Source organism: Elgaria multicarinata, chromosome 11 (assembly GCF_023053635.1).
Source record: "Elgaria multicarinata webbii isolate HBS135686 ecotype San Diego chromosome 11, rElgMul1.1.pri, whole genome shotgun sequence".
Lineage (NCBI taxonomy): Eukaryota > Metazoa > Chordata > Lepidosauria > Squamata > Anguidae > Elgaria > Elgaria multicarinata.
The window spans coordinates 8,238,513-8,309,584 of NC_086181.1; the positions used below are offsets into that span (position 1 = coordinate 8,238,513).

The following is a 71,072-nucleotide window of genomic DNA, read 5'->3' on the forward strand; positions in this document are numbered from 1 at the left end:
ACGGAAGGTCCCTATCTCTTGCAGAAGGCAGATCCTGCATCCAAGATATATTTAAAGTTCAACTGGAGTCTTCCCCTTACCGTCTTTTGGAGACCATCCTGACAGCCTGTAACAAAGTAAAAATGAAGGAACAGTTAACAACGCTGCGATGGAACCATGGACTGACTTATCCAAGGGAGCTTCTGTCTTTAGTGATTCTTCCTTAGTCGTTTTGCCTCAGGCACAACAACAGGGTGGATGCTTTGAGCTACGGCTGGCTGTTGGGATAGCTGACCTTCCAATTCTGTCATTCTAAATAATGTAGCACTCATTTCACTAAAGTTCTACAATGAGGTAGAGTAAGGGTTACACTTAAAGGTGTACAACAAAATAGATCTTAGATGCACACCTAAAAGACCCAATGGGTTATGAGGCCTTCAGAATGTCTTTTCTTTGGCTGATCCAGTTTTATTGCCCAGTTTGCTTACTTTGAGTCCTGACCCTCCAACAGGTTGCGGTAGGTGGCGATTTCCTGTTCCAAGCGTGTCTTGATGTCCATGAGCATCTTGTATTCATGGTTCTGGCGCTCCATGTCGGCCCTCAGCTCGGCCAACTGCTCTTCCACGCCAGAGATCAAGTTCTGGATTTGAGCCAGCTGAGCACAATAACGTCCTTCTGTCTCTGCCAAGTTGGATTCCAAGCCAGCTTTCTAGTTGGGGAGGGGGGAAAAAAATCAAAGGATCTAGGAATCTGAATGGCTACATGTGATGACAATTATGGAATATAACCTCGATCAGAATGTGGAGAATTAGTTTTCTGATTTTTAAAGCAACTTGTTCTAACAGCCCTCATGAAAGTGTGGTTACTCATACTAACAACTAAAAATGGTGTGGTTGGATTGGTATTTCCATCTTGCCCAACATTTCCAAGACATTTGGGTGGCCATGTTTGATAGATGTATTTTAAACTTGTGGTGTAATTGCACTCACCCTAGCATGGCAATCCTTATGTCTTCATGTGTCCATCTGTTTCATTCAAGGACGCAGCAACTTACCATGCTAAGCTGTGACTGCAACTCAATCTCCAAATCCTGTACTGTGCGCCTCAGTTCTGAAATCTCGCTCTTGCTGGTCTGTATCTGTTCGGTGTGGGTGGCAACTTCGCGGTTCAATTCTTCAGTCTGGAGGAAGGAGGATCAAAAAGCAAGGGACATGTTGGCTGGGAAATGTCTCAGAAGTTTAGTATGAAAAGGAAAGAAATCACATCAGGAATACTTAACGGGTCCCACTGGGGCATTGATACATTACAGACTGACAGTGCAATCCTGTGGATGTCTACTTAATTCCAGGTATTGCAGTTTGGGATGGCAGCTTTAATAGTGCCCCACCCCCACTTTTACAGGACCATCTGGACTCCTGTGAGGAGGAGGGAGGAGGAATCTAATTTCTCATTCGATTACTTTGGAGGCACTTGTGACAGTCAACGTGATATAAAGCCAGTATAAATCAGTAGCTATGCTATCAGGGAAACAAACCTGATCATTGGGAAAGCAGAGCCTACCTGGGTAAGGAACCGGGCTTCAGCATCTCTGCGATTCTTGTCAGCCAGTTGTTCGTATTGTTCTCTCATGTCAGTCAAAACTTTGGTGAGGTCAACTCCAGGCGCGGCGTCCATCTCGACATTGACCTGTCCGGTCAGCTGCGTACTGAACTCTTTCATTAACTTGATGGGACAAGAATTGAGACAACAGCTTAAGGATTTCCTCAAATGGCAATGTATTGCATCTTTTCAGCTATCTGTAAGCAGTTCTTGAAAGCCTTGATGTTGAGTGTAGGCAACATCTTTCACAGTAACAAAAGCAAATGACATTGTGCATTTGAGGCAGGCTGGGCTTGGTAGCCAACTATAATTTCTGATAGCCAGCAAGGCCTGGCTTTCTCACATCTAGCTCCACAGAGGGAAAGTAATTGTACCCAAAGCCCAGTGAAGGTTTTTTCCCCCAGGGAAAGAATGGTTGCTGTGTGTGTGTGTGTGTGTGTTTGTGTGTGTGAAAGGGAGAGTGAGTTTATAGCAACCCTGAGCCACAGCAGTTATGCTGCGTATTGTCACAAAGTATAGCCTACCATCGTTTAGAAAGACCACTCACCTGCTGTCCTGCTTGCAGCTCAACCTAAAAAACCTTATATCCCTGTAATGGAATATACAGAATATTTTCCTGTTAGTTGCTAATGCTAAATTTTGGGGTTGCCATTGGTGATCCATTGACTGTATTTGTGGACTTCTGAATATGTATTTTATTTACTTATTTCATTTCATTTCTATACCACCCAATAGCAGAAACTCTCTGGGAGGTTCACAGAAATTACTTACATAGGTGTGTTTTTTAGGAGCAGTTGTCTATTGTTCATGCACCTATTCTACTTGAGCCCATAATAAAAAGAGGGTGCATGTATTGGAGTCCTCATAATGGGGAACCCAAATTGAATTCTAAATGTGTCTGGGGTTTTCTGCCCACCTTCTTCCTTCACTCACCTCCTCGTGGTTCTTGTTGAGGTCGGTCAGCTCGTCTTCCAGAGATTCAATCTCCCTCTGCAGGTCAGATGAAGACAGGGTAAGTTCTTCCAGGGCTCTGCGCAGACCATTGATGTCGGCCTCAGCACTCTGGTAGAGGAGGAGCTCATTCTCATATCTGTCGGTGTTAAAGAAAGAAGTCTGGAACTTAGACTGGGTGGTGGTGAAAATACTTCATAGCTAAGTAGTCTTTCATAAATTCTGCCACCTATATTTCTGGAGATGTGCTTTTGCGGAGCTGGCTTTCAGTCTTGCTTCACTCCACCCTCCAGACAGCTTTTCTTCAGTTGACACTTTAAACATATCCTCCACCAAACTGTTCCAGTTTCTACTTTCTCTCCTCTCCCCTCCTGTCCTTTTTCCTTCATTATTTTCTCCCTTCCTCCAAAAGTAGGCTTTGCAGACTGGAAAACAAAAGAGACCATAAACTTACTTCAGCCTGAAGTCATCAGCAGCTAGTCTCGCATTGTCAATCTCCAATATGACCCTCGAATTGTCAATGGTCGTGCCACGAATCTACCAAAGAGGGACAGAAATGGCAAGAATGACTGATGAGTATTGGCAAAAAAAGCTTCATTAACCGAGGAGGTATTTGTTATTTTAATGGAAGCCAGAGATGGAAACAATGCTGAGTTTAAGGCACATCTCTAGTGGTCAAGACTAGCATTTCTGAGTACACAACAAGAGGGTAGGAGATTAATGGGTCCAAAATTAAATTGTACAGTTTTCCTCAATTATGCAGGATTTTTCTGAGGAGAAATTAGTCAACCTAATGTGTTTACTGGCCAGGTGCAAGTTTTAGGGTCTTGTGAAAAACTATGAGGGTCTTGTGAAAAACTATGAGATTGAAAACAGCAAATTCACTTCTGCACAGCAGAAAAGTGTTTGGTTGGATTAATCTAGCAGGATTTAATCTTTAAAGCAGGAGAATTGATTGGAAGACTTCTTAACATCACTTCTAGTCATTTATTCTGCTACGACTCCTGCTTCTAGAAATGGGATTATTGAAATCTCCAAGGACCCTTATATAGCACTACTGCTTAATTAGGGTGACCATATGCAAAGGAGGACAGGGCTCCTGTATCTTTAACAGTTGTATTGAAAAGGAAATTTCAGCAGGTGGCATTTGTATATATGGGGAACCTGGTGAAATTTCCTCTTCATCACACCAGTTAAAGCTGCAGGTGCCCTGCCCTCTTTTAAATCTGGTCACTCTAGTATAGCTCCTGCAGCTTTAACTGTTGTGATGAAGAGGGAATTTCACCAGGTTCTCCATATATACCAATGACACCTACTGAAATTCCCTTTTCTATGCAACTGTTAAAGATACAGGAGCCCTGTCCTCCTTTGCATATGGTCACCCTAGCTTAATTAATGCAAGTGCAGTGTTTAAATGTTGTATCTAAAATGCAAACTTTTTCAAAAAAAATTTTTTAAAAAAAATCTTGCTTTGAATGTACCTGGTCACAACTTGTATGCTAGCAAAGTTAATTATGGCTGTGATCCGGTCAGCTGACTGCTGGACTTAGACCTGAAAGACAGTGGTTTAATGTGCTCTGCTCCAGTCAGTATGGAATCAGTGGGAGAGCTAAACCATAATTTCACATTACAGGGATGAGCCTCAGCAAGCTCTAGTCTCATGCGCTTCCCCTCCCCTCTCCTACTCCGGCATACCTGCAAGGAGGAGGTGGTACGTTTCTGCTTCAGATTTAACCATGGTTTCACTTTATGTCTGACCCTAAGAAACTGCGGTTAATCATAACTATGGTTTGTGGAAACAAACCAGTTTCTTAGGTTATGGTTTGAAGTTGGCTTGTTTCAACAGGGGCCTCAGCTAGACCTAAGGTTTATCCTGGGATCATCCCGGGGTCATCCCTGTTCATGTAAATGACACACAGGGGATCCTGGGAACAGGCAAGGATGACCCCGGGACGATCCCGGGATAAACCTTAGGTGTAGCTAAGGCCAAAACATAGTTAAGATTAACCACAGCTTGCTGGCAAAATGAATTTAATTTAAACCGGAAGCACTAGCTTCCATGCGTTGCCTTGCAGCTGTACCAGTGGGAGGGGGAGCCTGGGAGCCTGAGGCTTTCCTGGGCCCTTTCCCCATGATGCTAAACTATGATTTGATGTTGTGGTCTCCAGTGTGGTACCTCTGGGCACGAATCTGCCTGCCGACACCTTTTAGACACCTGCCAGGTTCCCTGCCCCTCCTGATTTTAATTTTATTTCATAGAATCATAGAATAGCAGAGTTGGAAGGGGCCTACAAGGCCATCGAGTCCAACCCCCTGCTCACTGCAGGAATCCACCCTAAAGCATTTCTTAAGATGTTTTTTTAAAAAAACATTTTGTTTAACATTGAGTCTGGTATGCTCAAAGTGCAGGGATGCCCTCCAGCACCATCTCTGTTTGGGTCCGAAAGAGTGGCTTTGTGTTCTGGAGCTCAGACCCAACGGTTGCCTTGTTCTTAAATTCTTTTCTTTTAGTCTCACCAATTTGCTTTCTAGGAAATGGGTGATTTGTAATGGGCCACACCCACCATAGCAGCCATTTTGTGAAGGAATAAACCCCTCGTGGATGCCAATTTGTGAGAGTACCCATGACACTCTCAAAATTCCAAACGTGTCCACTGACTGAAACGTGTGGAACCCCCATTTCACATTACATTTTAACCAGCTCAGGGAGTGACCTTGTTCACACCATCCAGCAAAATTCTGGCATGCCCAATGAAATCAATTGGGACGAGGCATTTAAGATGCCCTCGTTTTATTTTGCATTGCTCTTAGTGGAGTTTATCATTAAGGAAAGCATGGAAGACAGCATGTGGGTGTACAGCACCATGTACATAGATGGTGCTATATAAATAAATAAATAATAATAATAATAATAATTCGCACATGCATGTATGTGCAAATCAGCCCTACATTTCTGGAACTAGTTCCTGATGCCTTGCATTTTGTGAAGTAGTAATTGAGTGCCCCTGAACATATACAGAACGGCTTTCCTTCATTTCTGAGTAACCACAGTCTGCCCCTCTCTCCCTCCCTCCCAATCTAGAATTAAAGATAAGCACTTCCAGGTCAATGGCTTAAACTAAGACTGAATACTCTCTCTCTCTCCCCCCCTCCCTCTCTCTCTCTCAAACCCACACACACACACACACAGTCTATGGCATAGGATGGTAGATGTATCTCAGATTGCAACTATAGGTTCACTGAATAGGGTTGCCAACTGCTTTACAGGCTCTGCTCTTGTTCTTTTTAACAGCCGTCTGGCAGGCAGAATTTATTTATTTATTTATTTATTTATTTAAAATATTTATATCCCGCCCTATATCACTAAGATCTCAGCTGAAGTTTTTCCTAGCATGGAGGTACCAATTTTCCGACATAGAGGTATTTAACTTAAAGGTGAATCACAAAGTTAGGCCTGAACTAGGTGAGACATCACTCAATCGTGTGAATTTAGCTATATATATTTAGTATAAAAAAAATAGCAAGCATGGGTCCCTGATCTTGATCAAGACCCTGGGTGGGTGGGGTGGAGGGGGCTTTAACCCTTTGCCCCCCCCCGCTGGCTCGCCCCCAGGCCCATCTGCTATTTACTTTTTTAAAAGATGTCCACACTATTGCTAATTGCGTGAATGGCATCTCATCTAATTCGGCTCTTAGCATCACACAGCTCTGCCACAATGAATGACAGTTGCTGTTTCTACTTGTTTGCTTCTCTATGGCACAAACAGCGTAATCATATTAGATTGGATTTCATTTTAATGACTTGTAATCACCTTGCTGTTTTGTTACATTATTTCTTAAATCCATTGTTTTTAAAAAGAGAGAGGGGGGAATTGGATTATATTTATTTTGCTTTCTATTTGAACTGCTTTTAAAAAAAATGACTTATTTCCAGAATGCTGTATTTGCAATGACACTATATCTAATCGTGCCTGTACAATGAGGGAGTATGAGGGAGTATGAGGGAGATGAGGGAGAAGCACCAGAAACAATAAATAAATATGACACATGAAGATTAAATTTGCCACGTAAAATAATAATATAAGCATGCACTGAGATGTAGGTTTCAGAAAGGGAACTCCCATCATCAGCACAAGCCCTTCTGAATAGTCTTTACCTTGTCACGGAGGTCCTCAATGGTTTTAAAATAATGGCTGTAGTCCCTTTCTGGGGAGGTAGGAGCCTGCTTCTGGTACCAGTCCCGGATCTTGATCTCCAGGTCAGAATTTGCCTCCTCCAAGGCTTGCACCTTATCCAGGTAGCTCGCTAGACGGTCATTGAGATTTTGCATGGTAGTCTTCTCATTTCCACCAAGAAGGCCTCCATCACCGCCCCCAGCCGCAAAGTCGAAATAACTCCCAAAGTTTCCTCCAGCACCACCACTGAAGCCTCCTCCAACGCCACCACCGAAGCAACTACCAAAGCCGCCACCTCCACCAGAAACCAATGCCGTGCCGTAGCCGCCTCCTAAGCCACTTCCCATCCCACATCCATAACCTCCGAGTCCTCCTCCAGAAGATACTAACCTAGCAGAAGAGGCAGAGATACGGCCGCCACCCCCAACACCCAAGCCACCACCATAAGAAGAAGAGGAATTCTGGTAATAGGCTGAAGTCATGGTGGGAGCAGTGAATGGAAGTCCAGGTGCAAGACTGTTACTCGGCTTGGTTGAGCGTGAAAAGGCTGCTCTTCGTAATATGGCCTGGTTCCATTTATACTTCTCACAGGGCGTGTTCTGTTCCACTGCTAAAGAGCACACCTTGCCAAAATACGCCCTCATAGGTGTGGCTATGAAAAACAATGTGCTTGCCTGGAAATGTCTGGAGGGTGCCAGATTAGGGGAGGCGGTTTTAGAGCATTCCCTCCTTTCACCTCTCTTCCATCATTGGCATGGTATTGCCTAGCTCCAGTTCCAGTCACATGCCCACCAAATCCAGTTTGGTAGTCTGGCGCTCTTACGCCTACCCTCCTCACCCCCATACACACTTGCGCAAGTGTGTTGCTGCATCCCCACTAGAAGGTTCACCTTGAATCAGAGAACCAAGGGCATACAGTATAGTGAAAAGCAAACCAATGCCAGCATCCTTCTGGGTCTATATGGACTGTTCCCTGCTAGTGGCATGATTCGGAGAGCCCCTAAGATCTCTGTTCATGCATCCAAGACCTGACGTTGGGTAGCGTGCCGGAGGGTTTTTTTTAGATGTGGGAGATGTTCCTGTGCTTGCATGGCATCCACTTCTTGTTCCAAGTCTGCAGGGAAATTCGTGTGTGGGGTGTGTGTGTGTGTGTGTTGCCTTTGAGCATGTAAAAAGAGTAAAAGCCTGCAATTTTAGGCAGATGTACCTACGAGTAAGTCCCATTGAAATTAATTACTTACCCATATGTGTGCTGAAAAATTGCTTTTGAGCATGCAATAAAAAGTGACTTTAGCTGAACAAGTTTAGGATTCAGAAGGTTGGGCATCCAAGTGTGCATAAGTCCCAGTATCTACTTTTAAAAATATGTTAATCCCTGAAATTTATTGTAAGATTTGTGCGTTTTTGAGAAGCTGAAATGCTTTCTCCTTATGACAGAAAGTAGGGATGTGCTCCGATTCTAATCGGACCGGCAAATTAGAAGCGGAGCGGGGGGCTTCGCCTGCCCTAAAGGCGGAGGCGAAGAGGATTGGGGGGCCGGCGGAGCGTGGCGAAGGCAGATCCTTCGCCTCGATCTGGAGCTCCGCCGGAAAGGTAAGTGGGGTTTACCGGGCCCTGCCGCTGTCGCTGTCGCCCATGCGTGCTGGTAAAAAAACCCCTCCTCTCCCTTACCTGCGTCCATCCATGGTCCGTTGGCTTCTTCAATTGAGCCCGTGGTTCAACCAGGAAGTCTAGGCCACACGGCCCAGACTTCCTGGTTGAACCACGGGCTCAATTGAAGAAGCCGACGGACTGCGGACGGACGCAGGTAAGGCTCCCCTCCCCCTTGGTCCCTTACCGGGATCTGCCGCCATCACCGCACAGGTGGCGACGGCGGCAGGGCCCGGTAACCCCCCCGCCCTCCTCTCCCGGCCTTACCTGGCGCCACTCCCCTCCACTGAGGAGCTCCGATTCGGAGCTGGAACTCCGCGGTGAAGAGGAGCGGAGTGTGGGCGGAGCGGCACAGAGCGGAGTGGGCTGATCCGAAATTTTTGGATCGGCCCGCGGGGCAGAGTGGGGGGTCCGTGCACACCCCTAACAGAAAGTGCCCTTCAGGTGTTGAAGAAAAAAAAGGACATTGTTTGCATTTGATAGAGCGGGTGACAAAAAAGAGAAAAGAAAAGGAACAGAAGAAAAAGAAGAAGGGAGTTTTTTATTAGTCAGCGGTGAATTAGTCAAGTTTGCTGACAGAGCAAAGGATCTTTGACTTTTCATCCTATGGACAGTTGCAGTTCCACCCAGCAGAAGGGGAAAGGTGGTACTGTTAGACAAGTTCTTGCCCTTAGGGATGAGATCCAATTCAGCCCCCAAGAACAACACCACACTTCCAGCGACAGAGGGTCCAAAAGCGCTTTATTGATTATAATCAAGATCTGAGAGTCTTGAAAACAACAGTCAGACAAAGAATTGGAAATTCAGCAGGGCTTTTCAAGCCTGAAAGGGGCAGTGCCCCACAGCAATATTAACCAATCAGAATGTAACACCAGAGCCCCCTTATCTTCTGCAAAACATTCCCTTTGTAACAGTAAGTTGCTTCAAGTTAACTTTCTGCCTGGAGCCATGAAGCTATTGTTTTGGATAGATAAGACAGTTACACAGGAGACACCCTTGAAGACGCCCTCGCAGAAAACACCCTTGAAGACGCCCTCGGTACATGACATTTCGCCTGGTGTATAATGGATACTATACAGCTTCCTTTAAAAAATGGAGGTGGTTATGCTACCTATTATTTGACTGTTGACCATTCTTAAGTCCTGAACAGCTCTCCATTGGGGTACCTGGCCAGGTGGGGTAGGCTTGGGTACCGCTATCAGAGGTGTGTTGTAGGGAGAGGTAGTCTTCTTTATCCACCATTCCTTAAGAAGCGATCTATAAGGAGCTGTAGTCCCCTTCTCGCTTCTAACTTCAAGGGATACTGACGCAAGGACACAGGGGTGCTTTCAGGTTTCAATTGTAGTAGCAGGGGTTTAGCATTGAGGGCTCTTGCTGGTCCAGAGTCATCCCATACATCAGTACTTTTCTGTTCTGGGAACTAAAACCTATATTCAGATTCTCCTTTCAGTCCACACCTTAAGGATCTGAACTGGCACTTGCAACTTCACAGCAACATAAGAGACCATATCTCCGGGTTTGGAAAATCTGTCTCAAGTGGAGCTTGGCTTTTTGCCATGCAACATCAGCAGACTTGCCAGGGAAATGATTGATAGTTGTTCACATCTTGCCAGATCTATGAATTTTGTCATACTATAGTCTGCTGTCGCGGCGAATTGCTTGTAAAGGACACACATGACGCAATGTTATAGTCTGTTGTCAGGGTGAAGGACTCCTATGACGCCAACCATGTCCTGCTGTGATTGCAGTTGTGTCCACCCCCCCCCCCTTAGCAACGTATTTTTGTGCGCTGAAAGTCCGGTTCTTTCGGTCATGCAAAAGTTCAAACTGCAACATGTATTTTCATCAATAGTTTTGAATCCAATGCTCTGTGGGTGTGTTTTCAAGGGGTGGTATTGATGATGAAAGAAAGGGTTGTGTTTTGTCTCCAGCAGGTGTTTTTAATTGCTAATTCAAATCTTTTCCTCCGGCTTCTTCCTCCATCTTAACTTGTCCATCTTAACTCGTCCATCTGAACTGTACTACCGCTGGATTGAGGGAAAGAAAAAACAGACAACTCGAATTCCGTTCTTCCTCCCGAGCGGGCCCTTGGGAGGAATCCGCGCAATGCCACTCACTTGTTTGCTGGCGGCAGCAGAGATGCCTATTGCGGGGGCTGGCGTGTTTCTTGCTGTCCCTACAGGGCGAAGGAGATGGCGAAGGAACAGTGGGTGATGCAAAGCACCCCAGTTATTCAATAATCTTTAAACAATTGCCTTTGGAATCAGTAACTGGGGAAATACATTTATTTTCTCGTGGTGGGAGAGAAATGGGACATTGTTCAGAAACTGGGGAGTGGGGGGATGGCAGGAAAGGTGTCACACAGACCCGGGGGGGGGGGGAGAACAGGGCAGGAAAGTCATACAACTGGGGCATAACCATACAGACACGGGGGGGGGGGGAGAGAGAAAACGTTTACTCCCCCCAAATGTCTGAGAGGTACAATTAAGACTTTGTGTACTGATAACTCAAGGACATACCATGCGAGCCACCTTGCAACATTGTTTCATACACCCTAAGAATAGCTAGACACCACTGTGCACTAGTCAGAAAGCAAGGCCAGGTGCAATTGCGGAGGGATGCCAGTCCCCAGAATGAACCAAGAGCACATAACTTTGATCCTATTCTAATTAGGCAAATTCTTAATGGTGAAAAGGTATTCTGTTGATAAGATTTTTGTAGACATCTTCCTACAACCGCTGAAGGAGGCCTTGAAAAGATACAGGCCGAAATGCGTTGGGCTCTTCAATCTACAAATAAAAAGTTCAGAATCCGGAGAATTTGTTTCTCCCTTCCTTTCACCGCTTTGGGTGCTTTTCTCCCCTTGTTTTTGATTTCCATCTTGGAACTGTCCATGGATTTGACTAATTCGGAGAAGGGTTGTGTGTGTCTCCTGGGTTGGTTTGATGAAGTCTGAACTGAGGGAAGTGGGTGACTGGCCTGCAAATGGCTAACAAAGGCCCCAGTTCTATAGAAAGGTACAGCTATGGTGAGGCTTCATCAGAATAACTGCTCAGGGTTACTAGACAATACTAATTTGTATTTAAGGTGCAGTTGTTGTTTTTTAAAAATGGAAACCCGCTGCGGGGGGGGGGAGGAACTGATAGATTGACGAGATCTCCGGAGACATTTAGGAAGGATTTTTCCATTTCTTCTGCTGCTGCAGACTTAAAGAAAATTCCTCCTCTAAAGTTATTTTAAGGTGACCTTACATCCGGTTTGGCTCAGACATGTCCAGATATGGGGGGGGGGGGGCAAACGAGGTCTAGGGGGAAATCCTTGGGTTTTTTAGTTTTTTTCTGGGGAAACGTACCCTGCAAGCTTCTCCCACAGAACCATTTGGGCCTTTTCTTAGCCACTGGCATAGCTACAGCCAAGAAGAATCCTGGATGGAAGCATGGGTGGGGCTTAGACAACACATTTCTGCATTTCCAAAACACGTGCCCTAAGCCCCGCCTACACTTCCATCCGGGGTTCTTCTTGGTCGATGCTATGATGTTCACCAAGAAAAACCTGGATGGAAGCATTGGAGGGGTGTTTAGAGCGTACGTTTCTGCATTTCCAAGATGTGTGCCCTAAGCCCCGCCAACACTTCTATCTGGGGTTCTTTTTTGGTCGATGTTATGATGTTCACCAAGAAATCCTCCTGATGGAAGCATCAGGGTGATTAGAGCATGTGTTTCTGCATTTCTGAAAGGCATGCCCTAAGCACCCCCACACTTCAACCCAGGCCTGTTGAAGAAATGTGCCCAGCAAGCCTTTCCAGCACAGCCATGAATTGAGGCAGCAGTCAAGAATCTGCTGATGATGACGACAACCGTATTGGCTTCCTGCCTTCCCAGAAGGTCTGTAATTTCCTCCCCCCCTCAAGGAAAAACTCCAATACCCCTGACTTGGCTCCCCCCGCACTTTCACTGTGGAGCTGTAAATAAATAAATCCTAGAAACCCTGGTTCTAACTTAGCTTTCCATTTCCCAACCCTCACCTTACATGAGTTCTGGTCTGTATTTTTTCTAAGGAAATAAAAATCCAAGAACCCTCTGACTTGGATTCCCCCACCACCATCTTCCCTGCATATGAGTTCTTGGCTGTATTTAAATTTATTTTCTCCAAGGAAATAAAAGCCCAGAACTCCTGTGCAGGGAAGGGGGGAATCCAAGTCAGGGGGCTCTTTTAGGGTGACCAGATGCACCGGGAAACCCCGGAGACCTCTGGAAAAATGGAGGTCTCTGGGACAACCGGGACTGGCCCCCAATTCACCGGGGGAAAGGGCTGTAAGATGCATTCCCTGACTTCCAGGAATGTGTATCCCAGCCCCTGCCTCCCCAAAGGGGAGATTTAGCACTTCTGCTGCACTGGCGCAATTGTGACAGCACAACAGAAGGCTGAATTTGGCCCTGTGGGAGGAGGAGGAGGATATGTCCCGGGACTTACAGGATGGTGTCTCCAAGCCCCCACCTCCCCCCAGGGCTGATCTAGCTGTTCTGTTGCACTGGCGCAATCGCGCCAGCGTGCAGAAGAAGGCCTGCATTGGTGCTGGGGGGAGGAGCTGGAAGATGCATTCTGGACTTCCGGGAACACTTCTCCCAGCCCCCGCCCACCAGCGCCGATCTAGGCAACTCAGTTTGCTCCCTGCATCAGGCGGCTGGACCTGGCGCAGCCGCCAGGGACAGGGAGCAAACACGGAGCCTCACCCCTTACCTCTCGTCACCCTGATGCTTGAGCATCAAGGTGCCGAGATGTAAGGGGCGGGGCTCAGTTCGCTCTCTGTGCTGGGCGGCTGGCCACAAAACAGCAGACCTCCCAGAGCCGCTCTAGGCTTCTGCTGGACAGGCGTGATCACGCTCGCCCAGCTGAAGCCTAGAGTGATGCTGGGGCTGGGGCTGGTACACGCGTTCACAGACTTCTGGGAACGCGTGCAGCAGTCCCCGCCTCCCCCCAGCACAGGAAAAGGGCAAAATTGGCTGGGGGGGGCAGAGGACATGTTCTGTCCTCCAGTCCCTCCCCCCCAGCGCGATCTAGCCCTCTCCTCCTGGGCTGGTGCGATCGCCGGCTGAGGAAGAGGAGGAGGAGGAGAAGAAGGAAGAACAAGAAAGAAGAAGAAACAGGAAGAAGAAGCAAGCAGCAGCAGAAGGAGGAGAAGCAAATAGGAGCAGGAGGAAGAAGAAGTAACAGCAGCAAGGGAAGCAGCAGCAGCATGAGGAGAAGCAAATAGGAGGAGGAGGAGGAAGAAGAAGCAGCAGCAAGAAGAAGCAAGCAGCAGCACCAGGAGGAGAAACAAATAGGAGGAGGAGGAAGAAACAGCAGCAAGGGAAGCAGCAGCAGGTAAGACTAAGGTGTGTGTGTGTGAGGGGGGGTTGCGCTTGTGCTGGCAATGTGTATTTATGTCTGAATGGGGTGCATGGGGTGTTTAACTATGAATGATTGCATGTGCATGTTTGCAGTGTGTGGTGGGGGAGGGCTGTAGTTTTCTGTGTGTGAGTTGTGGGGGATGATTTGGAGGTGATATTCCTATTAAATAATGCATTTTGAGCCATAGACCTTCCTCTCCAATTTGTTTGCTATAATTGGCATGATGTATATTTTGTAACAATGGCTGATAAGTGTTCATACTTCTTTAAAATCTTTTAAAAAAATTAGAGGGTAGCCATTATTATTATTCTCACCATCATCATTGTGAAGGACTAAGGAGTGTGAAGTGCAGTGAGCTTTGAATTATACCAGTTTTCTTGTTAGGTAGTAAATCGTAGTGGGGATGGGTAGATAAAGGTTAGATGATGTAGCTTATGGCTGGCATCTGGTGGGTGTGTTTATGACTCGGCTGGCACCAGGACCCAGCTTGGTATGTGGTGGGAAAGTGGGAGTGAGGCCTTTCCGGGAGCCGGAGTTGCTCGGAAGTCCCGAGGTCAGTTAGAGGCCTCGCACCTGTATGCTATCTCCTAGTTGAGCTAATTGGACCTAGTGTGTGAAGAAGTTCAAGCACCCTCATTAGGGAGGAGGGGTGGTACAGCAGGGGAATAGAGGGATAAAAGAGCTAATTGGATTAGGCTTCAGAAGGTCTTCGGCCTGAGGGCGAAGGACGTCAGGAGCAACCCAGCCAGGGTGCTTAAGAGAAGTTAGCTTTTTGTTATGTTTTAGTCTCTGGTTTTCTAAGACAAAGCTCGCCACAGTTTGGCCGGGAGTAGGGGGGCCTAGTGGCGTGGTTGCATGCTTTTTTAGATGGAATTGTGGTGAGTGATATCTGCTACCAATCTACCACATCTCTTCCCTTTCCCCTCCCTTTATTCCCCACCTTTTTTTATTCTTCTGTGGCTATTTCAGACCAAAGCCTTACTTGTTAATTGTCGTGTCTATGTATTAAACTTTGCTTTGGTCAGCCGAGTGTGCCTGAGTGTCTTTATTCCAGAAACTGCCGGTCCCACAATGAGGGGTCTTGGGGGGAGGTAGCCCAGGAGTGGAGAACCCCTGAGCGAACCCTTGGGAAAGTCTGATTGACTCAGTCTTCCTTCACAATCATCATCTCTTTTCTTGCTCATGGTGGTTTTTCTAGATGAACATGATGGCCTTTGCCAAATCATGCTGTCTTTTACTGATTCAGAAATTTCCTTACTATTGAACATGTTTCAAGTATGACTTCTTTCTGGATGTTGGTGTGGATGTATTTTAGTAGGCCTAGTTTCTGACGGTTTTCTGAATAATAATAATAATAATAATAATAATAATAATAATGTGATGCTGGTGACAGATGTGACTAATGGAATAATTGTGACTTTTTCCTGTTGCCACAGTTCTTTAATTTCCATAGCCAGTGGTGTATATTTTCCTCTTATTGAAATCAATGAGACTTATTTCTGTCATTTCTTTGGATAGTTTTCTTTTGGTCCCTGATTGGGATTTCTGTTCTCTGCGCACTGAGTCAGTGTAAATTCAGGAGATATTTGGATAAATATGGCTAACGAACCAGAGGCACAGTGACAAATTTTTAGATTCATTTCTCATTGATAAACCAGAAGTTGAAAGAGGTGCTAGTGAGAAGTGTCTGCAGCAAGCCTTTTAGTCCATTTTGTTCTATGGCTAATGTTTGCGGGGTAATAGTATTTTATATGCTAGTTTGCTTTTTTGTTGTACCAGATTTTTCTGCACTTGTCAACTACTTCATTTGTTCAGTGGTAGCAGTATGATGACACTATGAGTATGGAGTATCCAAAATAAAATCCAAACAACACCTGACTTGGCTAAAGTTTGGTTTGTGTTGTGACAGGGAATTGCATTTTATGTAGTCTAGCTGCTGTAGCACAATCCTATCATGTTTTTCATGCCTCCAGTAAGCTTACTTCCAAGGAAGCATGCACAGGGTCACAGCATTAGAGTGTTAAAAAATGTTATGGGGAGCGGGGAGTTGTTTTGACTCTGTACGGTCATATGGTCAGTTCTTCCAAATCCTCAAAGCCAATGCTCATTGTCGGCACTAGAAAAAAAATTCAGGGGGGTGGCACAGCAGGGGCAAAGTATATTTCTAGGTGGGCGGGCTGTGCCTCACATGTTAAAGTCTCTGAAGAAAAATAATGGTATATCTCACACTATAACTGCCATCCTGACCAAGTATTTCGAAATACATCAGATATTGATTTAGATTTTTTTTTAATATAGCATGTATTAGCTAAATTCAAATTGCAGTAAGGAAAAAGGCTTTCAAACAAGGTAGTCGGTACATAAGCATTTCCCTGACATACAGGTTAAACAGACAGAACACTTTCTTTAGGTAACAGTTACTTTTCAACCATTGCAGGTAGAATCAGGAAGGTAGACTCTTAGTTTAAGGAAAGTAAGAGCAAACTGTGGGCCCTGTACACCTTGGAAACCCAATGTATGTTGTTGTATATCTGAATTATAGCCATCGCCGGCTGATTAGATTGTCACTCACTGAGAGGAAATAGAGAAGCATGTAGATCTAAAGAAGCTGAATGCGCCGATTCTTATGCACGCCTGCAAAACGATTGACAACAGTTTCAAGGTCCAGGGCTTGTGACAGTTTCTTTTCAATTGCTAGCAGAGCAATATTACTGAGACGTTCATCACCCATACTGCTCCTCAGATATGTCTTAATTTGCCGCTGAGATGAAAATGTTCGTTCACATCCAGCACGTGTTGGAGGTATCGTAATGGCTATGGCACACAGTCTGTGGAGTTCACTGAAAGATAGTTTCAGTTCTTCAAGAAGAGTAAGCACTTGGTTCACTCTGTCAGTTTTTATTTGTCTTTCTCGTTCATACCGCTCTAGAACTTTGGGGAAAAGTCTGAGTTCTGCTTCCAATCCACCCATGTTACTGCTATAATGACTTGCAAATGATCTGAGCTTTTCTGGACCAAGGAAGTAACAGCACTTGGGACTGAAAGCACTAACCCCATTCAAAACATTGCAATTGTCTGTAAATCTTCTCTGAAGTTCACTAATAGTGGGATCAACAACAGGAAGGAACACTTTAATTCTAAAATCATGGTCAGTTTTTGGATCAATACTTTCCGCTGTTTTTAATTTAGTAACGTAGTTTTGAAATTGTTTTGCAATACAGGCCATTCTCTTTTCTTGATTTTGCATTTTGATCGAATTTTCTTCTTCAAACATCTTTACATCTGCCATAATTTTATGGAAATTTTCCTCCTGATCTCTGAGATCTTGCAATTTATCAATCTGAGAATTAACAAGGGCACATGCTTGAGCCACATCACAATCCAGTTTTTGCTAATAATCTGATACCACCTTTATTGCAATGTTAGACAAGGATCTTTCCCTCCTTTTATCCAAATATCTCCTGAATTTGCACTGCCTCAGTGTGCAGAGAACAGCAATCTCCCAAAGAAAACTGCCCAAAGAAATGACTTAAACAAGTCCCATTAATTTCAATAAATACTCCCAGATAATTGAATATAGGACTGCAGCCTCTTCACCAACCAGACATAACAGTCATAAACAAAAAAGAAAAACACATGTACCTAATTGATATAGCAATAACTAATAACAAAAATGTTGCAGAAAAGGAAGAAGAAAAGAGAGGAAAATATACACCACTGGCTATGGAAGTTAAAGAACTATGGCAACAGGGAGAAGCTTTATTTAAATAAATAAATAAATCTTGGTTTTTATAGTGTTTTATAACGATTCACTGCTGTGCTAGCCTTGCTTCTTCTTTTTGCATTGGTGAGCAGAGGCTACATTAACATCAGTGTTTGGTATAATCACCCACTCAGAAAACAATATTTTATTCCTGGTTGCATGGGCTATATAAATAGCTTGCAGTATTATCTCTTTTATTGCTGTCCTTATGTTGCACCTTATCATTAACATTTATTAAATGCCAGCAGTGCTGCTGCTGCTGCTCCTCCTCCTCCTACTACTATTACATGTACTATACATGTGTGTTTAGGGGTGGATGATTTTGAGAGAGTGTGTGTGTTTGTGTGTGTATGTTGGCAGTGTGTGAGTGTATTTATTTAGTGGGTGAATGGGGTGCATGTGAATGTGCTTAAAAGCATGGCTGATACATGGCCATCTTTGGGTGAGCATGCCCCCTTGGGGGCTGGACATGTTGGTGGGCATGCCCCCTTGGGGGGGGCGGATGTGTTGTCCTCTTTTTTGGTTTCCAAAATATAGTCACCTTAGTTGTTTGCATTGGGAGAAATTCCCCCTGTCCTATTGACACCAATGGGGTAGCTTCTCCAAATGCAAACACTAACTTCAAAGGAGATTTTTTTTTACCCTCTGAACCACAGCAGGAGAAGAAAGGTTTAAATCCCCTCCCCACATGCTTGCTCTGATGATCCCGTTAATTATCATTCCCAACTTAGCTGGTGCAAGTCACCATTTTAAAACCTGCATCTTAAATGTAAAGACACAGTGAAGGCACAATCCCATACATGTTTAGAAAGAAAAAAAGTTTGACAACTTCCAACCTTAATATTACATTTTGTTTGTCTTTTCTAACTTTATCTTCTGGTCGTCTAATGCTGGCTTGTCCACCCTGCCTAGCTGCCTGCAATTTGTAAACCCATTATAATGGCTTCAATATAGTAGAATCCTTTGACAGTGTCAACAAATGTGTAGACAGAGGTGATCCAGTGGACATTATTTACTTGGACTTTCAAAAGGCTTTTGGTAACAGGCACATTGTCCTTTTCCTCTTGTGCAGGCTACAAACATAATAGATTGAGAAAATGGGCATTTCAGGTTGCAATCCTATACTCACTTACCTGGAAGCAGGCTCCATTGTTTATTTGGACTACAAAAAGGCTTTTTGATAAAGTCCCCCACCATAGCCTTCTGAATAAACTTAGCAGTCATAGAATAAGAGGAAAGGTCTTCTTATGGATCAATAACTGGTTAAAGAACAGAAAGCAGAGAGTAGGAATAAATGGTCAATTCCCCTGACGGAGAGAAGTAAATAGTGGGGTACCCATTGGGACCAATTCTTTTCAACTTGTTCATAAATTATCTGGAATTAGAAGTGAGCAGTGAAATGCCCAAGTTTGCTGATAACCACAAATTATTTAAGGTTGGTAAAACACAAAGGGATTGTGAAGAGCTCCAAAGGGATCTCTCCAAGCTGGGAGAGTGGGCATCCAAATTGCAGATGTGTTTCAATGTAAGCTAATGTAAGATGATGCATGTTAGGGCAAAAATGTTGGAGTCCTGAATTAGGACTGGTTTTTGTGATTTCCATATTTTTGTACAAGCCTGCAAAACCTGGAAGAAACTGAAGACTCAGCATCAGTCAATCAGCTTAAAGGTCAAGTTTGCAGGTGGACTTTATTGAATTATTGGGATGATGCAAAAGTCTAATTGTCTTGCCATTGCCAATTAGTGGTTTCATCATTTGTTCAGGGAAGTGTATATAAAGAGAGTTTTGGAGCTTTGTAACCAGATTAAAATATTCTCTCTCTGCTGCTGTGAGCCCTGCTGTAACGTGTATGACCAAGTGTGTGAGTATGTTGGTGTAAATTTGTATTGCCATAAACTGTGTTATTTTCTATCAGTAAAATACTTTATTTTTGTACCAAACAAAACAGACTCTGTCTTAAAGTTAATTTGGTCTTTGCTGACTTTCATAGTTAAGAACCGCTGCTATTCTGCTAATTCACTGGTATAGTGACCAAAAGGGTTTATAAATATAATATACCCCTCAATATACCCCTCAATAACCCCAACTTCAAGTATAATCTAATGGCATTTTTGCTGGCGGCGACCGAACAAGAAAGAGATCTTGGGGTTGTGGTGGACAGCTTGATGAAAATGTCAATCCAGTGTTACGATGACCATACGTCTGGTTTTGCCTGGACATGTTTGGAATCAGGGGGGCAAACCTGATCTGGGGGGAAAACCCCATTTTCCCCGTTATGTCCAGCAAAACATGGGGGCTGGGGCTACTGTTCGCGTTCCCAGGCTTCCATTGTCTTGCATCAGTATGAGGGCGACATGAGGCAAGGGGCGGGGCTCAGTTTGCTCGCTGTCACAAGCGCCTGGGCCTGTCCCAGCCAGTTGGGATGGCGAGCCAAGATGGAGCCCTGCCCATTGCCTCATGATACCCTCTTGCTTGTCAGCATGAGGGCATCATGAGGCAGGGGGTGGTGTTCCGTCCACTTCCCGTCGGAAGCACCTGGGCCTCCAGCACCCCCACAGCACCAAAGAAGGGGGGGAAGAAGGAGGAGGTAAGACCAAGGGGTGTGTGTGTGTGTGTGTGTGTGTGTGTGTGTGTGTGTAACAGGGAGTGTATGGGTGAGGCTGCCTGGTTGTTTAGTGTGTTTTGGAACAGGTGATCCTGTGTGTGTGTGATTCTGTGTGTTGGCAGTGTATGTGATGATGTCTGAATATGATGCCTGGTCATTTGACTATGAATGGATGGATGCATGCTTGCAGTGTATGTATGGGGAGGGCTGTAGTTTGCTGCAATTTGTGGGGGATGATTTGGAGGTGATATTCCTATTAAATGATGCATTTTGACCTATAGACCTTCCTCCAATTTGTTTGATATAATTGGCATGATGTATGTTTTGTAACAATTGCTGATAATTGTTCATTCTTCTTTTTTAAAAAAATATTTTTTAAAAATTAACAGAGTTGACATCATTATTATTTATTTTATTTATTTATTTATTTAAGGATTTTTATGCCGCCATTCAGCCAAAAAAGGCTGTCACAGCGTCTTACAAAAGTATTTCTTGACAGTCCCTGCCCACAGGCTTACAATCTAAAAGACATGACACAAAAGGAAAGGGGACTGGGAGGGAGGAGGAGGAGGGGGGAAAGGAAAGCAAATTCAGGCACTACAATCTTAGTTGGAAAGTTCAGCAGTTACAGGTGACAGCAGGAGGGAGGGGGCTCTCAGCTGGAGCTGGACCCAGGCACGGTGGAGAGGTGCCTGGCTGCTGCTTCCTCCCTCACTGGTGGCCTCTGCAGAGACAGTTGGTAGCAGGAGGGAGGGGGCTCTCAGCTGGAGCTGGACCCAGGCACGGTGGAGAGGTGCCTGGCTGCTGCTTCCTCCTTCACTGGTGGCCTCTGCAGAGACATTATTATGTAATAATAATAACATTATTATTATTATGTCCCTTTTCTTGCTTGTGGTGTTTTTTTCTAGATGAACGTGACCAGCTTTGCCAAGTCATGCTGTCTTTTACTGCTTCAGAAATTTCTTATCTATTGAGCATGTTTTAAGTATGACTGCTTTCTGGATGTTGGTGTGGATGTGTTTTTGTAGGCCTAGTTTTTTCTAAAAAAATTATTGATGTGATGCTGGTGCCAGATGTGACTAACAGAATAATTGTAACTTTTCCCTGTTGCCATAGTTCTTTAACTTCCATAGCCAGTGGTGTATATTTTCCTCTCTTTTCCTCTTCCTTTTCTGCAACATTTTTTTTATTAGGTATTGCTATGTCAATTAGGTACATGTGTTTTTCTTTTTTGTTACTGTTATGTCTGGTTGGTTGCAAAGTATTGCCTTGTCCCAGAATTGTCCCAACATAGTGTAGCTTGGCTTGACTTGTTTGAGTGTGTCTGGATCTTGTTCTCTCTGAAAGCATCTTTCTGGAGAGCACCTGCTGGCTGCATGATCCACAAAGCCAGGTTCTGTGAGCGCATAGTTATCCTTGACAGGAGAGGCTTGCACTTGCTAGAGTCAGGTGAACAGATGTGAAGAGGCTGCAGTCCCTCACTTGTTCTTTATTTCAGTGATTTTAACATTAAGATGTTACGTAGCACAGGTTTGTCTTAACTATGTGCTGTGAAATCGGACATTTAACCAAGGCCATGTTTGGGTAGGCATGCCCCCTTGGGAGCTGGGCATGGTGGTCAGCATGCCCCCTTGGGGTGGCCACCTTGTCCTCCTTTTTGTGCAGCCACTGTTAAGAAGGCAAACTCCATGTTAGGCAGTATTAGAAAAGGAATTGAGAATAAAACTGCCAGTATCATACTGCCTTTATACAAATCTATGGTGTGACCACGCTTAGAAGACTGTGTACAGTTCTGGTCACCAAACCTAAAAAAAGAAGAAGATGTTACAAAGTTGGAAAAAGTGCAGGAAAGGGCAACTAAAATGATTAAGGGGCTGGAGCATCTCCCCTACGAGGGAAGATTATGACAACTGATTATTTAGCTTGGAAAAAAGGAGGCTAAAGGGGAGACATGATAGAAGTGTTCAATATTATGCATGTTGTGGAGAGTGTGGATAGGGAGACATTTTCCTCCCTCTCTCAACTTACTAGAACCTGGGGTCATCCCATGAAACTGATTGGTGGGAGATTCAGGAGAAATAAAATGAAGTACTAATTCACACAGTGCATAGTTTAATTATGGAATTCACTACCACAAGATGTAGTAACAGCCACCAATTTGGATGGCGTTAAAAGGGGGTTGGATAAATTCCTGGAGCAGAAGGCTATTCAATGGCTACTAGCCCTGATGGTTGCGTGCTACCTCCAGTATTCGAGGCAGTAAGCCTGTGTGCACCAGTTGCTGGGGAACATGGGTGGGAGGGTGCTGTTGCACCATGTCCAGCTTTGTCAGTCTAAAAGAGCAAATAACAAACAACCCAACACATATTTATTTGCAAAAAAAGCCCAAAGGGAACGTTTATTATCGAAAGCGTTACAGAAAGTTGCATCTGCTGTGAAGAGCGAGGCAAAGCTTCTAAGAGGATGCCATTAAGGAGGTGGCCAAGCCGAGGCACACACGTGCAAGTGGAGGGAGGTTTCTCTTAGCCATTTGTGAGCATGCCGAAAATGCTCAGTGCTTTCTCATAAGGCGACAAGCACAGGAGGATCCTTCCCGCATATGCGTGCAGTTTTCAGAACCAGAGCATCGGTCCTCAGGAGATTCAGTACTGGCCGGAACGGACTTTGGTGCTGGAGCTGGTTGTGATACTGCTGCCACCGCCACCGCCGCTGCTGCCACCACCAAAGGAGATGGTGGTGCTACCCCCACCGTAGGATCCTGTGATAAAGGGAGGAAGACCAGGTGAATAAAGAAGGCCAGGAGGCCCCTGGATCACAAGCCTTATCATCAAGGTTCATCATAACCCCTCATATCATATATATTTTCTCATCAGTTTCTAATTCCTTAAACTGCATGACATATTATTCACCATTTTATTCACCCTGGACAGCCTTCTTGAGAAACAAGCAGAGCAGAAGGCTTACGGCGTAGGGAGAAGCGACACACTATGCCAGTGACAGCTTCCCTCCCTCAACAAATTGCAACTTGGGAAGGCGGCCATTTTTGTCAGGATTGTAGCCCAAAGGGGGAAGCTGCCCGCCTTTCCCCCTGCATCATAGCCCCAATCTAGGGAGGTAGGAGGACGTCATTTCAGTTCTCAAATCAATGGCCCCATTCACAACCCCACCTGCATCCTTGGTTCTCCCAAACCTGATCCCACCCCCACTCCCAATCTGCTAATTTAAAAGAAAAAGGAACATTCAGCGGCAAAGTGTATCTTCAATGTGGTGTGCTGCTTAGCCCTAAGCCAAGCCAATGTTGCCCACATCCTGCATCCAAGCTATATTTCAAGTTCAACTGAAGTCTTCCTTACCGTCTTTTGAAGACCATCCTGACAGCCTGTAACAAAGCAAAAATGAAGGAACAGTTAACAACGCTGCGATGGAACCATGGACTGACTTATCCAAGGGAGCTTCTGACTTTAGTGATTCTGTCCTTAGTCATTTTTCCTCAGGCACAACAACAGGGTGGATGCTTTGAGCTATGGCTGGCTGTTGGGATATCTGACCCCTGAAACACCTCCCAATTCATCATTCTAAATAATGTAACACTCATTTCACTAAAGTTCTACAATAAGATAGAGTAAGGGTATGTATTAGGGTGACCATATGGAAAGGAGGACAGGGCTCCTGTATCTTTAACAGTTGTATAGAAAGGTGGATTTCAACAAGTGTTATTTGCATGCAGGCAGGCCCGGGTGAAATTCCCTCTTCATCACAACAGTTAAAGCGGCAGGACCCCTGCCCTCTTGACCAGATACAAAAGAGGGCAGGACTCCTGTAACTGTTGTGATGAAGAGGGAATTTCATCAGGTGCTACATGCATACAAATGACAGCTGCTGAAATTTCTTCTTCAGCACAACTGTTAAAGGTACAGGAGCCCTGTCCTCCTTTCCGTATGGTCACCCTATAGGGATGTTCGGATTTTGTAAAATATACTCTCTCTGTTTTGTGAATTGTCAGGCAGATTTTGAAAATGTAACAGCAAATCCTCACAAATGCACAGCCATGTATTTTTCTATGACAAAATTTGCATTAAATTCTGGAGGAGAAAAACCTTAAACCTCGATCCAAAGGGAGAGGAGGGTAAGAAATAAATAAATATATTATTATTATTATTATTATTATTATTATTATTATTATTATTATTATAAACAGCAACAAACAGTTCTCAAGTCTATGGAATGCTTGCAACTCGGAAAAGGCTGGTCTGCTGCAGAATCCACAGGTTAGATTCATAGAAATCTAAACAAATTTGATTCAGTTACAGATTTCTCTGACATCTCAAATTAGGGAACACATATCCATGTGCATCAATTTATTATTATATGCTGAACCTTCATACTGGAGTCCTTAGCATTGCTTGCCCTGATCTGCCTGAACTGTCCTGCAAATGAGAGGTGAATTATACCCTCCACCCTAATTTTCAAAAAGTGGCATTTACAATGTTGTGCCAACAACTGAATCCTGCACATGGAAATGGAAGCACACAACCAGCTGGTTGCAGTCAGAGATCTTGTATGCGAAAGGGTGTTTTTCTAAATGCAGTTTTCCCACAGCTATTGTGTACCAGGCAGGCATATGAACTGGCCTAAGAGGCAGAGAATACAGAGAATGGCCTTTAGCAATTACCATCAGTATCCATAAAAGCATTGATTGATTGATTATTAGTATTTAAAATCCTTTAGAGAGAGAGAGAGAGGCCTCATCTACACCAAGCAGGATATAGCACTATGAAAGTGGTATGAAAGTGGTATATAAAAGGCAGGAGCCACACTACTGCTTTATAGCAGTATTGAAGTGCACTGACAACTGTTGGGGCCATACCATATACCGCTTTCACAGAGCTAATATCCTGCTTGGTGTGCCTCCTGCGTTTTATATACCGCTTTCATACCACTTCCATAGTGCAATATCCTGCTTGGTGTAGATAAGGCCTGTGTGTGTATGTTTAACAGAATAAAGATGAAGAATACCATATTCACGTAATGAGCTATAGTGCACAAACACATTTGATCACATGCTGTATTGTGAAGGCTCACAATAACAACTCTCATTCTCTTGACATTTTCTGTTTATATAAAAATAGTATGTCACTTTGTCCATTTCAGTTCATGAAATAATTGCCCATGGTTCACTAATATGGGAGGGGGGTTAATGGGATTTACTCCCAAGTTGATACATGATTGCAGCCTTAGATTATTCTCCCAATATTTCCCACCTGCCTTCCAAACCACAATCTGCTATTGGTTGATCCCACTTCATATTATTGTTGAGTGAAAGTCACTTCTGATGTTCCATTCTATTGACACAGATTTTCCTATCTGTGTCTTTTGAACAACAGGCATGCTACTTTTCAGTTTTTAAGGGATTAAATTAACCTGAAATGCGCATTCATCGAACTATCCCCCACCCCCAAAATGATATTAACATGGATCTTACAAATGGGACTCTTAAGAGGCCTACCAATATCACCACAGCAGTTGGCTGAACTGGATGCTCAAAAGGAGCAGCAGCCAATCCTGCCTCTCTGAGAGTGCACATGTATGATGACACTTATGTTTTCAAATATCTGCCTATCACATTCACACTTTACACTTAAAGGTGTACAACAAAATAGATCTTACATGCACACCTAAAAGACCCAATGGGTTATGAGGCCTTCAGAATGTCTTTTCTTTGGCTGATTCAGTTTTATTGTCCAGTTTGCTTACTTTGAGTCCTGACCCTCCAACAGGTTGCGGTAGGTGGCGATTTCCTGTTCCAAGCGTGTCTTGATGTCCATGAGCATCTTGTATTCATGGTTCTGGCGCTCCATGTCGGCCCTCAGCTCGGCCAACTGCTCTTCCACGCCAGAGATCAAGTTCTGGATTTGAGCCAGCTGAGCACAATAACGTCCTTCTGTCTCTGCCAAGTTGGATTCCAAGCCAGCTTTCTAGTTGGGGAGGGGGGAAAAAAATCAAAGGATCTAGGAATCTGAATGGCTACATGTGATGACAATTATGGAATGTAACCTCGATCAGAATGTGGAGAATTAGTGTTTTGATTTTAAAAGCAACTTGCTTCTATAGCTCTCATGAAAGTGTGGTTACTCATACTAACAACTAAAAATGGTGTGGTTGGATTGGTATTTCCATCTTGCCCAATGTTTCCAAGACATTTGGGTGGCCATCTGATGTCATTGCACACATCCTAGCATGGCAATTCTTATGTCTTCATGTGTCCATCTGTTTCATTCAAGGACGCAGCAACTTACCATGCTAAGCTGTGACTGCAATTCAATCTCCAAACTCTGTACTGTGCGCCTCAGTTCTGAAATCTCGCTCTTGCTGGTCTGTATCTGTTGGGTGTGGGTGGCAACTTCACGGTTCAATTCTTCAGTCTGGAGGAAGGAGGATCAAAAAGCAAGGGACATGTTGGCTGGGAAATGTCTCAGAAGTTTAGTATGAAAAGGAAAGAAATCACATCAGGAATACTTAACGGGTCCCACTGGGGCATTGCTACATTACAGACTGACAGTGCAATCCTGTGGATGTCTACTTAACTCCAGGTATTGCAGTTTGGGATGGCAGCTTTAATAGTACCCCACCCCCACTTTTACAGGACTATCTGGACTCCTGTGAGGAGGAGGGAGGAGGAATCTAATTTCTCATTCGATTACAGTCCCCAGGAACATTGGGAAAGCAGAGCCTACCTGGATAAGGAACTGGGCTTCAGCATCTCTGCGATTCTTGTCAGCCAGTTGTTCGTATTGTTCTCTCATGTCAGTCAAAACTTTGGTGAGGTCAACTCCAGGCGCGGCATCCATCTCGACATTGACCTGTCCGGTCAGCTGCGTACTGAACTCTTTCATTAACTTGATGGGACAAGAATTGAGACAACAGTTTAAGGATTTCCTCAAATGGCAATGTATTGCATCTTTTCAGCTATCTGTAAGCAGTTCTTGAAAGCCTTGATGTTGAGTGTAGGCAACATCTTTCACAGTAACAAAAGCAAATGACATTGTGCATTTGAGGCAGGCTGGGCTTGGTAGCCAAATATAATTTCTGATAGCCAGCAAGGCCTGGCTTTCTCACATCTAGCTCCACAGAGGGAAAGTAATTGTACCCAAAGCCCAGTGAAGGTTTTTTCCCCCAGGGAAAGAATGGTGCTGTGTGTGTGTGTTTGTGTGTGTGAAAGAGAGAGTGAGTTTTTAGCAACCCTGAGCCACAGCAGTTATGCTGCGTATTGTCACAAAGTATAGCCTACCATCGTTTAGAAAGACCACTCCCCTGCTGTCCTGCTTGCAGCTCAACCTAAAAAACCTTATATCCCTGTAATGGAATATACAGAATATTTTCCTGTTAGTTGCTAATGCTAAATTTTGGGGTTGCCATTGGTGATCCATTGACTGTATTTGTGGACTTCTGAATATGTATTTTATTTACTTATTTCATTTCATTTCTATACCACCCAATAGCAGAAACTCTCTGGGAGGTTCACAAAAATTACTTACATAGGTGTGTTTTTTAGGAGCAGTTGTCTATTGTTCATGCACCTATTCTACTTGAGCCCATAATAAAAAGAGGGTGCATGTATTGGAGTCCTCATAATGGGGAACCCAAACTGAATTCTAAATGTGCCTGGGGCTTTCTGCCCACCTTCTTCCTTCACTCACCTCCTCGTGGTTCTTGTTGAGGTAGGTCAGATCCTCATTCAGAGATTCAATCTGCATCTCCAGGTCAGATCTGGACAGGGTGAGTTCATCCAAGACTCTGCGCAGACCGTTGATGTCGGCCTCGACGCCCTGGCGGAGATGTAGCTCATTCTCATATCTGTTTGTTTTAAGGAAAGAAGTCAGGAACTTAGATTGGGTGATGGTGGAAATACATTGTAGGTAAGTAGTCTTTTATAAATTCTGCCACCCATATTTCTGGAGATGTGCTTTTGCGGAGCTGGCTTTCAGTCTTGCTTCACCCCACCCTCTAGACAGCTTTTCTTCAGTTGACACTTTAAACATATCCTCCACCAAACTGATCCAGTTTCTACTTTCTCTCCTTTCCCCTCCTGTCCTTTTTCCTTCATTATTTTCTCCCTTCCTCCAAAAGTAGGCTTTGCAGACTGGAAAACAAAAGAGACCATAAACTTACTTCAGCCTGAAGTCATCAGCAGCTAGTCTCGCATTGTCAATCTCCAATATGACCCTCGAATTGTCAATGGTCGTGCCAAGAATCTACCAAAGGGGGGCAAGAATGGCAACAATGACTGATGAGTTTTGGCCAAAAAAAGCTTCATTAACCGAGGAGGTATTTGTTATTTTAATGGAAGCCAGAGATGGAAACAATGCTGAATGCAAGGCACATCTCTAGTGGGTAGGAGATTAGTGGATCCAAAATTAAATTTTTTTTGTCATCTTCAATTATGCAGTGGGAGAGCTAAACCATAATTTCACATTACAGGGATGAGCCTCAGCAAGCTCTAGTCTCATGCGCTTCCCCTCCCCTCTCATGCTCTGGCAGGTGGGATGTTTCTGCTTCAGATTTAACCATGGTTTCACTTTATGTCTGACCCTAAGAAACTGCGGTTAATCATAACTATGGTTTGTGGAAACAAACCAGCTTCTTAGGCTATGGTTTGAAGTTGGCTTGTTTCAACTGGGGCCTTAGCTAGACCTAAGGTTAATCCCGGGATCGTCCCAGGGTCATCCCTGTTCATGTAACTGACACACAGGGGATCCCGGGAGCAGGCAGGGACGACCCCGGGACGACCCCGGAATAAACCTTGGGTGTAGCTAAGGCCAAAACATAATGATTAACCACAGCTTGCTGGCAAAATGAATTTAATTTAAACCGGAAGCACTAGCTTTCATGTGTTGCCTTGCAGCTGTACCAGTAGGAGGGGGAGCCTGGGAGCCTGAGGCTTTCCTGGGCTCTTTCCCCATGATGCTAAACTATGATTTGATGTTGTGGTCTCCAGTGTGTTACCTCTGGGCACGAATCTGCCTGCCGACACCTTTTAGACACCTGCCAGGTTCCCTGCCCCTCCTGATTTTAATTTTATTTTTTAAGATGTTTTTTTAAAAAACATTTTGTTTAACATTGAGTCTGGTATGCTCAAAGTGCAGGGATGCCCTCCAGCACCATCTCTATTTGGGTCCAAAAGAGTGGCTTTGTGTTCTGGAGCTCAGACCCAACGGTTGCCTTGTTCTTAAATTCTTTTCTTTTAGTCCCACCAATTTGCTTTCTAGGAAATGGGTGATTTGTAATGGGCCACACCCACCATAGCAGCCATTTTGTGAAGGAATAAATCCCTCATGGAAGCTGTTTTTTGAGAGTACCCATAGGGTGACCCTATGAAAAGGAGGACAAGGCTCCTGTATCTTTAACAGTTGTATTATGAAGGAAATTTCAGCAGGTGTCATGTGTATATACGGGGAACCTGGTGAAATTCCGTCTTCATCACACCAGTTAAAGCTGCAGGTGCCCTGCCCTCTTTTAAATCTGGTCACTCTAGTATAGCTCCTGCAGCTTTAGCTGTTGTGATGAAGAGGGAATTTCACCAAGTTCTCCATATATACAAATGACACCTGCTGAAATTCCCTTTTCTATGCAACTGTTAAAGATACAGGAACCCTGTCCTCCTTTCCATATGGTCACCCTAAGTACCCATGACACCCTCAAAATTCCAAATGCCCCCACTGACCCAAATGTGTTGAACCCCCTTTCACATTACATTTTAACCAGCTCAGTGAGTGACCTTGTTCACACCATCCAGCAAAATTCTGGCATGCCCAATGAAATCAATTGGGATGAGGCATTTAAGATGCCCTCATTTTATTTTGCATTGCATTTAATTTGCATTGCATTTATTTTGCATTGCATTTAGTTTATCATTAAGGAAAGCATGGAAGACAGCATGTGAGTGCATTCGCACATGGATGTATGTGCAAATCAGCCCTACATTTCTGGAACTAGTTCCTGATGCCTTGCATTTTGTGAAGTAGTAATTGAGTGCCCCTGAACATATACAGAATGGCTTTCCTTCATTTCTGAGTAACCACAGTCCGCCCATCTCTCCCTCCCTCCCAATCTGGAATTAAAGATAAGCACTTCCAGGTGAATGGCTTAAACCAAGGCTGAGTACTCTCTCTCTCTCTCTCTCTCTCCCCCCCCCTCTCTCCCTCTCTCTCTCTCTCAAACACACACACACACACACACACACACACACACACACACACACAGTCTATGGGATAGGATGGTAGATGTATCTTAGATTGCAACTATAGGTTCACTAATAGGGTTGCCAACTGCTTTACAGGCTCTGCTCTTGTTCTTTTTAACAGCAGTCTGGCAGGCAGAAATTATTTATTTATTTATTTAAAATATTTATATCCCACCCTATATCACTAAGATCTCAGTTGAAGTTTTTCCTAGCATGGAGGTAACAATTTTCCAACACAGAGGTACTTAACTTAAAGGTGAATCACAAAGTTAGGCCTGAACCAGGTGAGACATCACTCATGCAATTCACAATTGCGTGAATTTAGCTATGTGCATTGATGGTGCTTTATAAATAAATTATAATAATAATTATAATATATATATATATATATATATATATATATATATTATAAAATAATAGCAGGCATGGGTCCCTGATCTTGATCAAGACCCTGGGTGGGTGGGGTGGAGGGGGCTTTAACCCTTTGCCCCCCACTGGCTCACCCCCAGGCCCATCTGCTATTTACTTTTTTAAAAGATGTCCACACTATTGCTAATTGCGTGAATGGCATCTCATCTAATTCGGCTCTTAGCATCACACAGCTCTGCCACAATGAATGACAGTCGCTGTTTCTACTTTTTTGCTTCTCTATGGCACAAACAGCGTAATCATATTAGATTGGATTTCATTTTAATGACTTGTAATCACCTTGCTGTTTTGTTACATTATTTCTTAAACCCGTTATTTTTAAAAAGAGAGAGGGGGGAATTGGATTATATTTATTTTGCTTTCTATTTGAACTGCTTTTTTTAAAAAATGACTTATTTCCAGAATGCTGTATTTGCAATGATACTATATCTAATCGTGCCTGTACAAAGATGAGGGAGAAGCACCAGAAACAATAAATAAATATGACACATGAAGATTAAATTTGCCACGTAAAGTAATAATATAAGCCTGCACTGAGATGTAGGTTTCAGAAAGGGAACTCCCATCATCAGCACAAGCCCTTCTGAATAGTCTTTACCTTGTCACGGAGGTCCTCAATGATTTTAAAATAATGGCTGTAGTCCCTGGCAGGGGAGGTAGGAGCCTGCTTCTGGTGCCAGTCCCGGATCTTGATCTCCAGGTCAGAATTTGCCTCCTCCAAGGCTCGCACCTTATCCAGGTAGTTCGCCAGACGGTCATTGAGATTTTGCATGGTAGTCTTCTCATTTCCACTGAGAAGGCCTCCATCACCGCCCCCAGCCGCAAAGTCGAAATAACTTCCAAAGCCTCCTCCAGCACCACCACCGAAGCCTCCTCCAACGCCACCACCGAAGCAACTACCAAAGCCGCCACCTCCACCAGAAACCAATGCTGTGCCGTAGCCTCCTCCTAAGCCACTTCCCATCCCACATCCGTAACCTCCGAGTCCTCCTCCAGAAGATACTAACCTAGCAGAAGAGGCAGAGATGCGGCCACCACCTCCGCCATGGATGCTGGATGACCCCATGCGGGCAGAGGACATGCGGCTGGAGCCGCCACCCCCAACACCCAAGCCACCACCATAAGAAGAAGAGGAACTCTGGTAATAGGCTGAAGTCATGGTGGGAGCAGTGAATGGAAGTCCAGGTGCAAGACTGTTACTCGGCTTGGTTGAGTGTGAAAAGGCTGCTCTTCGTAATATCACCTGGTTCCATTTATACTCCTCACAGGGCGTGTTCTGTTCCACTACCAAAGAGCACACCTTGCCAAAACACGCCCTCGTAGGTGAGGCTAGGAAAAATAATGTGCTTGCCTGGAAGTGTAGCGGCTCGTCCCAAAGTGGGCTGTGTTTTGTGAGTGTCTGCGGGAGTGTTTTTAAAAATTCAGTTGGACAAAAGTTTCATTCAGGAGAGATTTGACTTGTTTTCCTGATGCGAACAGCCCTGTCATGGGGACTGCATTTTCCTTTCATTTTTGAAACATTCAACCAAAGGGCGAAAACACCCACAAGAAACGTCATCCTATCTCTGCATTAATTGCAAATACACACACACACACACACACACACACACACACACACACACACACACACACTTCTAGACAGGCCACAAACACAAAATATTTCTGTCAGAAATTCCCCTTGCCCTTAACCCTCCCTTCTTCTGTTTCCACAACTTTTACCAACCAATTCATATTTCATTTTTGTTTTCATTCCCGCCCACCCCTACATATCACTATTATTCCCACCAGTATTTTGCAAATACGCTCCACTGCTCTTTATTAGGAAATGCAAAGCATACGCCTTGAGGAACATCCCCTGTACAAGCCCGATTCGTAATGACTGGGAAAAGTCCACTATTTGCCTAGCCGTTTCCTTTCATTTCAGCCGGGCTGGTGTGAGAGTCGTTCCCAGCAGATTGCATCCTGAATCACTTCCACATTTCTTTCTTCTTCAGGGCAGGACATACAATTCACCCTTTCTTTTCTTTTCTTTTCTTTTCTTTTCTTTTCTTTTCTTTTCAAGGAAGCACATGAATGTTCCAAATGAAAAAGCAATGACAGCAGTTGCTGTCAAAATGCACTGAATACTTGTGGTAAGAGGCTTTAAAAAAAAAATGGCCAGGGCATATGTGTGTGTGTGTGTGTGTTAGTGGTGTGGATGGGTGGGTGGGGTTGGTGGGAAAAACCACAACAGTCTGACACTGTGCATTACATACCAGAAATGTTGCTCAAACATTTTGAGCTTCCCCTCAGAACTGAATCAGTCCAAATGTACTCTGTCTTGGCTCCCCCTCCAAGCAGGCACCAAATATTTGTCCTAACGGGCACGTGCACAAAGGTGCTCGTGCGCAACTCTATGTGGATTGAGATGGAAGGAAACTCCTTTTTTTTTTTTAGAACAGCCTCCCCCAACTTGGGATCTTCCAGATGTGTTGGACTGCAACCCCCAACATTCTCAGCTAGCTAGTTTCAGTCCAACACATCTGGAAGAAGGCAGGTATGGGGAGGCGGTTTTAGAGCATTCCCTACTTTCACCTCTCTCCCATCATTGGCATGGTTTTGCCTATTTATTTATTTATTTATTTATTTATTTATTTATTTATTTAATACATTTCTATACCGCCCAATAGCCGGAGCTCTCTGGGCGGTTCACCTAGCTCCAGTTCCAGTCACAGGCCCAACAAATCCAGTTTGGGAGTCTGGCGCTCTTACGCCCACCCTCCTCGCCCCCATACACACTTACGCAAGAGTGTTGCTGCATCCCCACTGGAAGGTTCTCCCTTGAATCAGAGAACCGAGGGCATTTAGTATAGTGAAAAGCAAACCAATGCCAGCATCCTTCCGGGTCTGTACGGACTGTTCCCTGCTAGTGGCATGATTCGGAGAGCCCCAAAGATCTCTGTTCATGCATCCAAGACCTGATGCTGGCTGGCGTGCCGGAGGGGTTTTTTTTAGATGTGGGAGATGTTCCTTTGCTTGCATGGCATCCACTTCTTGTTCCGGCTCTGCAGGGAAATTCATGTGTGGGGGGGTGGAGGTTGGGTGGGTGGGGTTGCCTTTGAGCATGTAAAATTAGCAAAAGGCTGCAATCCTAGGCAGATGTACCTAGGAGTAAGTCCCATTGAAATTAATTCCTTACCCTTAAGTTACCATGCATAGGATTGTGCTGAAAAATTGCCTTTGAGCATGCAATAAAAAAGTGACTTTAGCTGAACAAATTTCTGATTCAGAAGGTTGGGCGTCCAAGTGTGCACAAGTCCCAGTATCTACTTTTAAAAATACGTTAATCCCTGGAATTTATTGTAAGATTTGCGTGTTTTTGAGAAGCTGAAATGCTTTCTCCTTATGGCAGAATGTGCCCTTCAGATGATGAAGAAAAAAATGACATTGTTTGCATTTGATAGAGCGGGTAACAACAAAGAGGAAAAAAAAGAAAAAGAAGAGAAAGAAGAAGGGAGTTTTTGTATTAGTCAGGGGTGCATTAGTCAAGTTCGCTGACAGAGCAAAGTATCTTTGACTTTTTATCCCATGGACAGTTGCAGTTGCAGTTCCACCCAGCAGAAGGGGAAAGGTGGTACTTTTCTGTTCTGGGAACTGAAACCTATATTCAGACTCTCCTTTAAGTCCACACCTTAAGGATCTGAACTGGCACTTGCAGCCTCACAGCAACATAAGAGACCAAGGCCATAGCTAGACCTAAGGTTTATTCCTGGATCGTCCAGGGGTCAAACCTGTTCATCTAGGTGACACACAGGGGATCCAGTGCTCAGGCAGGGGCGAACCCTGGACGATCCCAGGATAAACCTTAGGTCTAGCTGTGGCCCAAGACCATTTTTCTATACCAGCGTTTTTTCTTGGGATCATCCTGGAATCATCCCTGTACATGCAAATGTCAGACAGGGGATCCCGGGAGCAGGCAGGAAGGATCCCTCCATTTTCCTGGGATAATCCTTAGGTGTAGAAAGGGCCCATATCTCTGGGTTTGGAAAATCTGTCTCAAGTGGAGCTTGGCTTTTTGCCTTCCAACATCAGCAGACATGCCAGGGAAATGATTGATAGTTGTTCACATCTTGCCAGATCTATATATCACCAAGGATTTAGGACTTCAGCAAGCAAGTTTAGACAGACCCTTGCTAATTATGAAATTTTTTCCAAGAGCCCCATTTAATGGGAGCATGATTAATCCTAAACTCAAGATGATTGTTATCTGACCTGTGAAAAAGGAGGATTGGGTTCTTTTGCTCATCTTGGAACTGACAATGGATCAGACTAATTCGGAGAGGGGTTGTGTGTGTCTCCTGGGTTGGTTTGATGAAATCTGAACTGAGTAAATGCAGGGGGCAAGCAAGTGACCGGCCTGCAAATGGCTAACAAAGGCCCCAGTTCTATAGAAAGGTACAGCTATGATGAGGCTTCATCAGCATAACTGCTCAGGGTTACTAGACAAAACTAATTTGTATTTAAGATGTAGTTGTTTTTTAAAAATTGAAATTTTATCCACGGGTGGGGTGGTGGTGGGGAGGAACTGATAGATTGACGAGATCTCAGGAGATATTTAGGAAGGATTTTGCCATTTCTTCTTCTGCTGCAGATTTAAGGAAAATTCCTCCTCTAAAGTTGTTATTTGCATTGGGAGAAATTCCCCCTGCCCTATCGACGCCAGTGGGGTAGTTTCTCCTAATGCAAACACTAACTTCAGAGGAGAGGGTTTTTTTTCACTCTGGACCACAGCAGGAGAGGAAAGGGTTAAATCCCCTCCCCCCCATGCTTGCTCTGATGATCCCGTTAATTATCATTCCCAACTTAGCTGATGCAAGTCACACAGGCCATAAACCTGAGGTTTATCCTTGGATTGTCCAGGGGTCAAACCTGTTCACCTAGGTGACACACAGGAGATCCATTGCTCAGGCAGGGGCGAACCCTGGATGATCCCAGGATAAACCTTAGGTCTAGCTGTGGCCACAGTTAAGGCACAATCCCATGCATGTTTAGAAAGAAAAAAGTCTGTTAACTTCTGCCCTTAATGTTACGTTTTGTTTGGCTTTTGTAACTTTATTTTCTGGTCGTCTAATGCTGGCTCGTCCATCCTTCTTAGCTGCCTGCAATTTGTAATCCCTATTAAAATGGCTTCAATATAGTAGATATGTAAACAAAAAAGAATGCTTAGGTATACATTGGGCATGTTTACACCATGCCTATATCCCGGATTAGTCCTTGGATCGTCCCTGTGCATCCACATGATGCACAGGGGATCCTGGGGGCAACCCAGGACTAGCGAGGACTTACCCCTAGTGTGGCCATATGACCGGATTTGCCCGGATTTTTTTGATGGCAAATCCGGGAGGGGGAGGGGAAATCCGGATTTTCTGAAGAGCAGCTCTAATGGGAATGAACAAAAATGCTTATAACTCCCTCATTTTTTAAGATAAAAGCATGACACTTGGCACAATGGTAGCTCTTAGGAAGGGCTTTAGTCATACCAAATTTGAAACAGATCTGGGGCCAGTAGCAAACCCTGATAACAACAACAGCAGCTTGCAATGAGTGAAGATACAGTCAGAAAAGATATTTGAGGGAAGGGGAAAACGTAACACACAGAGTATTTCTGTAAACCACCCAGAGAGCCCTGGTTATGGGAGCGGTATATAAGTGTAATAAATAAATAAATAAATAAATAAATAAATAAATAGTATAGCAAAAGCTTCAAAGTACAGCAAAACCTACAAAAGTAGGAGTGAGTGAAGTTAATTTCAGATACATTGAATCTCTCACTTGTTCTTTATTTCATTGATTTTAACATTAAGATGTTATGTAGAACAGGTTTGTCTTAAATGTGTGCTGTAAAATCAGACATGTGACCAAGGCTATGTTCGGATGGGTACTGGGTTTCCAAAATATGGTCACCCTACTTACCCCGGGATATCAAGAACTGCGGAAAAGCCAAGTTTTCCACGGTTCCAGGACCATCCCACACAGCGCGGCCATATGGACGCTGCTTCCAGGTTGTTCTGTCCTCTCCGTGAGTAGCGGGGACAGTAAAATGGGCATGGAGCTGCACAACGGCAGTCTGTGCCCATCGGGGGTGGGGGGTGGAGAGCAGGGTCAGGTTGTTCCCCCCCCTTACCTTTAGCACTGGAGTATGAGTGCAATCCTCTCATTGTTGTTTTTAAAATGGTGGCCGCAATGTCCTTCCGGGACGTCGCACAGCCGTCTAGACACCCAGGGAGGATTGCAGAAACCGGTAAGTCCATGATCCTTCCCCTATACCCTTGTGGTATAGACATGTCCATTGGCTCTCCTAGAAGTTACCAGAACTCTCTTAGAAAGCCAGGATGGCATTTTCCACGAATTGCATTCCTGCGTAACAAATGGATATAGGTTTTATATGTATACCTGTTTCAAATGCCATGGCTGAATATAAAATCCATAGGCAATGAATTGCAGCATGATGAGGTTTATGAGACTTCTCTGAATTTACAGCTCAGAATTACAGCTTCCAGGGTTCTGCAGAGACAGAGAGATGTTCGTTTGTTTTTGTTTTTTTAACCATTACATGAGCCTGTGGTTTAGATTTTCCAAAAAGTGAATGGTGTGTGTTTCTCTGTGCACACACATGCATGCGCAAAGTTGGGTCTTCCTGATGGATAAATGCAAACTAGTTTCTTTATGGTGTCAAGAGTGGATTTCACACTTGACTAGCCACGTGTCCAACTTTAAAAGAGGACTGTCCTCTGGTTGAACATAGGAAGCTGCCTTATACTGAGTCAAGACCATTGGTCCATCTAGCCCAGTATTGTCAACTCTGACTGGCAGCTGCTCTCCAGAGTTTCAGGCAGGATTCTTTCCTCACTCTACCTGGAGAAGGTGGGGATTGAACCTGGGACCTTCCTCATGTAAAACAGGTGCTCTATCACACTGAGCTATGGCCTCCCATTACAGGCATCCTTTGTTTGAAGAGCTTTCCTGTGCAAGGCCATTTCAACCCTTATTTCCAGATGTGCATCTATATGTAGAAATTAGCATTTGCAAATTTTATGCACATCTGCGTACTCTTTTGTCCTTTTTTTTTTAAAAAAAATATTTATTTATTTGCGATGGAGGCCACCTTATTTCTCATGGAAGAAAATGTCCTGATCAAGATAAAAGTGAATATCAGGCCAGACATCCAAAGAGGAAATCCAACATGCAGGATGAATTTAACCCACAGATTTAAGGATGAAAACCAGGGCCTGATCTACACTAAGCAGGATACAACACTTTAAAAACGTTTGAAAACTGTATATGTAATGTGTCCTGGGCTTGAACAGTTGTCAAAACCATTATAAACCGTTATAAGCAGAAGTGTAGATCCTGCCCTATTCTCTGCCCATTGTGGGCTGACTCTCAGAAATATCTCTGGAGCCTATAAGGAGGCTCACCTGTGTTTTCCTGATTGTAAGAGACAGATGGAAATATCTAGGGGCTCATCTACACCAAGCAGGATATTCCACTATGAAAGCAGTATATAAAAGGCAGGAGCCACACTACCGCTTTATAGCGGTATTGAAGTGCACTGACAACTGTTGGGGCCCATGACACATACCCTATACCGTTTTCATAGTGTTAGATCCTGCTTGGTGTAGATGTGTCATGGACCCCAACAGTTGTCAGTGCACTTCAGTACCACTATAAAGAAGTAGGGTAGACCCTGCCTTTTATATACAGCTTTCATACCACTTTCATAGGAGAATATCCTGCTTGGTGTAGATGAGCCCTTGGTGTAAATTGGCATGTGGATGTTGAAAACAGTTGCTGTTCCACTTGGTGGATTTCATCTGAACTTGTGTTCTATGGGATATTTTTTCTGTTTTGGGGTTGCTTTGTAGATTTTGCTTCATGGTTTTTAGTTATCATGTGAACCGCTCTCAGTGTCTTTTGCTGGAAGAGACAGGGGCCAGATCTACACCAAGCAGAATATGACACTTTGAAACCAGTTTGAAAGCTGTATATGGAGTGTTGTCACTACTGTTATAAACCATTTTAAAGCAGTTGTGTAGATCCTGCCAGGGCTGGCCCAAAATATTTTGTTGCCTGATGCAAACAAGATGGTACTTCCTCTCAGAAGCCAACTGGACTGGCAGTTGAATCTTAGTTCAATATTGGCAGCAGAATGGTGTCTCCACTGCACCTCAAGGCAGCGGGCTAGCTTAGGGGTCTCAAGGCAGGCTGAGTGTCACACACATTGCTGAGTTCTCCAACAGGGGGAATGGCTGGAAGGCCCTCCAGGAGGAACACTGGGTGCTGGGGAGCTGCCATCTCTACACCATACCTCTTAGGCCTTAGTTAGACCAGGCTATATCCCGGGCTGATCATCCCTCCATGGCCCCGGGATAGAGCCCTTACAGTTCAACAGGAAATACGACCACTTCAAGACCATCATTCCATCTGTTTGAATATGTGACACTCATTTTTTTAATATTATAAACTTGTGTCAGCATAGGTCAGAGCTCCAACATTTAATACTTGGGGTAAAGGTTTTTTCCTGCAGTAAAATTAGAAGCACACTTCATTCTTGAAAAAATGTCTACTACTGAAAAAACGCCTACATTTTCCCACTTGTTTAATTCGTGCAAAATTGCAGGGCTAAAGGACCACTGCAGGTGTAAAGAATCCAACTCAGAAATCTGTGAGCTGGCCTCTGGGTGGCCAAGCTGGCAAAAACCCAACGAGCTCCACCCCCAAGCTGGATTCTTTTGACATTCCTACTCAAAATGCTTTTTTAAAAAACACCCTCTTATTGTGTGCTTACATTTCCTTTATGCACGTTTGTGTTCCTTTTTGGTCCTCTAATCTGGGCAAGAATCCTATTTTCAGAAGGAGGCCTTCTTTTCTGTAATAGCTTTCTTGACACTGCCTGTTAGCCATGCTGGTGATCTCTTAGACTCAGGCCTTAGCTAGACCTAAGGTTTATCTTGGGGTCGTCCCGGGGTCGTCCCTGCCTGCTCCCGGGATATTCTATTATTGTGGTTTTGAGCAACCTCCAAGTATTTGAAGGAGTTAAACCTTCTTGATTCGCCCTTTCAACTTCCTTTACCAGTTCCCTCATTTTAAAGAAGTTTCCTTTTTTGAAGTCTAGTGTGACTCATATTTTGTACACAGTCCTGGGTGACACCACTTAGGATAAATCTCGGCTTGCCTCAGGTCTGGTTGGTTTCATGACTGACTGTTCTAGGGTACAGCTATTTAGGATATTGAGAAATGTAACCTTTTTGTCTTGATTGAAACATGCATTTTTCCAGTTAATATAAGGGTAATCATTACTGTTATGGATTTTGCCTTTGCTGAGTGTTTTCAAACTATTGCTCCAGTGTTTAGGAAGCCTTTGGCCGCCAGTTAACTGCCTACAGTTAACTTGTTGTGAACCGCCCAGAGAGCTTCGGCTGTGGGGCGGTATATAAATGTAATAAAATAAATAAAATAAATAAATACAGCTGATCAATATATTTCAAGCAAATCACACCAAAAATGGTTTTAGGTGGACTCAATTTTGGTTTTGTACTAACAAGAATTAGTAAAGGAAATTGATCTATTTTTCATTTTTAGTAGAAATATATTTGTAACATCACATTAAAAAATAACTTGCATGAAATAACATAAAGACATTTTTGTTCTTCGATTTCTAGTGTTAATAGCTTAAAAAGGAGAAAACTCATTTTTACTAACATTCCCTATTCAATACTGAACAAAGGCCGTTCAGCTGACATTTATACTTTTTTGGGTAGAAATGACCTCATTGCTAATATTATCTACTGTCTCATAAATTAGGGCTCATGGATATTAATTATCTCATTGTTATTAAATATTCCTTAAAAAATTAGAACGTACAAAAACTGCTTACACAAAAGTGTTTCAGCCTAGATAAGACCAATTCTGAATCATACATTTGAGAAGAGAACTTCTTATTCAATATTTGTTACTTAATACAATTTATTCTAAACATCTATATATCAAACTTTTGGATGCATATATCTTAAACAATATTTTTTTGTTCATTCATTGATAAGCGAAAACTATGTATACATTTGATCTAGAATAATATTGACTCACACTGTTCATTATTCAAATAACTATTTGGCCCAAGTGATAGGCCAAAGTAAGTAAGTTTAACTCAATATTTTCTCTTGGGATACCATCCAAGTCATCTTGACATTGTGTGTGTGTGTGTGTGTGTGTGTGTGTGTGTGTGTCAATTACCCAGAATTCATTGTGAACTTGCTTGTCTCTTTGTTTGCCTTCTCTTTAATGTGCCCTTCCCTGCCTTTCCTATAGAGTTTATATCCAGGGGTAAATGTGAGTTTGAAGGAGACTTTCACCTAGATCAGTATTTCTCAAACTGTTTTGTATGTGTGGACCTCCTGGAAATTGCTGGGTGGTCTTAGAAGACCACTCAATGAACTTTTTTGTTCTACAGATCAAAGCACATACATAACTGGACGGAGGCTGCAGAGACGGAGCTCCAAACGTAGCCTCCCAAAGATAAGAGTTTTTAACTTTAATTTTATACGGACATTTTAACTTATTTCTATCTCATTTACTATCAAACTGGGAATCTGTTTTGCACTTAAGTGTGTGTATTTTGGGAAGCAAACTGAAACGCTGCTCTCGAGGTTGGTGATTTGTCAAGGCTTGAGAGGCCTTTCTCTTTTATTTTTTAGACTTTTTAAGAAGCCTATCTACTCCCATTTTACTCTGGACATCGTCAGTCAATTTTTTTTTTAACCTTTTTAACTTTTGACACTTATCTTTTAAATTCTAATTGCAATTTGTACCTGTCTGCTTCATGGGTCAGACAGCCGCACCATAGAGGAACACAGAGATACGGATAATTAATCATAAAAGAAAGAAAGGAAAGGAAAAAAAAAGAAAAGTTGCAGGGCAAGGAATGAACATACATAACTTTAATAACATTTCCCCCCTTCAGATCAAGCATCATTGCCAAAAGTGATATTCCAAATACTCCAACTGAAATGGCAGCTTGCCACCACTTTGAGCAATCGAAATTTGAAAGCTTTCCAGAAGTGTTTGTCTGTGGGACTTGGAGTGGTTATGGAGACATGGATCAGTCAACAAAGTGCCCTTGATGCCCTCAAGGAAGGTTTGTCCTTCCCTCTTCATTTTCGTCTCAAGCCCCAGTCTTCCAGCCCTGGTTGCAGCCATTCCAATAGCTGCTGCAAAGTTGCCAGATGTAGGTATGTTTGTTATTTTAATGCAAAAGTCAGACCCCTTACCCCCACCATGTCATCAGCAAGACATGTGAGAGGTCCCTTTAGACTACAACAGGAAATCCAGAATTATGCGTCCTTCCGAAACAGACTCATGTGAAGAGACATTTGTAGGCTCCTTGTTTATATTTCTTTAATCTTCCTGAAAGGAATGTTCCAATAAGCACTCAGCTTAAGGTGGTGGCAGTCCGGAAGACTAGCAAGTTGATAACTGTCGGTTGGAGAAGCATATCGGCAGCTTTTAACAAGTGATACCAACAAAACCTGTTTGAGTTTCATATTATGTGTCTTTCTCCAGCTCCAGTGCCAACCCAAAATAAAGGCGCATTGTTTAAAAGAAAGCTTGTTCTCTGATTCTGCATTCCTCATGTGTTACTCTTCCAGCCCTCCTGATCCCGGGTGCTCCTTCAGCCATGTCTGGGCAACTCATCCTTCCATGGCTCAGACAGTACCTTCTAGGTGCACTTCTGCAGTGAAAAACCCAACTGCTTTGATGATTTTATCCATGCTATTATTTAGTCATGTTTAGTCATTGCATCTTTTGCAGTAATCCCTTAAACAATGAGCTGAAACTCATGGGCATTTTTTGTTTGTTTTTAGCACATTGAAGAAGTCGATATAATTGAATTTTTAGTGGATTTTCTCAGAAAGAATGGTTCCTGTGAATAGCCCAGTCTATGGGCTCATCTACACCAAGCAGGATATTCCACTATGAAAGTGGTATGAAAGCGGTATATAAAAGGCAGGAGCCACAGGGCCTTGCTAGACATAAGTGAGAATCCGAGGGAGAGGAGGGGAGACCTCGCGTTATGAATAATGCGAGATCTTGCCCTTATTCAGACTCAAGCTGCGACGAGCTCTGGAGGAGAGCAGTCACGGCTGCCATTTTTGTTTATTTTTAAAGTGGCAGGAGCCAGGAAAGGTAAGCAGGGTTTTGTTTTTTTAAATTCCCCTTCCCCCACATCCGTGATCTCCTGCCTGCCCCTGTTCCCCTTCCCCCGCCCGCAATGTCCGATCCCGCTCTGGCCCCCCTGACCCCGTTCTCCCTCCCTCCCGCCTGCGATGTCCAATCCCTGCCTGCCCCCCTGGCCCCATTCTTATTCTCCTGCCCACCCCCCCGCCTGCAATGTCCAATCCCCCGCCCGATGTCCCCCCCGCCCACAATTCCCCCCGATGTCCCCTGGCCTGCAATTCCCCCCCGATCTCCTCAGCCTCTGTTTCCCTCCCCCATGTCCCCACCATAGCCCTGATGGCCGCAACGCTCCTGTGGAGCACTGCGGCCCATCCACCGCTTTTCCTGGCTACTCGGGAGTAAATCTGGTAGCCGGGAAAAGCGGTGGACCTGGCTACACGCCTGCAGTCCCGGCCTCAGCCTGACCTGAGGCCGGGACCATGGGAAGAACTGTGCTACAAGCGGTTCCTGTTAGCACGTGGTGTCAGGGCAGCTTGAGGCCTGGCTGAGGCTGGGATCCCCTGTGCATCATCTGGACGCACAGGGACGAGCACATGCCTCGCACCGCACTAACCCCTGGTCTAGCAAGGCCCAAACGACTGCTTTAGAGTGGTATTGAAGTGCACTGACAACTGTTGGGGCCCACTGACACATACCATATAGTGCTTTCATACCGCTTTCATAGTGCTATATGACATGGGCCCCAACAGCTACCAGTGCACGTCAGTACCTGTATGAAGCAGTAGTGTGCCCCCTGCCTTTTATATACCGCTTTCGTACTGCTTAATAGTGAACTATCTTGCTTGATGTAGATGAGCCCCAGGACTAGATTGTGATTCACCAGGTCCTAAAAGACCTTTGGAAAGTGGGAGGAATCATTCCACTGTGGTTTGCAATCTGGACAATTTTGTGCCTGGTATGGAAATTCAAGATCTTTCTAGCATGTAGAAATTTAGGCAGGCCATGGTTCAGTTGTAGAGGACCTGCTTTTGAATGCAGAAGGTCCCAGGTTCAACCCCCAGCATCTCCAGGTAGGGCTAGGAAAACTGCCTGAAACCCAGGAGAGCCATTGCTGCCAGTCAGCGCTGACAATACTGGGCTGGATGGGTCTGTGCCAATACAAGGTTATGCTTCCTAAGTTGATGGTTGAAGTACATTTGGAGATGTTGAACTGTCCTGACCAATGGCTTCTAATATGCTCCCAGTGTACAAATTAATTTGCTTTGGAGGGAAAACAGATCCAAGGAAGTGGCTCCAGCAAGGAAATGATGAGCTGAGAACTGACCTCACACTGTTTGTCAAAGCACTGTCATGGGTTTGTAAGAGCATCGCGGGTACTTGGGATGCGTGGCACCTCAACCCCCACCTCAACCATCCTCCTAACTTGTGCTTAATTGCACTTACTTACTAAATATCCTATCTTTTTTATTAGGCGCCATGCAAGCTGGAATGTTCTGGATTCGTTGAGCTGGAGATTCTCCAGTCACAGTATGGCGCCTCACCAGGGCCCATCACTCAGTGGCATGAACAGGAAGGCCTCCTTGCCTTACCTAGGCTTCCTGAACCTTTCAAACTGCTCCTTTGCCAATGCTCTTCCTCTTGCTCTACTCTCTTCCTGGTCTGTCCTAGCCAAGTGTGGTGGAGGACAATATCCCAGGGCTGAAGTAAGATTCAACTGCCAGTCCAGCTGGCTTCTGTATGTGGAATAGGAAGGGAGTGCCTTTTGCTTGACACCTACATGATATGCTTTTAGACGCCAGGTGAAGACCTTTTCATTCTCCCAGCGTTTTAACAGTCTATAAATAAATTTTAACTTGGTGTTTTAAATTTGTAATGTTGCATTGCTGCTGTTTTTATCTGGTTGAGCGTTTATATTGTATTTTATAGTATGGTTTTATACTGTCGTTTTATACTTTGAATGTTTTTAATTTTTGTGAACCGCCCAGAGAGCTCCAGCTATTGGGCGGTGTAGAAATGTGATAAATAAATTAAATAAATTTAAAAAGTGCTATATTGTCCTACTCCTCAGGCAACAAAATGTCTTGGACCGGTCCTGGTGTGCAATGCATAATTACTTGATCCTTGTAATTTTTTTTTTAGGTTTGTGATCTTTAGATATTGAATTCTTAACTCATGGGAAGCAGACATCTCATTTCTTTTGTATGCACCCAGATTACAGTTTCCCATAGCACTGCAATATTTCCCCAAATGGATTGCTGTTGTGTGATATATCACAACGATCTGTAGTCTGTTTGCCTCCTGATGCAGTTGACTGCTTTCTTTGGTATCAGCCTGGATCATAATTCACAGATTGGTTTTATGAATTCACAATGCCATGTTATGCAATTTTTTGGATGGCCCTTATGAGAATTGCTTGTATTTGCTAACCTTTTAAGGGTGTACTGTACCATGCTAGGAAGGTCCCTTTATAGCTTTAAAGGGTACCACCCTGCTAGCAGTTCTGTGTTAGAACCTATTACATTTTGGGATGTAAAGATCATGGAACTTGGAAGAGGTTCAGAGCCTTTCTATGCAAGGCATTCATTGCTTCGGCTATGGGGTGGTATATAAACGTAACAAATAAATAAATAAATAAATTGTGTACTCATGATTCCTTACTCCCGGTAGTTTGTGGGTACTTTACACGATGTGGTTATCCTTCAGGGCCTCTACCGGTGTTTAAAACCATTGCAGAAGGTTCCCCCTGCCCCAATGAGGAAAGTCTGGTATTTCTGTGAATGGCAGGATGAAACTCTGGTGTACTTGCGCTATTCCGTTATACCTCAGTGCCAGCTAGTGGTTGCGTACTGGAACATACAAAAAGGCAGAGAACGAAAAACCCTGGAAAAAAGCTATGTAAAGGAGCCAATCTTAATTTCACAAAGAATCTGGAAGCAGAAATCTCAGTCACATGGTGGGTTAAAAGATTCATGTAGAAAAGCACCCATTTTCAATGAAGAGAAAAGAACTCTGCTGTAGAGCCAATGCCAGGAAGTAAAACTCATTGATATGCTCAAACCAGTCCCCTCTTGAAGGTGCCAAATGGTCCAAGCATATTGAAGCTGAAGAAAGCTGATAATTCTCATCCCCATGCAAGAGTCAACCCCTGGCTGTAGTTTGGAAAAGGACTGGGTCATCTATTTTGATCTTTTTCTAATGTGGCTTCCCGAGGGGTTATGTTCATATTTAGGGCCAAATGACAACTTATGTAGAGTTTCAATATGGTTTTGCTCAGGGAGTGAAACCCTTTCCCTACTGGCTGTCTGCTCAAAACACACAAGCCTAATAGTTTGGCTCTAAATACAATGCATTGGATCCAGAATCTGCCTTCCATTGACAGAAAGGCCCTGTCTAATTTGGGGGGATCCACCCCATTCAGCAGGGTTCCTTGGCCCTCTGTTTAGCACTTTCAGGGGTCTGGGGGGGGAAGCTGGGGGAAGAGCAGCTGGGAAGGCTGCTTCTATCCACTGGAGGCTGGTGGCTCCAATGTCAGTGGGGCGGTGAATCCACCCTGGCTTCAATCAGAACCAGCCAGAACTCTAAAGAAGCTATCAAATGTGCTGAACCGATTTTAGGAATTGGGTTCAGTGCCTTTAACAGCTCCTTTAGTGTTGTGACTGAAACCCAGGGCGGATTCAGAGCCCCACTGAAATTGGAGCCACCAGCCACCATTGGTTCTACCAGCCTAGTTACACATACATAAATCTGGATGCAAATTAAGCTGTTGGCTGTTTGTCTACACAGCCCTAAACACAATTGGCACATGTATTCACTTGGGAAGTCAGGCATCTTTATCATCACATCAAGTGTTGAGGAAATTCTACCATAACCCCGGAATAGCTACAGCGTGGCCACCTACGAAATGCATCCTCTCCAGTTGGCAGCCAAGGGGTTCATTCAGACCTGGTAAGAGGTCGCCTGTATTCATTCAACTTGTGATTCTACACTCAGGATGGTTAAAGAGCGTTGAGAGTGGTCCACATTTTCAGTGCTTGTTTATGTGCAACGTGGGGAATATATAATCCATGTAGTGATTGCAAGAATGAAATTGGGGCGGTGGCCATTATTCCAGATTAATTAATCTGGATTAAAATGATTATGTGTTCTTTTGCGATGTGGCAGCAAACTGACAACCCATCTAGCGAAAGAGAAAAGAAAAAAAAGTGATAGTTCTAGATGAGGAATTCCATCTGTTCACAGATTTAAAAAATGTTTATAAAATGCATTTTGAAAGTGCTCATCAGAATTTGCACTGATTAACAGGCAATTTATTTGTATGCTAGTAACAAGTCTCCGTTTAGATGTGCAGGAACCAAAAGGAACTTTATTAGGCAGCAACAGAAACACCATACAGAAAGGTAAAAGCAAGAAGAGCAAAGTCAAATCATCTAGCCATCATATGGCCCTCAGCCACCTGGAATACGTGCTCAAGAAGCTACTGCGAGTGATTTTGAAATAGTAAAATTGTCATCTGTTGCGGACAGTGATTGCCCATCCCAAGTCTTGCGCCGTTTTCATTCATTCCTGCTTGGAGCGGAGGGAGCTTTTCAGAGCCTCTTGGGATCACCCGGTTTGTCTGCAACAAAACAAAACAAGGAAGACAAGAAAAAAGATTGGACCCAGGTTACACAAGGCGTAGTGCCTCAGGGCTCCTCCACTTGCAGAAGGAACTGCTAAATACAGTCCTTCTTTCACCCTCCTGGAACCTCCTCCCTTTGTCCTCAGAAAGGGAGGGGAGGGGCTTAACAAGTACTCAGCTCCTCCTCCTGCTCAGCCTTGCCTCCTGTGCTGCCTGTTCTTCGGCCTCCCACCCAGCAACCAGCACAACTAGAACTCTAATGAGAGTTCTCTTCCTTCTCATGAGAACTAGACTTCCTGTAGGCAGGTGTGCATCCACATCGCCATGACAACAGGAGGGCAGCCCACCCTGTCACTCACTTGTGGCTCTGAAGGAATGTGCTTCCTGAACCACTATGGATGTTTTATTTCTCTCGCCACCCCAGATGTTGTCAGGGAATCAGCATCTGGGTTGGACCCATATGGGCCAAGAGGGCACAATCCCAGACACCCATCTACCTGGAATACCCATAGCTCCTTGATTGTCATCTTCTAACTCCAAGCACAACCCAAATTATTTAGTTATTTAGGACACAATCCGATGCATGTCCTACATGCTGGGAGTTGTAGGACTTTTCTAAATGTGCAAAAAATTGCACCCTCAGCGCATTTCTATTCTACCTTTCTTCCACTATGAACCTCCAGGTGGTAGATTCAGGGAGGTTTGCAGCAGGCTGTCTCCCTCGGAATTGACCAGCCCGAAACTTGCCTAGCTTCAGCAAGGTAGCTGCATCATGTGCCTTCAGACCATGCCCTGGAACCTGTAGTAAATGCTCCCTCTGATCACCTTTCCTCCACCACACCACAAAACAATGAAGCCTTACCAGTAGTCCCTGAACCAGTTCCTGCGAAGCTGTGGGCAAGGCAGGGGGAAGAGAAGAACAGGATAGCATTATTGTCAACTTCAGAACAAACAAACACACTTTGATTTTTTTTTTAATCAAATGACTTGGGGCTGTTTTTCTAAAGCAAGTTACCAAGAACATGTGACCTTATTATAGCGTTCTCCAACCTCTGCCCACCAGATATAATGGACAGCAACTCCCATAGTCCCCTGCTAGTTGGGGATACTGGGAGTTGCCATCCAACACATCCGGAGGGCATCAAGTTGGGGAAGGCTGCTTTACTGGGTATTGTAAAACAGAGTTCTGCTTATATTTCAGGCTTGCACTACATGTGACAGTGACACTAGGGGCTCCGTCACACCAGCGATTTATCACACACTCCCCCTGCCTGCTATGCAGTTTTGCACCCACATGACGTTGTCCACATCCTGCACTCATTTCAGCTATTATCCTTCATGCTTCATTTCTTTTTGGAGCACAGAAAGTCTGGATTATGTTCCCTCCCTGCAAAATAAAATGCTCTCCTTCCTCCTGTGTATTTCTGTGGTTGCGTTCTATCGACCATTCCGTCCTTTGTTGGGGGCGTGTGTGTCTAAGAGGAGGGTGGTGACATTCTCCATGCAACAATGAAGGGGGAGGGAGAGAGGTCCTATTTAACTCTATGTTCTTACTCCTGAGTAGGCATGACCAGGGGTACATTTTCATCTTAAAAGGAATGTGGGTGCCCCCTCCTTGTCTGCAGCTCTCTCATTTTAAAGATAAAGAAATCAAAGTTGGCACAGTGATAGCTCTTAAGGAGGGCTTTCAGCATGCCAAGTTTGAATCATATTGGTTCATCCCTTGATGTTTTATGAATTTTTTAAATTTCCACCCTTCAACCCATTTTCCTGGTAGTTCTGAAGTGCGAAGGATCGATCTTCCATTCCTTTGAAGCTGTGCATCTTCAAGTTCATAAACTACAGATCTGCTGATTCCCTTACTCAAGAGTAAATCCCACTGATTTCAACTGTATTTACATCCAATTCAAACTAAAATCCCATGCATGCTTACCTTTGAGTAAACTACATTTTAGTAAGTCTGTCTTTGTTCAATGGGGTTTACTCAAAGGTAAGCATGCATGGGATTTTAGTATGAATTGGATGTAAATGTAGTTTAAATCAATGGGATTTAAACAACCCTGCAACCCTTTCCAGGTTGAGGCGTTCAACTACCACCAACCAATGAAGCATAGGGGGAGGTGCAAAGGAGATCTGAGAGTGCATCTCAATGGAACAACAGCAATACACTTGTGTGCAGGAGAGACGAGGTGTAAAGATGAATGAAACATAAAAGCGCAAAGGTGTAAGTGAACCACCCAGAGAGCTTCGGCTATTGGGCGGTATAGAAATGCAATAAATAAATAAATAATAAGTGATCAGGCTTTTCCGCGCTATGGAAATGAAGGCGGATAATTTGAGGGCGAATGTATAGGTGTGGCGGAGCCCTGAGTCTGGTACTTGTTTTCCGCAAGGGCACTTAAAAAATAACAACACTCAAAAGCAGCTGTGGGAAGCTGTGATCTGGAGTTGAAATTCATGGAGAGGGGAGGGGGGGTTCTATCTCTTGTTATGCAATCACACACACCCCTCCCCAAAGAACTGCTTTGACGATTTCCATTGGAGGTGAAAAGGAAGGTTGGAGGCAGGCAGTTTTTAAAATGAAGAACACCCTGCAGGGAGAGAGATGTTTTCCTTCCCTCCACTTCAGTGAACTTTTTGTCCAGATTGCAACTTCCTACTCTTAGCAGAAGTGGCTAAATAAAGCAATTGAACCCAGATAGTGTAGGGCTTGGCAAACTTTACTACTGAGTCCTAAACAGAGAGTTCCCTGTCTAAGTGGCCAGAAGCATAAAACAGCAGAGCAAATCAGGCTAAGCTTCTAACAGAAGAATACCATCTCTACTACTGCTGCTGAACATCATGCTAGTCTTTTTATTAGAGGTGTGCACGGACCCCCCACTCCGCTTCACTTTAAGATCTGCCATTTTCGGATCGGCCCGCTCCGCCCCGCCCCCACTCCGCCTGTGCCCACTACGCTCCGCTCGGAGCTCCGGATCCGGATCGGAGCTCTGGTCCCCCCCCATAGGGGGGGTTACCGGGCCCTGCCGCCATCGCCACCCATGCGGCGACGGCGGCAGAGCCCGGTAAGGAGGAGGGGGGCCTTACCTGCCTCCGTCCGTGGTCCGTCGCCGTCTTCAATTGAGCCCGTGGTTCCACCAGGAAGTCTGGGCAGCAAGTGCGGCCCAGACTTCCTGCTGGAACCACGGGTTCAATTGGAGACGCTGACGGACCGCGGACGGAGGCAGGTAAGGGAGAGGAGGGCGGGGGGGGTTACCGGGCCCTGCCGCCATCGCCGCCCATGCGGCGACGGCGGCAGAGCCCGGTAAGGGACCAAGGGGGAGGGGGCCTTACCTGCCTCCGTCCGCGGTCCGTCGCCGTCTTCAATTGAGCCCGCGGTTCCACCATGAAGTCTGGGCCGCAAGTGCGGCCCAGACTTCCTGCTGGAACCACGGGCTCAATTGGAGACGCTGACAGACTGCGGACGGAGGCAGGTAAGGGAGAGGAGGGCAGGGGGCATTACCGGGCCCTGCTGCCGTCGCCGCATGGGCGACAGCGACAGCGGCAGGGCCCGGTAAACCCCACTTAACTTTCCGGCGGAGCTCCGGATCGAGGTGAAAGATCCACCTTCACCTCGATCCTCTTCGCCACGCTCCGCCGGCCCCCCAATCCTCTTCGCCTCCGCCTTAAGGGCAGGCGAAGCCCCCCGCTCTGCTACTGCTTCTCCGGTCCGATTAGAAGCGGAGCACATCCCTACTTTTTATGCACAAGAAATACTGGCCAAAAGGAAACATACTTGAATCCACCTGGCTGCAAGTCAACGTTCCTCCCCTTTGTGACCTAACAATGGTTATTCAGGTGTCACCGGGACATGGTGAAGAAATATTTATCTCCTGTTGTTTAGTATCCAGAGTCTTGCAGTCAATAAGAGTTATTATTGCAGTCAATAAGAGAATAATAATAATAACAACATGAGGTCATAGTAGACCTGTAAGACAACCTACTATTGGTCTTGGCCTTCCAAGAGCTGGCGGTAGGTCGCAATCTCCTGCTCCAGGCGGGACTTGATGTCCATCAGCATCTTGTAGTCGCTGTTCTGACGCTCCATGTCTGATCGCACCTCTATCAGTTGTGCTTCAATGTTGCTGATTAAGCCCTGGATCTGACACAACTGAGCGCTATAGCGACCCTCTGTGTCCGCCAGGCTGCCTTCCAGGGCGGCTTTCTGAGAAGACAATGACATGGATGAGAACGGGGCTTTAAAGCCAGTCACCAAAGTACAGGTGTCATCTTTACAGAAAGATAAAAAGGGTTAGGGATCTGTGTTAGGGAACAGAAATTCAGAGTAAAATGGACATATTTACAGAGTTTGATACAGATTTAATCATCCATGGAGTAGACCCATGGAAATGGGTCATGTGCAGGTTTGAGAAGTGTGAATTTGAGAAGTTTGCATTAAAACGAGACACTAGTTTCTCACTTATCCCTAGCTTTGCCCTAACGTTAAGCAATGACCCACAAATTCAGAACAAGCCTATATAATAATTATACAGAAATAATTAAGAAATGCATATCACTATATTCCAGTGTTCTTAGCTTTATCAAATTATAGTGGGAGACATTTGAGGGGGAAATGTGTGTGTGTGTGTGTGTGTGTGTGTGTGTATGTGTGTGTGTATGTGTGTGTGTGCGTGTGGAGTTCAAAGGTTTCCACATCACTAGGCATTAGACAGGTGGCCTATTTCACAGAGAGAGGGTGGGGTGGGGAGAGAGATCAAATCCATTTAGGAGTTATTTATTTCAGTACTCAGACATCTCACTTAATCCACCCCTGATCCACGTACCATGCTGAGCTGAGACTGCAGCTCAATCTCCAAGCCCTGGAGGGTGCGTCTCAGGTCTGTGATCTCAGTCTTGCTGCTCTCAATCTGTACCGTGCTGACGGCAACTTCTTGGTTCAGTTCTTCAATCTGTATTTTTTAAAAGAGGACAAGGCATCAGTAAACAGAAGTATGATTTTGCATGGGATATGAGCGAGTGGGCACCTGCCCAGTTTTCTCTTGCTGAATTGTTTGTTTCTTTTTAAGCCCTCTCCTTCCTTTCTCTCACCTTGCTAGTAAACAAAGCTTCAGCATCCCTCCTGTTCTTATCAGCCAGCAATTCATACTGCTCTCTCATATCAGCCAGGATCTTGGTGAGGTCAATGCCTGGAGCAGAGTCAATTTCAACGCTCACTTGGCCACTCAGTTGCCCAGACAGAGCACTCATTTCCTGTAAAACAGACAAAAGCACAGACATGAATTGAGGACGTGTTTACATAGTAACAATCCACAGCATTTATCTTTTATCTAGATATAAACAAGCTATCCCAAGCTTGCTTTGTATCAACTCAGAAATTATTTGAGGTCTTCTGCAAAAAAAATAAAAACATAAAAAAGGAAAGAACCTGGATATTGTTTTTCCAAACCAATTGGAAGGGTCTTAGGAAAACTATCCTCCTTTCTCCTCCTTTCTCCCTATTCCCAAAGCCACCCCTCATCACTTGGCAGCTACAGTGTAGTCACTAGGTGATACTAGACTAAGGCCTTAGCTAGACCTAAGGTTTATCCTGGCATTGTCCCGGGGTCATGTGCCTGCTCCCGGGATATCCTGTGTGTCATTTACATGAACAGGGATGACCCCGGGACGATCCCTTCCAACTCTGCTATTCTATGATTCTATGATTCTTAAGCTCCCATCAATTCTGATCATTGTCATGATGGGAGTTGGAATCCAACAATAACTGGAAGGTGACAGTTTGCCCATCCTTTATAATACATTAAATTGAAGGCCTTACTAACAATGCTTTGAATATGTGAGTCATTTCTAAAGAAATAAGTCATTTCTAAAGAAAGCACCAATCCTATTAATTTATCTCACTAGATGCCATAAATGTCACTGTATAGAAAAATCATCTTGCATAAAAAGTCCCCCCCACACACACACACTTATCCTTCTAACATCTGGCAAGCTGAAACTACTGAGGTCTTTCAGGTAATTTTGGAATGTTTAAAAAAGGCTGTAGAACTCTTCCTGAATACCCCCGGCTGTTGCCATGTTTCAAAACATTGGGTTGAATCCAGATTTCATCATACTTGCAGTAGACCCATTGAAACCAATGAGATGTAAGTTAGACATGGCTAATTTAAGTCACACTGATTTCAATGGGTCTTCAATGGATGCAATAAGCCTGGATCCAACTCACTGAACACTATCTTTCTTTACCTCCTCATGGTTCTTCTTAAGGTAGGCCAGTTCCTCCTTCAGACTTTCAGTTTGCAACTCCAGATCAGTTCTAGCCAAGGTCAGCTCATCCAGGACTCTGCGTAGGCCATTGATGTCAGCCTCAACACTCATGCGCAAGGCCTGCTCAGTCTCAAACCTTTTAAAAGAAATCAACACCAGCAAATTATTAGGAAGGGCTAAAACCTACTGGGTCCAGTTTAATATTTTCATTAAGATACAGACTACAGAGCCAGGAAAATTAAAGCTCCATCCGACGAGCGTTTTACTGCATGCTCATTACTGGGCTCTCACGGATTGCTCACATGACGTCGTCTGCCTCTCGCGCATCTTCCGCCCCTTCTGGCCTTTGTTGCGCTGCAACCCCCGCCCACCGACCCCAGAAAAGGTCCAGTTGCTGACTGAATAGGCTAATTACTACCGGACTGAATGGGCCTAATTACTTCCTGTTTTAAGCGACTTCGGAGTGACGACACAGAAGCAACGGGAGCTGGGCATCTCGACCTAGATGTGACAGGGCTTTTAGTCAACTTGCTCCATGATCTTGGGCATAATTACTCAAGAGTTCCCCAAGGTAGGAATATGCCCATTTGGCTTGTTTAAATTTCCCACAACTCTAAGTGTTATCTCTATTTCAGCTTTCTGAGGGCCCTTTGGGCAAGACACCCTCTGTGCCCCCCTCCTACAGTGAGTCTACCACCTCAATGCCCTCGTCAACCTCAACACTCAACCTCTTTCTGGTTATTGCTACTACTTCCTTGCATGACAGGCAGAGAGCCAGAGAGCAAGTAGACCATGGCATCTAAAGCTTCTGCTTCTCACCTTGACCGTTGTCTGGGCCAGATCTAGTGGCAGGTGAATAAGCAGGTTGCATTGGTGAAGAAGAGGAGCAACTCCAGGGTCTCTTTTCAGTGGGGCCCTGCTGGAGTGCGGGTCCTTGGCAGGTGCCCGGCCATGCCTACTCTTGACGCCAGCCATGCGCTATGCTCTTATACCAAGATTGTGAAACAGTAATTGACACATTTCCAACTGTAGAAACACTTACCATGCAGTTATACTTGCTTATATGAGAGTAGTCAGTACAATAAAGGTATCTGGATACAGGAGACTGGCATGTTGTTGTTCATATGGCTATTTGCATTTTAATAAGTGGCAGGGATGCCAGAGGGGTGATTCCTTCTGATCAACGTTTTTGCCACATTCCTGAATCCCCCTTTTTTTTACCACTAGCCTTGACAATTTGAGGATGGTTATATGCCCAAATCTTTTGTCCCCCATTCTCTGTCCATGGAAAGTGTACTTACTTGGTTTTGAAGTCATCAGCCGCCAGCCTGGCATTGTCAACCTGCAGGACAATTTTATTGTTTTCAATTGTAGCAGCAAGGATCTGTAAGAGAAGAGGCAAGACATGTGTTGGGTCCTTTGCTTTCAGATGTATCACATCTTTTCTTTTTAACCAGTTGGGAGGGAGCATGCTATCTAAATGGCGACATAAATAGAAAGTCATGTTGTTGTCGGGACCAAATGATCTTCTTCAGGGTGCTCTCATTGTGCATCAATATTACTCATGACCTGTCTTAGAATCATTGGTTCATGTCTTCACCCATGCCCAAATCATCAACTCATACGGGATTTGATTCAGACTTTGCCATACTTAGAGAGACACATTGAAATCAATTGGACCTAAGTTAGTTGGGACTAATTTAAGTTCCATTTGGTTGGATCTGGACTTAGCTATAGTTAGAATAGACCCATTGAAATCAATGGGACTTGTTAGTCATGAGAATGGGCCTATTCTAAGCATGACTAAGTCTGGATCCAACCCATTGTCTTCAGTCGCTTTGCTCTAACTATGGCTAAGACTGGATCCAACTCACTGATTTTGCCCTAATGTGGTCATGTGACCAGGCCGTTGTTTCCTGTTAGAATAACATTCAGTGTGAATGGCCAGATGCTGTCTTCCTGTTCAGATAGCACTGTGCAAATGGCAAATGGATCATCTACATGAATTCATGACTAGCTGATATAACCGGCATTGCCCAGGACACATTTATTTGACAAATAAAATATATCTCTGCAACTTATTCATCTTTAAGGAGGGGATGGTGGGGGAGAAAGAGCCCCGGAGAACCCCTCCACAGTATCCCAGCAACCAAGCTGCCCCTATATGCAGTGCCCAGGGCCCTCGCCAGCTGTTGCTCCTGCTCATCCTCCTCCTCCTCACTGTCCTCTTCCTGCTGCTGCTGTTGCTCAGCCTCCTGGCTGAGCCCTATTCTCCACTGTGGGCTCGCTCAGAGTGGCGACAACTTCATCGGCATACAGCCAGAAGCACAGACCCCGGCACCCATTGCCTTGGTGACAGAGGGAGGTGTGCCATGGGTGCCCATTTTCAAATGCTGTGCTGACGCAGCAAACAAGATGTTTCTGAGCATGTGCAGAGTGCCTCTTCTCCCTATGTTCCTCTTAAGGGCCAAGGCTGCATGCACGCTTCTCTGTTCGGGTTGGAGGCAGATTCTAAGAAAACAGGTATATCCAGACGTGGTGCCTTGATGTGGAATTGGGTTGACTGCTTGAGAGACTTGCTTGTGAAAGGCATGTAGCATCCACCTGCCCACGCACTCACAATGGCCACCAAAGCTGAGATTTGTAGGTGTCAGCCTATGATTTTTTAATATATTCTTTAAAAATACTTTAAACTGAAAAAATGTGCTTTTAGATTTTTCTGGTACATTGTACAGCTAGATCTATCAGTGTTCCAAATTTCAAGTTTCTAACTCATCTGGAAGTTGGTAAACATTTCCAGACACACAAATCGGCACACATACTTTCAGCTTTATAGGTAGAGATGAGCACAGACTACTATAAACCATCCATGAATTGAATGATAGTGTGTGACATGTTGCAATCTGAAGGTTATAAATAAATAAAAATAATGGATCATGTATGTTCACTATAAACATGTTTGGATTTGTTTGTACGGTCCTGGTTCTTCAGGCTATCTCTACAAGATAAATAATGACCCATCTGTCACTGAGTGGATGAAATTACTCTGGAATAAGATCAACTCTCTGGGCTTATGCCCAGGGTCTCTATTAATGATGGAAGCAAAACAGGCCAAAATTCTTCTGTCTCAAAGGGTCAGGGACTGTGACCTACAAGTTTTAAGATCTGCAGTGGATAGAACTTGCTCATCTCTGTTCTTAGGCATAAACCCGAGTTACAGAATGGCAGAAGCGAAATATTTTTCAATGCTTAACATCCTCAAATATTGGCGTGCACTAACTCTGGCAAGATTTAATGTCCTGCCATCTACTCTGTTATAGGGGAGGTTTCAGAAAATCACTTTTCCTGATCGCTTATGCCCATGTGAAGCAATGAAATTGAATCAGTTATCCACATTCTACTCTGTTGCTCATTTTATACAGATTAGAAATTAATGCACTCCTTCATTGTTTCAGGGCCACAGAGGACATAGAAACAATCAAGGCTTTTGCTAAATTCTTTCTGAATACTATGAAAATAAGGTCTCTCCAGAATTGATTTTGTTTCATATTTCTCAAATCTGTATGTAATTTCTTCCTACAATTTAATATGTGTAAAGTCTGGTCAGTGACCATAATAAAGTTGTTGATGATAAACATTGTGTAAGATCTGCAAGAGGTGCTAAGATGTAGGCTAAAAGTCTGCTAATCTTTACCAAGAGGTATCCATGCAAATGCATTCCTGTTCCATTTCACCTATTCTACACTTTCACCCTGCTTTCCAGGTCTTCGTTTTGATGCATACTGGCTGAGAGTAAGTCCTTTATTGACCTCACTTTTTATGGACTGCAATATATTATTTTGCAGTCCATTGCTTATGTTTTAAATGCCTTGGGGAACTAAGACAATAGCCTTGGAGTGCCACCATTTCCATCAACACACCCTGAATATGAGGTTTGTTTTATCTAACAGTTTCTCTAGGTCCCCTTTTGCCCAGCGAACCTACTACTGAGAAGCAGACGCCACCCTACATAAAAACTAGACGTGCAATAAAATATCAACAGGACCCAAATCCCATAAAAGCACAGATCATAAAATATGTTAAATAATTGAGCAGCAATAAACAATCAGCCCTTAAAAGGTGTTGAGGTTATAAGATGGGGGCTAGATCCAAGAAATGAAAATCTAATACATGTGGTTAACCTCAAGCAACAAGTAGGCCTGGGGTTACAGCTGTCATCCAGCCTATGGAATTTGTTCCATCCGGTAACCAATGCTGGTGTTTGAAAAACATGCACAATCCAGATTCTGCCGTGCTCCATTGCACCAGATTTACTGGGCTCTTTACCCATAACCTGCCAGGTTTTGACCTGGCTCTGCATCTGACATGCTAAATTCCTCCCTGACTCTGCTTTAGCTTGCCAGTTTCCGTCAGGCCCGGTATTTGGACAATCAAAACTGACAAGCCTCCTTGGGTGGTGGGAGTCATGAACTCCAAAACTGGTACACATTTTCTTTACAATAACTGTTTGCTTTTCTGCTGCTCTGAGTACCTTTAGGGGTAGGTGTGCTTCCTTTCTAAACAAACTAGTATTGTGTGCTGATGATTCTGTTAAGGCAAAATAAACACAGAGAGAAGATTATGGTTTATTTAGTATAGTCAACATCCAGTGTTTTCTTGTCTTCATTTTTCTTCTTAAATAATAGCTAGCTAAGCTATAGATTGTCATATATTGAAAAAAAGCCAAAGCGGTCCTGTGGAGAGAAGACGTGCTGAACTGGGAGATCCAAGTTCAAATCTCGGTTCAGTTGTGGGAAAGGCTTGGGGAGAGTTAAGATGGTGAGGGAGGAATCGGTTGGCTGACATAGTTATAATAAATCAATAAGTAGGTGATGCAATGCGCGCTACTTAGCATTTCAAAAAGAAAACGACCTACAAAAGCACATCCAGTTTATAGATGGATAGATTTTTGCCAAAAATTATAAAAGAGATTTGCACTGACAACTGTTGGGGTGCATGACACATGACACATTATACCACTTTCATAGTATTATATCCTGCTTGATGTAGATGTGTCATGGCCCCAACAATTGTCAGTGCACTTCAGTACCACCGTAAAGCAGTAGTGTGGCTCCTGCCTTTTATATACCGCTTTCATACCACTTTCATAGTGCACTGCTTGGTGTAGATGAGCCCTAAGTTCAACTTAATTTGCGTTGATCCAGCCCACTGTTAATTCTCCTTGAGTCTTAGCAGTAGGGTGGTCCATAGATCAAAGCAATTTAACACTTCCAAATGTACATTTAGATTAATCAACTAAAAAGACTTCTTGCTTAATTAGGGTGACCCTATGAAAAGGAGGACAGGGCTCCTGCATCTTTAACAGTTGTATTGAAAAGGAAATTTCAGCAGGTGTCATTTGTATATATAGGGAACCAAGCTGCAGGTGCCCTGCCCTCTTTTAAATCTGCTCACTCTAGTATAGCTCCTGCACCTTTAACTGTTGTGATGAAGAGGGAATTTCACCAGGTTCTCCATATATACAAACGACACCTGCTGAAATTCCCTTTTCTATGCAACTGTTAAAGATGCAGGAGCCCTGTCCTCCTTTTCATATGGTCACCCTAGCTTAATGATATATGTCAAATGTAGTACAAATCTTCTTAGCAAGCCCTGAAAAGACATCATTCAGTTCCAATGTTTATTGTGCATCACTTTCTAGAATTTGATCGTTGATCATTATTCCACCAAGTTCCATTAAAGGCCATCATGGATCAAAATATAGGTGAACTAGTTGCAGTGGAAATAATAGCTTCACATAGCTGCAGAGCTAAAAAATGCAGCCAAACATAAAATCTGGTAACAGGAGAACTGAAGCCAAACACAGACTCATTGCTACCGTTTTGGTGCCAGGGAGTAAGATAAATAAGGGCATAGGTTGCGTTCAATCAGATGGATAAAGGAAGAGGTTAAGAGCATAGAAAACTAAGTCAGACCATTGTCCCACCCAGCCCAGTATTATTTATTTATTTAAGCATTTTTATGCTGCCATTCAGCCAAAAAAGGCTCTCACGGCGGCTTGCAAAAGTATTTCTTGAAAAGTCCTTGCCCACAGGCTTACAATCAAAGCAATGACTGGCAGTAGCTCTCCAGGTTTCTAAACAGGAGTTTTTCTAGCCCTACATGGAGATGCCAGGAATTGAACTAGCAACCTTCTGCAAGCAAAGCAGGTGCTCTGCAGTTGAGCTACAGAGTAGCAGTGGGTATTGGGCTGGGTTGTTTTGAATGTACAAGGTGCTACTCATTTCCCAGAATGGGAAGATAACTGAATTCTCAGCCATAAGCAGGGCAAAGTGGTTTGCAAATGCAAAACCAAACAGACTTTACAAAGCCAACAACTTAAAGGACATTCAGCAAATGCATTTACCACAGGGGAGGGGATATTAAAAACAATGTATCACTAAATGAGAATTTGCATATTATTAAGTGATTAATACAGGGTATCACTTCCTGGTTGACAGGAGGTGGGGCTGTAGTGTTTACCTATTCTATAAGTTCCTTTGAGTTCTACCTTTAATGGGAAATATACTTCCTTGTTTGTCTTCACACTAATAAAGCATGCTATTATGCTCCTTTTAAATTTGTAAAACTGAAGTGCAGGGACTTGAGTACAGCCCTGGTTGGACATATACACTTTCATTGTATAAGCCTGGTTGCGATTACACCCATTTTACAGATGGGAACACTGTGAGGTTGAAACCGTCAAAGAACACCTGGTTATCTGAGTAGGGTTTTGAACCTAGGTCTGTCAGGTTAAAAGTCCACATTAGGGTGCCACCTTTCTTTCTAGCAAGGGCATATTTCACCTCCCTGTATTTGCAGGCCAGGAAATGCTTCTGGTGTCCACCCTATGCAAATCTTGAATGTCCTGGAGCTCTAATAGGAGGAAAAAAAGTTGGCAAACCAAAAGTTGGCAAACTATCATTGTCTTTTTGCACTGACCTTTTGCACCCTATGTACATTCCAAGCTCTTTCCCCAACATAGGCATAAAGAATGACATTGCTCTTCTGTACTTGCCACACTTTAGAAATGTGCCTGAGATGAACAGACAGCCCAAATCTGTGGTGTCCAAAGCCTACACATCAGGGTGTAGGGGGTCTCCTCTATACTTTTAACAATATCTGCGTGTTGAGACATGAACGCTCCCCTCTCAGGATGCAGTTTGCAAGTTTGACATCTTACCTTGTCTCGGAGGTCCTCGATGGTCTTGTAATATGGGCTATAGTCCCGGGTGGGACTCGGCCCCTGCTTCTGGTACCACTCTCGGATTTTCACCTCCAGCTCTGTGTTGGCCTCCTCCAGTGCCCGGACCTTGTCCAGGTAGCTTGCCAGGCGGTCATTCAGATTCTGCATCGTTATCTTCTCATTTCCAGAAAGGAGGCCATCGTTGGTATTGAGGTTGCCACAGAACCCACCTCCAGTGGTGCCACCGAAGCCGCTACCGAAGCCGCTACCAAAGCCGCCACCAAAGCCGCCACCAAAGCCACCACCAAAGCCACCACCAAAGCCACTGCTCAGCCCTCCGCCACATCCACTGCCTAGGCCTCCTCCAGCTGCAGAGGAGACAAACCTAGCGGAAGAGACAGAGACGCCCCGGCCACCAGATCCGCCATGCATGCTTGGAGCTCTGCCGAACCCACCACCACCGACAGAAGAGGAGGATTGCCTGTAGCTGTAACTAGCCATTATGAGGGGAGGCCTGAAGCAAGTGGCAAGACAGTTACAGTTTGTGCTCTGGATGTAGAAATGTGAGCACCTCTCCTCTCCCTCTCTCCTTTTATTTCAGCCGCTGTGGGAGTTGGCCATCAGATCTGTTGATATGCAAGTCCTTCGGAATGGACCTGCCCTAAATCCTTTGCCAGCACAGGGATTCTCCTCATAGGTCAGTCAGCATAAAGTGGGCTGTGTACTTTCCAAGAAAGTGTATGCTCTCCCCCTCTTGCCTTATCTTGCTACCCCCCTCTTCCTTTTAGAACAAAAGGGGTGATTCACAGTAGGTGGCTTTTTGCTGAAAGGCAAGACACTGGTAAAACCTAGGTGATAGTTTACTTAAGCTGTGGCTTATACCTTTGAGCACACACACCTGTCTTGACACACTGGCTCCTTTGTGGGGAGAGGTGGGGGGAAAAGAAAAACTTGTAGCAGAGAGACAGGAGATGAAGTTGGTGACAGTGAAATGGAGACCTACAGGGTAGCTAAAAGAATCTCGCCAGATAGCAATCAGCTTCATAGTAGAGCGGTGACCTGAATATCTTCAGAATGGTTCAGCTATTATCTGTTACGAAAAGGGACCCTTTTAAAACAGAAAATAAAAAGCTGCCTCAAGTAATGCTCTCAGTGTTGGCTAATATTTTAGCCAGACCAAAAAAGAAATATTCTAACAGAAAAGGACCTGTTTTCCATGTTGAATATGGGGGAAAATATGTCAGGCATTTTTACAGGGGTGCAAAATCACAGCACTATGTGCATCGCCTGCACTTCGCTGCACAATCAGGGTGATTTGCAACGTGTTGTGAATTAATAGCAGAAGAAGGTGTAACTAAGTGACTAAATGTGCACTGTAGCAGGTTGGCTTCTCCGCTCTAATGGTGTTTGTGTGGAGGCCTCCAGGCCGAAAGTCCAGGTCATCAGTGCTCCCGACTTTGAAGTCACAGTGTACCTCCTGACCAGTTCTGAATTAAAGGATACAGTAGTGTCCTATGAGAAGACTGCAGGAGCTGCAGCTTCATCTTCTAGCATTCGTGTGTAAAGGTGGGTGTACTCTTTCTACAGTATAAAAACCAACCTGCTGCTTATCATCTGCAAATGTGATGCAGAACTCATATTAATCCCTCATCAGTGGTAGAATATGGGCCTTGAATTTATATGTCCCCTAGACAGCAGCTGGGGGTCATGGATAGTTCGGTTTCCTGGATCTGAGGTTGCAGACAGGGGTCCGACCTTGGAGACAGGAAACCATGCTCCTATGGTATGGGAAACAGATATGAATGAGAAAACAGAGCAACAGGACTGGGGGAGGATATGGAAACAAAGAGTGTTGAAAAATATGTCTGTAAGGATAAAAGAAAATTATTATAAGATAATTTGGAGGTGGTATTTAACTCCAATAAAATTAAATTTAATAAATAAAGATAATTCGTTACTTTGCTGGAGAGGATGTCAAGAGAAAGGAACGTATATACATATGTGGTGGAATTGTGAACATGTGCAAAAATTATGGAAAATGGTGTATAGAGAAATAAATGAAATAACTGGAATGGATTTAGAAGAAACAGCAAGTGTAGCATTACTATCAACGTATGGAAATCATAAATGTAATCAGATGGAAAAAGAATTAATAACGAACCTGTTAACAGCTGCAAGGTTAATGATATCCAGAAATTGGAAGGGTCAAGGAGATTATGATATAGAAGATTGGTATAAAGAAATATGGGCTATTGCTATAAATGATAAATTAACATGTAATATTAGATTTAGAAGGGGGATAATAATAATAAAAAAAAACAATGATTTTGAAGAGATATAGAAATTGTTCCTAGAACATGTATTTTTAAAAGGGAGAGGAAGAACACCTCCAGAAGATTCAATGCAATTTTGGAAACTAGAATAAGATCCCGAGGGGGGGGGGCACTTATTAATGTGAGTTAGTTAAGAAATAGAATGTATAGCTAAGAAATAAGAGGAATGTTGTGTTATGTATGTATATGATTTATTATGTGTTGCTGTTAAATTATATATATATATATATATATATATATATATATATATATATATATATATATGAAACCATGCTCCTCTCTCCTCCCCATTCTAGACAGCGCAGAGAGAACAGCACCGGCCACCTCTCCCGACTCAGAAAACGGAACACAGAGGGGGCGGAGAGGGGAGAAGACCGGGATGGCTGCTGTATGCCTTCCTATGGCCACCCCAGCCTCATTCCCTCCCTCAACCCTGAAGCCTCTGCTAGACTGGTGAAAGTGCCCTTCTAGCTAAAATGCAGAGCAGGAGACACAATGCACCTTCTTCTCTGGATCGGTTACTCATAAGCTTCCGAGTTTGGAGACTTAAGAGTACCCAGGGCAGATCCCATAGGGTTGTGCCATTAAGCTGTTTATACCTTGTGTCAATCAGAGCAATGGTTCTCACTATCAAGTTTGCCTGTGACGCAGAGCACATTGTTCAGTTATACCTTGGCATGCTACTGATAATGCACCTCCCCACAGTGCAGAGTTCTTGAACTGATCGTGCAACTGGTGCACATGAAATGCCCAATTGTTTCAGAAATGTTTCATTATCAACACATAGCCCTACTTTGCTTGCCTACATGGTGATGTTATATGCCAAAGATATGGAATTATTATTATTATTATTATTATTATTATTATTATTATTATTTATACAGCATATGTCTTTGGATGTGAAGATGTGACAGCCGAAGAAAGTGCTGGGCTTTTCATGTATATGGGGAGAAATAATATGACTTGGAGGTCTAAGGCAGGCTAGCGTAGCCATCCAGGATGCAAAAGCTCTGACCCTTAAATACTGGCACATTTTTGCAGATTTACCATCACATTTAAAAATACAAGAAGAGCCCTGCTGGATCAGACTGAAGGTCTACCCAGTCCAGTATCCCATTTCCCACAATGGCCAACCAGTTACCCCTGGGAAGTTCACAAGCAGGACTTCAGTGCAACAGCTTCCTCCTAATGTTATTCCGGTCTTTAGGGGCATACTGTATATGATCCTGGAATTGATAACATGTAGCCACAAATGGCTACAAGTAGCCATTTTCAAATGCCTCTTAATGAACATGGAGCCTAAGAAGCCTTTTAGGGTGCGATCCTATGCATGTTCCGACAGAAAAAATGTCCTACAATTTCCAGCATTCTCCAGCTAGTCATGCAGGCTGGGCAGGCTGGAAGTTGTAGGGCTTTTTTCCTGCACGGGGTTGCACCCTTAAACATATTAAAATGGATTTTCTTAGGAATCCATGTCGGGTGCAAGAAACTGGATCCCATGCTGCATGCTCAGAATTACAGGGTAAAACGGCCCTTTAAAAATATTACTTTTTATACTACGTTCCTCAATTGGTTCCTTCAGAGACCTGAACTTCAATGCAGATAGAAACACAATGAAAACTGGCCAGGATGCTTGGAGCCAACAGACTTCATTATGCCTTTCACAAAATTTCTCATGGGTTGCAGGAGATTGGCATTTCCATACAACATCTCAGAGACATGTGAAATATGATAACATAACAGGCGCATTGTCCTTTTCCTCTTGTGCAGGCTACAAACATAATAGACTGAGAAAAATGGGCATTTCAGGCTGCAATCCTATACTCACTTACCTGGAAGCAAGCCCCATTGTTTACTTGGACTACAAAAAGACTTCGATAAAGTCCTTCGCTAAAAACTCCTGAACAAGCTTAGCAGTCATGGAATAGAGGAGACGTCCAGGAGGAGAAGTTAAAACTCTCCCCCACCCCACGGGATTTCCCCCCCTGAAGTTACCATCTCCTGCAGGTCGGAGGGGGGGGTGTTAAAAAGAAGGGGGAAGGCTCCATTGGAGGTGATGGGTACTTTTTTTTTTATCTCTCCGCACCAGCACCATGAAGGAGGGGAGTTGGGGGGTGGCAGGGAAGAGAATTGGGGGGGGGGGATGGTGGCAGGGAGGTTTAAACCTCCCCTCCTGGAAGTGGTGTTCCTGATCTGAATCAGATTCATGTATGCTCACACTGCAATAAAAAACAAGACAAGCCTCTGGTAGACACTACGTGATTAGCATAATGTTCAGTTTGGCTCTATGAGTTGATCATCCATAAGGAATGAAGGGGGCACCGGGATCAGCTGCAAGATCTCCCCTTCTGCAGTTGATTACCTGTGAAACTAGACTCACTTGCGACCAGCTTGATTTTGCTTTCTAGTGCCAATTATGGAAAGCAAATTATTATTATTATTATTATTATTATTATTATTATTATTATTATTATTTATTTATTTATTTATTTATATAGCACCATCAATGTACATGGTGCTGTACAGAGTAAAACAGTAAATAGCAAGACCCTGCCGCATAGGCTTATATTCTAATAAAATCATAATAAAACAATAAGGAGGGGAAGAGAATGCAAACAGGCACTGGGGGTAAAACTATAAATTCTCCTTGAAAATGAGGACGTTTTGAATGACTTTTGCCTGCAGTGATCAAGGGCACTCGCCATTTGCCAAAGGAAGTGCCTACAATTTTTCATTGCGTGGGTTCCCAAGGGTGTGGCCAGCTCAGGAGCAGCTACAGGTAAGTTTTCTTCTCTCCCGCCGTGGCACACAGTGTGCATACCTGCCTGTCCCCAGCCTGTAATCTAAACAGCCCTGCCTGAGTGACAAACAATAGTTTTGCCTGTCAGGTATTGATGTTGCTCTTGCTCCAGTGTACCTTAACAGCCTGTCCATCCTGTCGGCAAGAAAAACCTGCCCAACAAGTCACTCTTCCAAGTCTCTCAAGAAGGTGAAAAGTTAAAATCCGGGATGTTTTAGCACATGCAAACATGTATCGCTCCTTTCAGAAAAGCTGATTTTTACGACCAAGAAACCATTGTCCATCCAAAATAAGTATGCAAATTTAATATATCGTAATAGGCTCTTTCAGCTGCTTTTCTTTCTGCTGTTGCATTCATACTGCAACAAAAATGCTTCTTTTTGCTCCACACCTAGGCAGTTACACAATTCCAGTGCCTTGAAATAGTCATCAGCTATCAAAGGACGCAAATCAGGATACTAACGTCCACCATCAAGTATTAGGCAATATAAAAACTAAGAGCAGGGATAATTTTGCACTATCAAGGACCATAGTCACAACAAAAACACAATTTTAGTATTGTTGGTCTATGAAACCCAAGCACTTCATGAGAACCAGACGGTTGGATTTTTCTTATCCTGATCTATGGTTCTGTTAATGTTGTTTATGACTATCAGCCTCATCTCTAAAGGCTGTCATTTGGAAACTATGTGGGGGCTTTGATTTACAGTATCTTCTGCAGAGATCTCCTGAAATGCAAACATCAATTATACAGTCAGTGTCAACAATCGGAAGAGAGAGTCAGTGATGTGTTTTCCCAACAGAAATGTTCTCTCTCAAACAGCTGGGATTCACTGTTGCCAGGACTTATTTTTTTGTAAAATGAGAAGAAATCAGGCCTGCTTTGCAGATCAAATGCTCTGATGCACACTGTGAAGGAATAGAATCACCTTACATTTTTGTCTATAGTTTGGTGTGGATATTATGGGGTTAAATCCTTTTTGTATGTGTGCTGGACAGTACCAGCCAAAAAGCCAAAAATGTAGTTAATGATTATTGGACTCAGTAGGCCAAGGGGTTGCAGAAAGCCTCAAAGTGTCAGAAAGTCTGCTGAGGAAGAGAAGAAAAGAAGGAACTATCCAAGAGGTTCAAGAGGACGTCAGGAGAAGGACTCAGGATAGGAATTTCAGGCAAATATTATCAACAAGATGCATTTTGTTTGAGGGTGAGGGTTTTCATGGAATTATCTTAATGTGGGTTGAGGGTCTTAATGGAATTGTTTTATATGTTATTGTAAAGCACCTCGATGCCAGAAAAGGTGAGGCGACGCTATAAAAATGCTTTTAATAAATAAATAAATAAATAAATAATTCCTGATTGGTTGGAGAGGGAAAAGTACAGGCTATCTTTCAATATAGCATTGGCAACTTCTGGCTTTCCAGATGTTTTGGCCCAAAACTACCATCAGCCCTAGCTGACATAGCCAATGGTGATGGATCATGGAAAATGTAGGCAAAACTTCTGGAGGGTCACAATTTACCCAACCCAGTTTTTATATATAAAAGCCTTTGGTAGAAGGGCAGAGTTTGAGAAGGATCAGAGAGAAAAAATCACCGAAAAAGGATCAGAGTCTTGTTCCTCATTTACATGAAAACATAATGTGAAGTGAATTTGGGTATTATCTGGATTTCCATGAAATTGGCTTTGGTCCATTAGGGGCACATGGAGCAAGGAAAACAGGGTTTCACAGCGCTTGAGACTCCCACACTTCGGGGTTGGGTGGGTGGAATCGAGCTGAACATTACCAATCTGGTAGGTGCTGCTCAGCAAATGAGAGAGGCTTGTTCCCCTGTCCATGTCCTGCCTGCTCAGGGAAGTTGACTAGAAACTCTGAATTCCCCCCAACCCAGTTTAACCCCACATCTTTACCATCTCATCCACCATTGAGATATTGTGAAAGATTAAAGATTAAAACTGCACTTTTATGAATGGAGGAAACAGGAGGCACTCTATAAATGTGTCAAGCTGCTATCCTGACAGATCAGAATAGCAAAACTGCACCCTTAAGGAGGGAGAAAACAGAGTGCGTTCTGTGAATGAGTCAAGCCCCTTGTGCGGTAACCCGCCTGGTTGGCGGGAGCTGCTTTCTGTGAATAGGAAAGCAGTCCTACTGGAGGGAAACCTCAATGGGAAAAAGATTCTCAATGGGTAAATGCTTGTGAGTGTGAAGTAGTGCTACGTGGGAAGAAGCCTCTGTCCAATAAAGAGGGAAAGGGGTGGGGAAAGGGGGTGGCCCCACCCCTTGATGGGTGATTTGCTTGTGGGTCCCTGGTTGACAGCTGATTGGCCACTGTGTGGACGGAGTGTTGGACTAGATGCGTCATTCCAGGTCACAGCCAGATCACAGAAATAGGCATGCTCAGGACTTAATATAGGGGGACGGGGCACACTGCAGCGGAACCGCTTTAAGGAGCCGCTTTAAGGAAGAAAGATGCACTAAAAGGACATTCTGAAAATGCACCTTTTTCCGAGGGAGGCTGCAGGATTGCTGCAGATTGGCTGCAACGTCATGTGTCACAAACAACACTCAATCGCCGGTGTAGATTGAAACCCCGAGGAAGGAAAGAGATGCTGGATTTGGAAGAGTGGAATCAGATGTTGGGCCTCTGACAGTAATACATTGCTTGGAAGTAACTTGGATAAAACAGGGACACTGTCTACTAGGATGTGTTTATGCCTGGTTATTTTAATACCCTATTGCTCAAAAGGTTCTCTAGCAAAAAGTGTGGACGCTTGAGACCCGTGGGGGTTTATGGCTGGTTTGGTGGAGGCAGCCGAAGGAAAAACGATTTCCACTGGGGGTAGTGGAAAAGATCTAAGGAAGGGAAGGACAAAAAGGAATGGGGTGCACAATTTTGCATTAATAATAATAATAATAATAATAATAATAATAATAATATGTTAACTGCCTCTCCGCCTGGATCGAGGCGGCGTACAACACAAATGCAAACACCATAAAATACATCTAACTAATTAAAACATTTCAAACTAATATATTATTAAAAGCAGCACATTATTAAAAAGGCATCTTAAAAAGAACGAGGTGTTATTGGTCAATGACGCATGCAGACGCCTTTCCTAATCCCAGGGGAAAGTAATTTTGAACGTGCTGAGTGGCGCGCTTTGTTAAGTCACATGTTTTGGGCATTCCACTCCTGCTGAACAAGTTCGCATGGGGGAGACGTTGTGCTTGGTTCCCCTATGGAGAGAGGACAGGTGGGCAGCAGTATATGGGCGCACACCATGTCCAGATTCTGTATTCAGGTGGTGGGTGTTTAAGCACCTGTTGCCCCCAGGCTGAGACTTTGTTTCCCAGCAGTCCTGGCACCCGCCCTTGTGTCAAAATTTAAGGATCAGGCAAGTAGTGATTCCTTTTTGCCTGTGAACCAAATAGGCTCCTGGTGATGCTTGTTGCTTTCTACCTTACTCTATACTGCTCAACTAAGGAGGAGATCTGCAGATAGCGCTTGCTAGATGCCAGGTAAGTGGGTGAGTTTATCAGATGCAACAGCAAGGTTGAACATGAGATTAACAGATACAAGTAAGAGCATGAGTGAGCTCACTGAGGCACTGCAAGGGTGGAGGGGTGGTTCACTCAGGGTTCTAGGACTCAGGGAGTGGGGAAAGGAATCTCTTTGGGACTAACCTTGCTCTTACGCTTAGAGTTATAGAACTCGAGGGTTTATATACTTGCCTGGATCCTAAAATAACCTTCAGGGGTCCTCTTCTGTGGGGGCCTGCCAAATGGGGCAAGTCAGATGGCTAGTAAAGAGAGGGCCTTTTCAGCGGTGGCACCTCAGTTGTGGAATGCCCTTCCTAGAGAGGCTCGCTTAGTGCCTACATTATGGTCTTTTCTATGTCAGGTGAAGACCTTTTTATTCTCCCAGGCTTTTTAGTCCTTCAGTTTTTAAAAACAGTGTTTACTAGATCTTTCAACTACTTTTGGTTTTATTCTGTTGCTGTTTTAATATCTTTTTAGGCTTTTACGTTATGTTTTATTATGTCCTTATACCATATTTCTTCGATTGTAAGATGCTATCGATTGTAAGACGCACACCAATTTCAGTCCCACCAACAGAAAAAAGCTTTGATTCTAAGAATAATAATCGCACCTGTGATTCTAAGATGCACCCCGTTTTTAGAGATGTTTATATGGGGGGGAAAGTGTGTCTTAGAATCGAAGAAATACAGTACTTATGTTTTAAACAGCCTGGAGAGCTTCATCTAATGAGTTGTATAGAAACGTAACAAATAAATTAACAATGACTTGGAAAGGTCTCTCTCAGCACCAGAAGAGGTGTGGTCAGATGGGGGTGGGGGGATGGTAAGAACCACACTACCTCCAGCTCAGGGCCAGGTAAGGCTCATCATAACTTAAGGCAGGATTAGTCACATGACAGCTCCAGCATTATGACACTATCTCACAGAGTCATAGGGTTCCTTGCAGATGTTTGTTATGCTAAGGTTTAAATAAAGGTGTGGTCTTTGTTAACCGCAATGCAAGTGTCTTGTCCTGTTACTTTGTTCTGGGGTTGAGTGCATATAGAAACTCAGGTTTAGGGCCAGCCCTCCCATTAGGCAGAGTGAAGCAGTCACCTCTGGTGGCAGATGCTGAGGTGGCAGCAAGATGTTGGAGGAGAGACCTGCATGCCACACACACAGCCTGCTCTGTGGCTCCTAAGCTAGCCTGCTGCCTTCAGGAGCAGTGGAGGATGCTGTTCCATCATCAGTATTTAAGTCAGATTCATCTGACAGTCCAGTTGGCTTTTGTTCATGGAAGGGCAGGGGGTCATTTTC

The 71,072-nt window shown here is 44.1% G+C and overlaps 3 protein-coding genes across 3 annotated transcripts; all 3 read right to left on the reverse strand.

Moving 5' to 3' along the window:
- Positions 1 to 436: 436 nt before the first annotated feature.
- On the reverse strand, positions 437 to 7,256 carry LOC134406578 (keratin, type I cytoskeletal 15-like). Its single transcript, XM_063138069.1, has 6 exons — positions 6,686 to 7,256; positions 2,984 to 3,066; positions 2,512 to 2,668; positions 1,540 to 1,701; positions 1,034 to 1,159; positions 437 to 688 (listed from the first exon to the last, which is right to left on the reverse strand). The coding sequence occupies exons 1-6, from the start codon at positions 7,184 to 7,186 to the stop codon at positions 464 to 466; spliced, it is 1,254 nt and encodes a 417-aa protein (XP_062994139.1). The 5' UTR covers positions 7,187 to 7,256; the 3' UTR covers positions 437 to 463.
- A 15,225-nt stretch (positions 7,257 to 22,481) lies between these two features.
- On the reverse strand, positions 22,482 to 32,013 carry LOC134406579 (keratin, type I cytoskeletal 15-like). The gene is made up of 8 exons (XM_063138070.1): positions 31,382 to 32,013; positions 28,284 to 28,366; positions 27,812 to 27,968; positions 26,849 to 27,010; positions 26,411 to 26,536; positions 25,869 to 26,089; positions 23,468 to 23,493; positions 22,482 to 22,872 (listed from the first exon to the last, which is right to left on the reverse strand). Exons 1-8 carry the CDS (start codon positions 31,940 to 31,942, stop codon positions 22,757 to 22,759), a joined length of 1,452 nt encoding a protein of 483 aa, XP_062994140.1. The 5' UTR covers positions 31,943 to 32,013; the 3' UTR covers positions 22,482 to 22,756.
- A 15,332-nt stretch (positions 32,014 to 47,345) lies between these two features.
- Positions 47,346 to 61,643, reverse strand: LOC134406580 (keratin, type I cytoskeletal 19-like). Its single transcript, XM_063138071.1, has 8 exons — positions 61,101 to 61,643; positions 55,180 to 55,262; positions 53,858 to 54,014; positions 52,703 to 52,864; positions 52,438 to 52,563; positions 51,598 to 51,818; positions 48,477 to 48,505; positions 47,346 to 47,611 (listed from the first exon to the last, which is right to left on the reverse strand). Exons 1-8 carry the CDS (start codon positions 61,602 to 61,604, stop codon positions 47,583 to 47,585), a joined length of 1,311 nt encoding a protein of 436 aa, XP_062994141.1. The 5' UTR covers positions 61,605 to 61,643; the 3' UTR covers positions 47,346 to 47,582.
- Positions 61,644 to 71,072: the final 9,429 nt, after the last annotated feature.

Bases quoted from the DNA above. Each gene is read 5' to 3' on its own strand.
- LOC134406580 (XM_063138071.1), bottom strand. From the start codon at position 61,604: ATGGCTAGTTACAGCTACAGGCAATCCTCCTCTTCTGTCGGTGGTGGT. The intron at 55,263-61,100 runs GTAAGATGTCAA...CTTCTCTTACAG, and splicing joins TCGAGGACCTCCGAGACAAG to ATCCTTGCTGCTACAATTGA. The intron at 51,819-52,437 runs GTACGTGGATCA...TTGTCTTCTCAG, and splicing joins TGCAGTCTCAGCTCAGCATG to AAAGCCGCCCTGGAAGGCAG.
- LOC134406579 (XM_063138070.1), bottom strand. From the start codon at position 31,942: ATGACTTCAGCCTATTACCAGAGTTCCTCTTCTTCTTATGGTGGTGGC. The intron at 26,090-26,410 runs GTAAGTTGCTGC...CTCCCCAACTAG, and splicing joins TGCAGTCACAGCTTAGCATG to AAAGCTGGCTTGGAATCCAA. The intron at 22,873-23,467 runs GTAAGGAAGACT...CCTTTATCACAG, and splicing joins AGGATGGTCTTCAAAAGACG to GATCCTACGGTGGGGGTAGC.
- LOC134406578 (XM_063138069.1), bottom strand. From the start codon at position 7,186: ATGACTTCAGCCTATTACCAGAATTCCTCTTCTTCTTATGGTGGTGGC. The intron at 3,067-6,685 runs GTAAAGACTATT...CCTCTTTGGTAG, and splicing joins TTGAGGACCTCCGTGACAAG to ATTCGTGGCACGACCATTGA. The intron at 1,702-2,511 runs GTGAGTGAAGGA...TGTCCCATCAAG, and splicing joins TCAACAAGAACCACGAGGAG to TTAATGAAAGAGTTCAGTAC.